Source organism: Orycteropus afer, unplaced genomic scaffold (assembly GCF_000298275.1).
Source record: "Orycteropus afer afer isolate SDZICR_OR568_19922 unplaced genomic scaffold, OryAfe1.0 scaffold00085, whole genome shotgun sequence".
Lineage (NCBI taxonomy): Eukaryota > Metazoa > Chordata > Mammalia > Tubulidentata > Orycteropodidae > Orycteropus > Orycteropus afer.
In genome coordinates this window covers 4,110,015-4,180,664 of record NW_006921672.1, presented here as the reverse complement: position 1 = coordinate 4,180,664, position 70,650 = coordinate 4,110,015, and the positions used below count along the sequence as shown (strand labels likewise).

Below are 70,650 nucleotides of genomic sequence, written 5' to 3'. Positions count from 1 at the left end.
CGAAAGAAACCTACAGCTTAATGGTGAAATAAATATTGAAAGCTTCCTACTGAGATCAGAAACCAGACAAGAATCCTACCATCACCATGTCTGTCCAGCACTACACTGGAGGTCCTAAAATCCAACCAAACCAAACTCACTGCCATCTAGTCAGATCTGACTCATAGCAACCCCTCCTTGGGTTTCTGAGGCACTTTCATTGTGGAAGTAGATTGCCCAACCTTCCTTCCAAGGAGTGGCTGGTGGGTTTGAACCACCAGCCTTCTGGTTAGCAGTCAAATGCCTTAGGCACTATGCCACCAGAGCTCCCACTGGAGGTCTTAGACAGCACAATAAGGCAAGAAAAAAGTTATGAGAATTGTAAAGGAAGACACAAAACTACCAATATTTATAGATGACATGATGGTACACATAGAAAATCCAAAAAATATACACAAATTATTAGAATAAATAAGTGAATTTAGCAAACTCACTTTATACAAGATCAGTATTATAAAATCAATTATTTTTCTGTATACTACCAATGAAAAACTAGGAAAAGGAATTAAAAGAACAATACACTGTGCACACCATAAAATATAAAATACTTAGAAATAAATCTAACAAAAAATATACAAGATCACTCACTATACAGAAAACTGCAAAATAATATTAAATGACACTTTAAAAAGAGCTCATTTAATGGAGGGCTATACTATGTTCATGGATTGAATGACTCAATACTGTAAAGCTGTCAGTTCTCCCCAAATTAATGTATAAATTCAATGCAACCCCCCAAAAAAAATCCCAGCAAGGTTGTGTGTGTGTGTAAATTGACAAGCTGTTGCTAAACAGTTTATATGGAAATCCATAGGACCAAAAGAGTAAGAGTAGCCAAGACATGCTTGAAGAGGCACAAAGCTGAGGGACAACCACTACTAGATAGTAAGACAGTGTGGTATCAGTGTAAGGATAGACCAGTAGGACATAATAGAGAGCCATGAAACAGATCCATGCAAACATAGTCACTTGGTTTTTGACAAATGTGATACTGCATAGCACTGGGAAAAGGATGAGCTCTTCAAACACTGGTGCTGGGTCAGTCAATTGGCTATTCCTATGGAAAAACAGTATTTTGGGCCCTCCTTTATTTCATGCATAAAAACAAATTCCAGCTGGATTCTAGATCTAAGCATAAAAGGTAAAACAACTAGAAGAAAGTGCAGGATATTCTCAAGACTTTTAAGAAAGATTTCTAAAACAGGATGCAAAAAGTATTAACCATATGTTATTTGTTGTTGTTGTTACGTGCCGTGGAGTCGGCCCCGACTCATAGCGACCCCTCCTTGGGTTTCCGAGGCAGTATCACTACGGAAGTAGACTGCCCCATCTTCTTTCCAAGGAGTGGCTGGTGGGTGAACCACCAGCCTTCTGGTTAGCAGTCAAGTGCCTTAGGCACTATGCTACCAGAGCTCCCCCATATGTTACTATTCTCCACTAAAGTCAACAACTTCCATTTACCAAAAGTCACCATTAAGAGAGTGAAAAGGTAAGTGCAGAGTAGGGGAAGATATTTGCAACACATAATGGGTTTGTATCCAGAACACGTAAAGAACTCTTAGAGATCAATAGGAAAGAGGCAGGCAACTCACTAGGAAACAGGCAAGAGAGACCTGAAAACAGAGGCTATCTGAGTGGCCTATAAACACACGGGAAGGTACTCAATATCATTAGTCACCAGGGAAATACAAATGTAAACCACAATGAGCTAGAATGAAAAATACTGACACTACTAAACATTGGCAGGGGTATGAAGCAAATGGAAGTCTCACAGCCACTTTGGAAAGCTTCAAGACAATATCGACGGAAGCTGGACAGATGCAGCCCCTATGACCAGCAATTCCACATCCAGGCATGTATCCGACAGAAAAGCAGACAAACATGCTCCCCAAAGACATGTACAAGAATATTCACCACAGCACTGTCGTCAACAACCCCAAACCGTAAATAAGCCAGGTATCTGTTGGCAGTAGAATGGATAAGGAAATTGGGGCATGTTTATACCGTGTCTTCTACACAGCAGTAAGAAGGAACCACCACAACTACAAGCAACAGCATGAATCGCATAGATGTGATATCAAGCAAAATAAACATATCATACAATTCCATTGATAGAAGTTAAAAAACAGGCAAAACTAATGTGTGGTGGTAGAGGTCAGGACGGAAGGAATTGGTCAGAGAAGGTGAAGCTTGGGGGAGGCATGAGATTGAGGGGAGTTTAGGGGGGTGCTGGAAATATTCTATTTCTTGAGCCAGGTTCTGGTTACAGGTGTGTTCACTTTGTGAAAATTCACGGAGCTTAGCACTTTTCACATAAAATAATTTACCCAGAGTCACACAGCTACTAGGTGGAAAGCTAAATCCTAGGTTGTTGCTTCTGCTTTGCTTCTCTCTGTAAGGCCTTGGGCCAGGCCCTTGGCTTTCTGAGTCTCACTTTCCCCATCTGTATGGTGTGGGAAGGGAAAAACCCTATAGAGTAAAAAGCTGGGAGGGAGAGAGAGTGTAAGGGGGACTGCCTCCCAAAACAGGAAGAGGAGTGGCTCTAGCTAGGAGCCTGGGAAGACTCTGGGTTTCAGGAGACCACTTAGGAGATGTGGGAAGTAGGGAACAGAGAGAGTGGGAGCGAGAGCATGCCAACAAGATAACAAGATGGTGGGAGGTCAGAGTGAGGTGAAAACATGGCCGGGAGAGGGCAGGCCAACTGGGGGCTAGGAGACCAGTGGTATCTGTTGTTGGTTTTGCTTTTGTAGTTGATTTGTGACTTAGGAGACCCCACGTGTTACAGAAGTGTACTACCACCCCACAGGGTTTTCTCGGCTATAATCTTTGTGGAAGGGGCCCTCATGGTGCCAGGGCAGGGCTGCTGCTGGAGGCAGCATAACAGTCTCTGCCTGCCTTCACTGGCCGTCTGCATCTTCTCTTTTTACGAGGACACCAGTCATATTGGATTAGTGCCTACCCTATTCCAGTGTGACTTCATGTTAACCTAACTGATAACATCTTCAAAGACCGTATTTCCAACCAAGATCATGTTCACAGGTACTGAGAGTTCCAACTTCAACCCATAACACCTAGGCTGACAAGGTTCAGAGAAAGCCAGGTGAGCACAAAGAGGAAATGGAGAATTCTGCAAAAGCAGGAAATGAGCGAGGGGGAGGGGAACCAGAGAAAGGCACTGTGTCCAGAACCCTTGGTACCACTGGGGGCTGCCCTCCACCAAGTGCAGGGCGGGGATCAAGCTGCTGAATGTTATTTTTGTTTTTCAAATTTGAAAGGAAGCCTGGAAGTTTGGAGGACTCAAGACCCCCAGGTGGCTGGCCCCTGGGATTCCTGTAAAATGAGCAGAGGATTTAGATGGTGAATGGTGCAAATGGTTAAACATTTGGCTGCTGACTGAAAGGTTGACAGTTCAAGTCCACCCAGAGGCACCTCAGAAGAAAGGCCTGGATATCTCCTTCTGAAAAAATCAGCCATTGACAACCCAATAGAGCACATTTCTATTCTGACACCCATGGGGTTGCCATTTGTTGGAATTGACTCGATTGCAACTGACATCTACAGGGATGGCACAGCTTGATCTACTTTCCCCAAGCCCTTTCTCACAATGACCCTCCAGCCAGACCCCAACACAGATGCAAGGAGGATGTCAGCTGACCAAAAGCCACAATGGCTAGAGGAGGCCACAGAGATCCATTTCACTCGCATCCGGGCTATCCCTTACCCAATGCCTATCCTTGGACTGAAGGACTCTGACCCCCAAGGAAACAGGGATTTAACGCAGGTGCCAAGTCCCAGGAGAGAGAGTCAGCAGCCCTGAGGAGCTGGGAACCAAGGGAGCTGCTGCCTTATAGTCAGGGACAGTTTAGGGGAGTAGAGACTGCAGGCCAGGGGGCCTCAGCTGCCCCCAGGGTGAGTGTGGGAGGCGGCTTATCCTATTCATTTGCCCTCACGTTTGGAAGCTGCCTGCCTGCGATGACTCTGCTGGGCTGCCCTGCCCGCCGCCCCAGGTGTTGGTCTTAAGCACATTTTGCAGGACCTCGCCTTTCTCAGAGATGTCACCAGCAGGAAGACCACAGCCATGGGGTCAAGAATTTACCTTTACCCAAAGAATTGGGTCTTTGTTCTTGGTTCCCGAGAGATAACCTCTAATAAAACCTTGGAATTTTCCCACTGATTGAAGTGTCTTTAATGAGGACTCCAGACCACACCTGAGGGTTTATGACTCATGTTGGATGGAGGCTGACTATGCCAGAAAGACCCATGTCATGGTATCAACCTGTGATATCAACTGACCTCAGGGGAGAGGGGCTAGAGTTTGAATGATGTAATAAGCCTTCTCAATAAAGACTCTGGACATGAAAGCTCCATGGGCTTCCTGGTTGATGAAAGAACACTGATACATTGGGTCATGGAAGCTCTTGGTTGGAAACCCCCTCCCAGAGCTCACCCTGTGTATCTCTTCATTTTCCTTTTTCCTACACTGAGACTGTAATTGTAGGTACAGCACTTTATGTGAGTTCTGTGAATTGTTCTAGTGAATTAGGGAACCCAAGAGATTAGTAGAAGCCAGCAGATCAGAGGTTAGGGGGCCCTGGGGATCCCCAAGCTTGTGGCTAGCATCTGAGATCCTGGGCAGCCTTAATAGTCTGGAAGGCTGTGCCGTTTAACTTGTGAGGTCTGACCTAGATAGATCTGGGAGGTTAGGGTCAGAGGAAGAGGTGCTCCATGGGCAGCTGGTGTCAGAATGCAGGAAAAAAGAATTGATAATAGATTGCATTGATTTGATCCTCACATTGGATCATTGAGAACTGGGATATGAGGTTCTCTGGAAGCAGTGTTTACTATCTCAGTTTCACAAATGCAGACACTGAGGCTCTGAAAGGCTTCATCACACACCCAAAGTGCACAGCTGAGAAGTCATGGACATGCTGATACTCAGGAGAGCAGGCTGGCGCCCTGGATGACTGGCAAGAAAGCAAAGAGCGTGCTCTGCTTCTGATGGTCAGGGAGGCTTCAGGTCTGTATAGGGGTGGGATGGGCATGAGGGGGCAGCAAGAGTGGGGTTAAGTACCTAAAAGAGACAGAAATTGCCATTTGATGGAATCTTCCACATCAAGGGCCATCTCTGAATGCCACCTCTGCCAGAAAGCCTTCCCAGATGCCCTCATCAGAGAGGCTTTCCCCATTCCCACCTCCTCAACCACCCAAAGCACAGACTGAACCAAATCCTCCACCCCACGTGTGGTGCCTGCTCTACCTGTCTCCCCACTGAAGGCTGACTGACATCTGGCCAGCCAGGGGCCAGGTGGGCTCCTCCAAGTTGCCCAATGCCCAAGGTGCCAAACATGGGCTTTGCACAGGGTAGAGGCTCATCAGCATTTTCTGAGCAACACAGAATCCATCTGGAGGACTTCCTGAAGGAGAAAGCCAGCAACTCAGTGGTTGGGGAAGAAGTGCTTGGAGAAAAGAGGGCTTTAAACCTGCCCAGATCTCCTATTACAGCCAAGTTTCCCTCAAACACCTTGATTTGAGGGTGGACTCACCCTGGTTAGTCTCTTGGGAACCTCCAAAAGGTATGGGAGAAAAAGCCTGCCACCTCCTCCTGACGGGCAGGAACTGGGGGTCCCTCTCAGCCTCCCAGCTGCCACCCCCACCTGTGTCTGGCTGTAGCCAGGGAAGTCCAGGTCCAGTGGAGGGAAGGCTGTGACTGGGCTGAGGTCCCCTTTACTAAAGCCCTTCGTCCAAGGAACCTGCAGTCTCAGGTGACAGTCCCCCTCCCTGGACTGGCCAGAAGGCAGATGGAGAGCTCCCCAGGAGGCACTGTCCTCAGGGGGCACTTTGTGGGAGAGAGAATGGCCTTGGGGAGGGAGGTGGGTGTTTAACTGGTCAGGAGAGGCTTGGCTGAAACCTAGTTTAGCTACTTAAGCCACAGCAAGGGGCAAAGGGATGTCGTTCACCCCTGTGTTTCCATCCCAAACCACTGAGGATGTAGGTGGAGAACAGAAGGGGTCAGAGAAGGCTGGGGGCCCGGGCTCTCAATGCTTCAGGAGAATCTCAACTAGGTCTCCTGGCCCAGCTCCCCTCCTCCCACCAAACCTCTCTCAGGTGGGTGGGCACCTAGATTCCTGCCTCAGCCTGTCTATACAGAGGTGAGAGAGGAGGAGACGGAGGCTGAGAGACAAGGGGAGACAGAGCAGGTGTAGGCAGGGTGCTGGAGACAGAGGAGGGGAAACAGGGGAGGAGATTCCAGAAGGGACTCAGGTAGGCCCTGGGGGTGGGACAGGGGCTGCCCAGGTGGCCCAGAGAAAGGGCACAGCAAAGGGCTCGGCCCCTGGATACTACCGGGAAATGGGATTGCAACTTTCCGGGGGCCCACCCCAGCCTCTCCACGTCTGCAGGTAGTTCTAGGGGTGAGTCCTCAGGCTGCCACATGTGATGTGCAATTGCTGCTCATCAGGGCTGACAGGGCCCAGGGCTGCACCCCCATTCTGACAGCCTCCTTGATTATTTTTTCCTGTCGGCTCTGCCTGCAGGGACAGCCTCCTGCCCAGGATATGAGGCAAGCAGCAGCTTGTCTGACCCAGCCTGGCCCTGGGGGAACCCCCATTCTTGGGGGACTGGATGATCTGAGCAGGGACACAAGAGAGGTTGCTCCCACCCTCACCCTGGGAGCTCAGAGGCCCTCTCCCTGCCCCCAGCTTCCCAACCTCTCCTGTGAGAGCAGGAGACAGGAGAAGGCCATTTGGGAGGCAGCCAGTTCCTGCCAAGCTGGTGGGCTGCAGGCCGCTACTGTTCTCTTGCATCCCCACCCCCACTCGGGTGAACCAGGCTCCTGTCTCCTCCAACTGCCCCTCCCTGTGTCCAGGGTCTGTCTGCCCGAGTGAGACAAGAGTAATGGACACAGCACAAGGCCTGACCCAAGGGCCCTGGCTCTGGGCCCAGCATAGGAACACTCTCCGTAAATATTTGGGGAGTGAAGGCTGCCTGCCCTTCCCCATGCAGCCAACATTTTCCTGCTGCTACAGGCAGCTTGTGGGAGAAGGAGGCCATAGTGTCCATGCTCCTGCCTCTGAGTCAGGACCAGTGTCAAGGATCCAGGAGTCTAGATGGCTGGGACTTCAACCTGGTTTGGCCACAGACAATGATGCCACCTTCTTCAGCTATCCAGGCCGTTCAGCATTTCCTCCAGCCTGGAGATACCATGTCTTCTCTGTTGGGTATTGAATCTCTTGCTAATGGATGTCCTTTCTTAAGTATAGCTTTTGCTTTTTAGGGATCCCCTTAACTAGGTTCTGATGTGGAGGTGAATCCTGGCTGTCCTTTGGAAAGTTAACTATGGTCCTCACCCTACTCTCTTGCACCCATTCCTGGAGAACTGTCTCCCTGCTTTCACCATCTCAAAGGGTTCAACCACAGGTGCAGCTGAACATTCTGGGGCCCCCCTCCCCGGCCCCACCAGAAGCTTGGGGGACATAGCCCTCTTCTCTTTCCTGGCCCTTCTCTCCTCCCCCCACAGCCTCAGATCAAAGCAACAGTGATGTCTATTGAAGGAAGTGTCTGGACAGTTTCCACACAGGCTGCTGGGAATTTGAGGTGACAACCAGCTACCTGCCGCAGGGGATGGCTGGAGTGGTTCCCACTCCTAGAGCCTCCAAGGGTACACATGCAGGCTTAGCTGAGCTGTGGAGCAGAAAAGCCGGAGTCTCACAGGGCAAAGGAGGGTAGGAGTTATATGCACAAAACAACAGTGCCCCCTAGTCTTGATTTCTAACCTAATTTCATGAGACCCACTTTCTTGTTGTGAATATTGGGCAAGTTATGTAAACCCTCTAGGGCTCAGTTTTCTCATCTGTAGAACTGGGATAATAGTAGTACCTACCTCATAGGATTGCTTCAGTGATCAGAAGAGATGATGCATGCAAAGCACTGAACACAAGATGAAGACCATCTAGGCCTCGGAAGCACTTAACAAATGTTAACCATTATGACTGGTCAAGACTTGCAAGAATTAAAGGCTACTATACAAAACATTGTTCCACCTCCTACTTTGGCGAGTAGCGACTGGGATCTTAAAAGCTAGCAAGCTGCCATCTAGATGCAACAATGGGTCTCTCCTTGTCACGAAGAAGAAAAGCAAAATTAATGGAAACAATCAGTCCTAGCGACTGGTACACCATCCGATCTGCAACCTATACAACTATGAGACCAGAAGAACTAGATGGTGCCCGGCTACCACTGTCATCCACTTGGAAGGGATGTACGAGATCCTGCATAGAGAGGGAGAACAATGTGGAACAAAACTCAAAATCATTTGGAGGCAAAAAAAAAAAAAAAAAGAAGAAGGTGGGGACTAGGTTTGCTGGTCCAATAGAGCCTGGTGGAACCACTGAGACTATGGCCCCTAGCTGCCCTTCAGTCTGGAATTGAAGCCACACCTGTGGTTTCCAGCCAAACAAAGTACAGGCATGTGAATTAAACATTTACCTCAAGTAGACACACGCCCTGGAGAGAACAATCATGGGAGAAGGAAGGGCTGCTTACGCACAGGGAGACAGCTCAGGGCGCAGAAGAGTATGGAGGGATGGACACTGGCAAGAGGTAACTATGGGGAGGAAGTGGGAGGGGAGCTGTTGCATTGTAAATTTTGGTCAATGACATGAGACAAAGTATATTATGTGAACTACTGTATGAAAAGTGAATTTACTCTGTAAATCTTCACCCAAATCAAAATAAAATTAAAAAAAAAAAAAGAATTAAAGGCTAGTTTCCCTTCCTCAAAGGAGCTTTCGCAGTATAGTGGTTAAGGCAGCTGGGTGCTAACCCAAAGATACAGTGGTTTGAACCCACCAGCTGCTCCATGGAAGAAATATGGGGCAGTCTGCTTCTGTAAAGATTTACAACTTTGGAAATCCAATGGGTATCACTCTGAGTCAAACTCATGGCAGTGAGTTATTTTTTTTACCCCCTTACTCAAAATTCTCTCTTCCCTGAGTTCTGGCTGTGTTTCTCATTTGGGGTGGGGGAAGGAGGTATTTTGTGGAGAATAATTTACCTGCAGGCCAGACACAGGAGTCCCTAGTAGGGCACATAGTTAAGTCCTCAGCTACTAACCAAAAGGTCAGTGGTTCAAACTCACCCAGAGGTGCTTGGAAGAAAGTCCTGGTAATCTGCTTCCAAAAGGTCAGACCAGTTTTACTCTGCAATACATAGGGTCGCCATGAGTTAAAATCAACTCAATGGCAACTGGTCTTTTTATTTTTTTAAATTTTAGATCAGACACAGTCCCCACTCTAGCCTGCCTGGGCCCTGATCAAGCAACCTACTCCCAGGCCACTACTGGCAGCCCCCCCACCCCAAGTTCTCATGGATCCTGTGTCTGTCCCTTGCCAGGCTGGCGCCCATCCCGTTTCCAGGAAGAAGGACATAAACACAGCTGATATAAATGAGGGCCTCCAGCATCCTCTCCGGAAGCACCGGGGCAGTCAGGGGCTCCTGTCTGGGTCAGGGAGGGTCTGGGAATTCCTAGGGCTTAGGTCAGGGAACCTAGGGCAGAGTGGTCCCTCCCCAACACCTAGTTCAGACCCCTGACACCCCTGTCATCTCCTCCAACCCCATGGCCTCTGCCCAAGCCCTCCTCAGCTTCCATCTGTCTGCCCCAGACTAACCACTGCACTGGCACTCACGCCAATTGGCTGTCCTTCTCCCTTCCATTCTCCCCACTCAGCCTCCCCTCTCTCTAAGTGCAGCTCTAGTGCTGCCACTCCCATTAAACCTTCGCAAGCTCCCCACTCCTTGCAGCCAAACTTGCCAAACTGTTCTGTGCAAAGTGTCTCGGAGAGGTTTAAGGAGGCCCCTCTGAAGAATATAGTCGCATGATCAAACAAGCTATAGGAAACGGTTTGTACTGTAAGCCCCTCTATGAGTTTGACAATGTATGTTAGCACATAAAAGGCTCAAGGTCTCTGCGTAGCACAAATGGTTTGCACTGGGCTGGAAACCAAAAGGTTGATAGTTTGAACCCATCCAGTGGCACTACAGAAAAAAACAGGCCTAGTGATTTTCTTCCATAAAGATTTCAGCCAAGAAAACCCTATGGACCAGTTGTGCTCTGTAACACACAGGGTCTCCTAAGTCATGAACCAAAAACAAAATCAACAGAATATCAAAGCCTTAGAGAAGTCCCAAAGCAGACAATACCCTCCTTGACCCAGTATTTCCCAAACATATTTTTACTAATTTATTTTATTCTCTGGTGAAAATATACACAGCAAAAGATACACCATTTCAACAATGTCTACATGTGCAATTCAGCGATACCAGTTACAGTTCTCCAAGTTGTGCTTCCCTTCTCACGATCCTTTGCCAAATCACTCCGCCGTATTACGATCCTTTCTTCGAATTACTCCGCCGTATTACCATAAATCTACTGCCTCTCCTCTTCTCATCTAACCTTTCCACTTGCTATTGTCAATTTGATCCCACACAGATAATTCTTCAAAAGAGCTCAATGCTCAAGTCAGACATCCTCTACTAATTAAACTAAGCTCTTGTTTGGTTCAAAGAAGAGTTCAGGGGATAGTTGTGGTTTGAGGTGAAGGATTTAAAGATTAAATATTACCTCAGGGCAATAGTTTCGAGGATTCATCCAGCCTCACTGGCTCCAGAAATTCTGGATTACATTGAAAATTCTCAATTCTGTTCCACATTTCCCCTCTTTTGATCAGGATTCTTCTAAAGAATCTTTGATCCTCTAGAATATTCAGTAATGGTAGCCAGGCACTGTCCAATTCTTCCGGTCTCATGACAAAGGAGGCAGTTGATCATGGACACAACCAGATACACATTCTATTTCCTCCTCTGACTCCTGACTCCCCTTCCTTTGCTGCTCAGGTGAATCGAGACGAATTATTTTACCTTGGAGGGCTGCTTGCAAAGGCTAATACGCCAGGCACTATGCACCAGACTAGGAGGTAGGGCCAAAAAACTTCTGAACTCACCACAATCAAGTTGATTCCAACTCATAGTGACCCCGTTGGCTTTCCAAGGCAGTAAATCTTTACTCAAGCAGATTGTCCTATCTTCTTTCTGAGGAGCAGCTAGTGGGTTTGAACCACCAGCCCACTCACTGGTCAGCAATCAAATTCCTTAAGCACTATGCCACCAGAGCTTCTTAGGAGGTAGAAGAGAAGGACTGAAAAGCAATATTAAGCCATTTGATGGCAGATTCACACTACCGTCCCCTTGTGTTTTATTTTTTACAGCTTTACTGAGATAGAATTCACACACCATACAACTCACCCATTTAAAGTGTACAATTCAATAGTGTTTAGTATAGTCACAGAGTTGTGCAAACATTACTACAATCAATTAAAACATTTTCGTCAGCCCAAAAGAAACTTCTAAACTTGCACTGGGTTTTCCTTCTTCAATGCCTTAGTGTATGCTGTTTCCACTGCCTCTCTCCACACACACACACACATACACACACACACATCTTTGCCTGCTGAAATCCACTCATCCTCCCATGGAATAATGTTGTTTGTTGTTAGGTGCTGTCAAGTCAGCTCCAACTCATAGCGACCCCGTGCACAACACAGTGACACACTGCCTGGTCCTGCTCGCCCTCACAATCCTTGCTATACCTGAGCCCATTGATGCAGCCGTTGTGTCCATCCATCTTGTTGAGGGTCTTCCCCTTTATCACTGACCCTCTGCTTTACCAAGCATACATCCTTCTCCAGGAAATGGTCCCTTCTGACAACATGACCAAAGTAGATAAGACGAAGTCTGGCATTCTTGCTTCCAAGGAGCATTCCGGCTGCACTTCTTCCAGGACAGGTTGGTTCATTCTTCTGGCAGTCCATGGTACTTTCAGTGTTCTCCACCAACAAACAACTCTGAAGCATCAACTCTTCTTCTGTCTTCCTTATTTATTGTCCAGGTTTCACATGCATATGAGGCTACTGAAAATACCATGGCTTGGGTTAGGTTCACTTTAGTCTTCAAAGAGATATCTTTGCTCTTTAGCACATTAAAGAGATCTTTCCCTGCAGATTTCCCCAGTGTAATACGTCAACTGATTTCTTGAGTGCTGCTTCCATTGTTGATTATGGAACCAAGCAATATGAAATCTTTGACAACTTCAATCCTTTCTCCATTTCTCGTGATGCCACTTGTTGATCCAGTTGTGAAAATTTTCATTTTCCTTATGTTGAGGTGTAATCCATACTGCAGACTGGTGTCTTTAATCTTCACAAATAAGTGCTTCATCTTCACTTTCAGCAAGCAAGGTTGTGTTGTCTGCATATTGCAGGTTGTTAATGAATCTTCCTTCAATCCTGATATCTTGTTCTTCTCCATATAGTCTCACTCACTGCTGTGGAGTAGGATCCGACTCATAGTGACCCCTCCTTGGGTTTCCGACGTGGTATCACTACAGAAGTAGATTGCCCAAACTTTTTTCCGAGAAGTGGCTGTTGGGTTTGAACCACCAGCCTTCTAGTTAGCACTCAAATGCCTTAGGCACCATGCTACCATAGCTGCCTTATATAGTCTATCTTCTTGAATTACGTGCTCAGCATACAGATTGAATAAGTATGGTGAAAGGATACAACCCTGACTCACTCTCTTACTAATTTTAAACCATTGGTTTAGTATCCCCTTGTTCTGTTTGAACTATAGCCTCCTGGTCTATGTACAGGTTCCTCATGAGTATAATTAAGTGTTCTGGAATTCCCATTTTCCTCAATGTTATCCATAATTTGTTATGATCCACATAGTTGAATGCTTTTGCATAGTCAATAAAATCAAGGAATAATAATAATTATTATTATAGCTAACATTTATTGAGCACTTACTATGTGCCAGAAAGATTCCTAAGCATGTTATTTGTATTATCTCTTTAATTCTTACAATGACCCTAAGAAGCATATACTCCTGTTTTCCCCATTTTACAGATGAGGATATGAGGGTTCAACAAGGTTAAGTAACTTGCCCAAGGTTACACAATTAGCAAGGGAGGGTGGGAGAATTTGTGCCCAGGCCATCTGACTCCAGAGTCCCTGCTGTTAACAAATCCCTGCTTTTCCATCAACCTTTGCTTATCACTGCAACTCTGTCTACCACTTCATTTGGACCAAAATATATGTACTGAACTCCACCATATATTTTGCTGAAAAAACAAGTTAGCGAGTGAGTAAAAGAATTAATAGAACTGCATTGTCAGAGCTGGAAGGGACCCAAAGAGTGGTGTACATTCTGGAGTAACTCCTTGGTTTGATGGATGGAAGAACAGAGCCTCTTGCAACTTATCCAGGGTCACAAAGTGGGGGGTGGGGAGGAATAGCAGGCCTCAGCTCTCCTCCCCTCCTCCTCAGTAGTCTTTTGTGTGTGTGTGTGCTTTAGGTGCAAGTTTACAGAGCAGAGTTTGTTTTACATTCAAAATTTCATGTACATTTGGTTTCAGTCCCCAATTACCATCCCCAGCCCTACCCCACTATCCTCCCCTCTCTGCCCAGTAACCCCCACCCAGTGCCCCTCCTAGTTATGCACTCCTCTGTGTCCTGCATTTCCTTCATGCGAATGTTGCCCCTCTGGTGCCCCCCATGTCAATTGCTCCAAGGAATGCATCTCCATAGAGTATATGAGTACGTCACCCTGGGTTGAGTGGTCTGCCTCTGTACATCTTGTTTACTGTTGGGCTAAGAGCTAGCCCTTGTGAGTGAGTTTTATTCCAGGCCTGAAGTGTATCCTAGGGCCATAGTACTGGGGGGGTCCCACCAGAGTCCATCCAACAAGTAATTCTGGTCATTATTGTTTTTGGATTCTGTTCCATGTTTTCCCTCCCACTCTATCCAGGATCTCCAGTTTTGATCCTTTCCTGATGCTCAGCAGTCTTGATGCTACACCTCACTGTGCCTCCATTCAATACACGTTTTATTGAGCACCTCTTCTGTGCCAGACCCCACACTGAGCTGTCCCAAGACCCCTGGGAGAGCAGTCGTTATCCCCCTCCATTCCTCCTCTTTGTTCCCCTCCTCCAGGAAGTCCGGGGCAGGGGAGCTTAGGTGTGGCAGGGCTCTTCCTGGGCCAAGCCCCTCAAGGCCCCTTCTTCACACAGGGCCATCCCCTGGGCTCCGGCCCAGATTTCTCTGTTCCCTTGGAGGAAGCACCAGGCAGGGAAGGCAGCGGGTGGCTGAGGGCACAGGGCGGGCCGGGAGGAAGGGCTCCAGGTCGGGTTCATTTCCTGGCACTCTTGTTTGCCGCGTGCCCCTGGCTTCTGGTTGCTGTTTCCGCCCCACCCATGGCCTCCCTGGCCGAGTGGGCAGCTGGCCTGGGGCTGGAATTCTCCCACCATCCTCGGCCCCAGCTGCCTCTAAGCTGGGCTTCCTCTTGGAGCCCAGCGGACCTGGGTGAGACTCCACCAGCTGAATGACCTTGGGCATGTCACTTCTACACTTTGTTTCCTCTTCCGGAAAAGGGGATAATGTAACTACCCTCACAGGCTTGTTGTGCAGAATAAAGGACACACTATATACAAAGGGCCTGGCATGATGAGACTCCTAATAAAAACCGTTTCCAGAAAGCTTAGGAAGATGGTGAGTTTCACAGTCATGAAAGAAGGGAAGACGTCAGTAGGCAGAAAGGAAGCTGGAGCTTGCATGCAGAGGGAACAGCCTGAGTCAAGGTCTCAACAGGGGCCAGCAGGCTTCTGGGGATGGAGAGCCGCCCCAAGGGCTGAGGCTGAGTGGGGAGAGTGGAGGACAAGAGCCGGCAGGGGAGCAAGGTGGCACCTGGAGGACCTCAGGCTCTAGGCCAAGGAGGTGGCTTTGAGCTTGGTTCTTTAGGGCACTGCAGGTCTGGTTTGGAGCGAGGTTAGGTCGGGGGAAGAGGGTCTCTTGGGAACAGGTGATGGGAAGAGAAGAGGAAGGCATACTTGCTAGGTCAATGCCAGGTTCTTCCTACATATGATCTCGGCTAATCTTCCAATAGTCCTGCAAGTTGGGCACAATTATCACTTCTTTGCAGAAAAAGAAACCAAGGCTCAGAGATGACCAGGGGTGATTGAAGGCTAATGTGCATTTAGGAAGGAGATCCCATGTCCAGTGGAGCCTGGATCCAGCCCATGTTTGCATGCTGGTGGTGAGGGTCCTGCGCAGAGCTCTAAGTTTTCCTTGAGATGTCTGTGGGCGCATACCAGAGGGCAGAACTGGTACGGGATGGATAAAGCACGGGCCCTTGGGGATGTAGCAAGGGTCACCAAGAAAACTAGAATAAAAGGGGTCCAGAAGAAAGGAAAGACTAAGCTGAAGGGCTGGAGTCCAGGGTGCAGGTGGTGATAGATCTGTGGGAGTTGAGGTCCTGGGGGGAGCTTGGGTGGCTCCCTGTGGGCCCAGCCTGATGACACGAGCCAGGCTGGCATGGTCTGCCCACCATCAAAGCCCAGGCTGGTGCCCTCGGAGAAAGAGTCTCTAAGAATTTCCCTCTTTAGGTGGGGTTGGGGTTCCTCTTAGACCCAAAGCCAGCTCCTTGTCTGTCTCCATCCTAGTCATGCTTCGGGTGGATTGCCAGCCAGAACTGGATCTCTACCCAGGAGGCACTAAAGGTCCTACTGACTCACTGGTCATCCTTGCCCCTGCCCACACCCCTCCCACTATCTCTCAAGTCTATGCACACCTCTCCAGCACCTTGCCCTGGGTAGGGCAGACCTGTACCTTCTCACCTCCATCCCTGCATCAGGCTCCAAAAGGGTTTCCTTGACTCCCAACCAGGGGAAGGAGCTCTGGTGGCATAGTGCCTAAGGCACTTGACTGCTAACCAGAAGGCTGGTGGTTCAAACCCACCAGCCACTCCTCGGAAGGAAGATGGGGCAATCTACTTCCGTAGTGATACTGCCTCAGAAACCCAAGGAGGGGTCGCTATGAGTCGGGTCTGACTCGACAGCACATAACAACAACAACAACCAACCAGAGGAAGCTTTGGAATCTACGAAGGACATCCACTCACTCCCTCATGTGAACCTCTCAATGACATTCCCACACCAGCATGCTGAAGCCCCAAATCCAGGGCCAGGCCCCAGGTCACCCCAGAGTGTATCCATTATAGCCAGTTGAACCACTGCTCTGGCCTTGGCATCGCATTGCTCCTTGTCCCCTCTGGTGCATCTGACTGTCCCCCAAGTTCCCGTCTCTGCAGTCGAGGTGGGCTGGGCCATCACTCTGCCTCAGAGTTTCTCCTGTCAGGGATGCTGCCCTGAGCAGCTCTGCCATTTGAAGGAGTGGCCTTCACAGCCCCCAGCCTCCTCCCTCACCCAAACTCCCCCACTCAGAGGTGTTGGTATCTCAGGACAACAAAGGGGACCCCCAGAGGGAAAAGGCCAAGACCCTGGGGGGCTGTTTTGGAGGAAAGTGACGCTTCCGTCATACTCATAGCCAGGGAGGACAGGTGTGAGGGGTCTGTCTGGAAGCCCTGCCACCCTTCCACCCTACGCTAAATCATTTTGTGTCCTGGTGCTTCCCTTGAGCACCTCTGTTCTGGCCCCTTCCTACTTCCTGCCCTTCTGGCCTCCTGACTCATTCATACCCTGGGGCCCTGTACTCTGTGGGTGAGGCTGTCACATATCATGTGCTCCCTGCCAGGTAGGACTTCCTGCATTTTACTAGGAGCCTTCGGGAGACAAGGCCTTAACACAAACTGTTATGGCAACACCACCTGGCCCTGCCCCATCCCCATGATGGGTTGCAGACAGGACCACTGTGATCCCTAGCATTGTCATTGGCTGATTTTCTTTTTTTCTTAGTCTTTCCTTTTGTCTTAGTCTGGAAGTCCCACTCCAACCTGTTCCTCATCAGACTGATACACGTGCCTCCACAGACAGACATGTGGTAGCTGTGTGTGAGACGCACTGGCTGGAGCTGAACCTGGATCTCCCACGTGGAAGATGGGAATTCTGCCACTGAACCACCACGGCTGCCTTTAACCCTTACAAACCAGGAAAAGGAAAAGAAACTAAGCCCACTGCCATTGAATTGATTCTGACTCATAGCAACCCCCATTGGGTTTCTGAGGCAGTCAATCTTTACGAAAGTAGGTTGCCCATTCTTCCTTCCACAGAGTTGCTGATGAGTTTGAACCACCAACCTTCTAGTTAGCAATCAGATGCCTTAGGTACTATGCTACCAGAGCTCCTTCCTTAACCCTTAAAAGAGTTGCCTAATGGTGAGAATTCCTATGATCATGGCAGGAAAGGTGAGAGGCACAGTGAGGAGGGGGAATTTGTGCAGTCTCCCAGATCTAACCCTACCAGGGTGCCCTGCCCTGCACATCAGAGTGAGGTTGTCCTGAGGCCAGACACTGTGCCTCCTCTGCTCACTGAGGCCCTCTGAGGGTCAGTACAGCATCTCCCCCATCACACTTGGGTTCCTGAGAGCAGGACTTGTGCCTCCCCACTCAGTCTGCCCTGTGATGGCTAACTCCTTAACTTTGCTGAAACCTGCTTGCAAACCTGGAAACTGTCCTAATTTCTGAGTCTGCAGACCCACATCCAGGCCAGCCTGGGGTCAGCAGTGCCCACAGGCATAGCCATGGATGCAGGATTCCAGATCTGTTCACACACGCAGAGGAGGGGGATGGGCACCAACCTCGACTCCTCCTCAAACCAGTTCCACTGCCCTCCACCCTTCGCACCCCAGGGGGTGAAGGGGATGTTAACTGTGAGGGGCTGGGGTGGCTGGGATGGGTGGGATGGGGGCTAGGACTGGGAGGGACCACAACCTGCATTACTCAGGGCCTGGCCTGTCCGGAGCAGGCGGGATGAGGAAGTGAGTCAGTGGGCACAGAGAGTCATGCCTCAGAATTCTGACTTTCCTTTTCAACCCACTGAGCCAAGACGTTTGTCCCAACAGGATTCCGGGGGTGGGGGAGGGGCAGGGAACAAGGGACATTAAAGAGACAGAGCTGGCCTCTTCCTTGCCTCCACTGGGTTCCTTTTTTGGGGCCACCAAGAGTGAGTGGCCCACCAAATTGGGCTGGACACACAGCACGAAAGGCCCACTCACTATGTAGGAGAGGCTATCATGGCTGCAGGGAAATCTAGGTACAATCAATAGCAACTTAACTCAGTGAGCGACGTCTGGGCCAGTTTTACTATTTTTCAACAAATCTGAGCTAGGGACTTTATCTCCATTTATAGATGAGAAAACCAACGCTGAGAGATGAAAGGACTTCTCTAAGGTCATAGTTCTGCCAGTCTATAATCACAATACAAGTCCAGGCTAGAAGTCAGCACAACGCCTGGAAAATTCAAGCGGGACTACACATGCGCATGGGTGTGGACATGCATGCGTAGTAGTTCACAGGTCAAGGGTGAGAGAAGGCTTTACTGAGAAAGTGGAACTCATAAAAGATTCTGAGGAACAAGCGAATGTTTTCCAAATAAACAAAGGGGTAAAGGGCATTACAGGCAAGAGGACCTGGGGGCATGGAATGACTGATATGTTCATTGAATCTGCTGGGACTGGGTAAGAGACACTGAGACAGAGAGTGTTAAGGGAAGAGCAGGTTGTGGGGACGCGGGGATGCTGCATGAGTTTGTTCTGGACACGTGGATTCTGAGGAGTCTATGGACAGCCAGCTGGAGGTGACTGGCATCTGGCATAACTTGGGTGTTATTGTTGTTGTGTGCCACTGAGTTGGTTCCAACTCATAGCTACCCTACAGGACAGAGCAGAACTGCCCCAAGGCTGTAATCTTTATGACAGCAGATCTCAGGTCTTTTCTCCTATAGAGCAGCTGGTGAATTTGAAACTCTGACCATTCGGTTCATAGCTCAGCACTTAACCATTGCACCACCAGGTCTCCTTCATTAGCCTGTTGTTGTTGTGTTGTTATGTGCCATCCAGTCGGACCTGACTCATAGCAACCCCTCCTTGGGTTTCCAAGGCAGTATCACTACGGAAGTAGATTGCCCAACCTTCCTTCCGAGGAGTGGCTGGTGGGTTTGAACTACCAGCTTTCTGCTTAGCAGTCAAGTGCCTTAGGCACTATGCTACCAGGGTTCCCCATTAGCCTGTAGGGGAGTCTAAAACACAAATTGGCCAGCCACATGGGTTCACCAGGCCAGAAGTATGTGCCATGTGAAAGCTGGATATCACCCGTCTTCTGTTCACCCAGCCACTCCCATGCCCGCTGGACCATCGGCAGAAAGATAAATATAGGCACAGATACTTCTCACACTCAGGCTCTAAGAAGGTCACTGTGGAGGGAAGGACAGACTCTGGAGTCAGATAGCCACCAATCTAGCCCTGGAGGAGGTGGGCATAGTATTCACACCTCTTTCATCTAGGGCACCTCAGTATTTTCAACTATAAAAGCATCATTTGATAGGGTTATCAGAAGATAACATAATAAGGGCTGAGCACAGAGTAGGTGCTCAATAAATCTCCTTTCCACATTCAAATACACAAACACCGAGAGGCATGGAGTTGCATAGGCAAATGCTTGGGAATGCATAAGGGATCATGTGTGCAGACAGGTTTCGATCCATATGCATGTAGGAGCCCTCCACAGGCAATCACAACTCACCCCAACCCCCACAGACTATCTAGGCCGCTAGTAGGAGTAGTGGAGTATAGACAAAGCACCCTCCCCTTCTTCCCCCAGACCTGCCCAAATTTCCCAAAGGAGCATAGAACCCTACCAGTAAAAAGGCTCCTCCCCAGGAAATGGCCAGGCCCCTGGGGAGAGGTGACTCATTCTTCCCTCCCCCACTGCTGCAGCTGCCCCTACCCATGGCCTCTGTTTTGGTTACTAGTGCCGCTCTAACAGAAATACCACAAATGCATGGCTCTGACAAACAGGGCTTTATTCTCTTACAGTTTTGGAGGCTAGAAGTCTGAGTTCAACATGCCAGCTGGATGAAAGCCCCTCAATCCTGGGCTTCAGCTCTGCCTCTTGCTCCCAGCCCACTGAAGCTAGAGGCTTCTCTTAACTCAGGCAGCTGCTGGCTGCTGAGGCTGACAAACCCAAGGTCAACAAATAAAATGGCACAGTCCCAAGATGTCAAACAACACAGCAGGCCACTAGTTCAAATCCAGAGACAGTCCCAAGATCAGCAGACAACATGTCAGGCCACTCACCGATGACTTGGCCAAATGCAGGACCCAAGTATGTAAAAAAGCTGCAGAGGCCTTTCTCAACATTTCCCCCTACATACAGGAAGCAGACCACAAGGGAGCTACTCAGCTCCTCCAGTAGATTCCACCATGGAGTTGATTACCAGTCTCATCATGGGGAATAGTACATCCAGCTGCCCAGCCACTCAAAACCAGGCCCAGCCAAGTTGACACGCAACTCCACAGTCTCCCAACCTCCAAGGAGCAACTTTGGCACGAGGTAGGAAATTCTGTAGGGCCCACCAGAGTCCAAGTTTCAAAGCCAGGAGGAGAGGGAGTCCTGGGGCTGGGGCAGTAGTATTTGGCAAGATCAGGTCTTGAGTAGCAGCAAGGGGACAGAGAGAGGGCTGGAGAAACAGAGAGAGATGGGAAGCGTTGGCTGGTAGGGAAGTGCCTTGATGCCTGGAGCCTGCTCACCACACCTTGATGGCACTCATTGCCCATTTATCCCCACCCCCAGCATCCCTCACCACATCTGTCCCTAAAGTCCAGGTCAAACTAGTGTCCTGGGCCTTTCTCACCTCCCTCTGCCCCTGCTCAGCCCACCTCACCTGTTGCTCAAACTATTACAGCGGCTCCCCCAGCCCCCTTACCCTGCCCAGTCTCTCCTGGTAATGCCAACTTCATGCTGCAGCCAGACTGAGCTTTCTAACACCCCCTCATCCTCCAAAGCACCACCCGTAAAATACAATGCAATGTGGGCTTGTTGTGTACCATCCAGTTGATCCTGACCCAGAACGACCCTATAGTTCAGAGTAGAACTGTCCCATAGGGTCTCCAAGGCTGTAAATCTTTACGGGAACAGATGGCCAGGTCTTTACTCCAGAGGAGACACTGGTGGGTTTGAACGGCTGACCTTTCTTTCAGTCAGCAGCTGAGCACTTCCTCATTGTGCCACCAGGACTCCTTAATGTGGACTTAGCTTGTTTCACTTGGGGAGATTTCAGAATGTGGGGCCATGATGAAAGCCCAGCCTCCCTGAGGAGGGGCCTCATTCGTCTTTGGCACCCCCCCACCCCGGGTCCTTAGCTTTGTGCTGGCACATAGTAAAACTAGTTGCCAGAGTTAACTCTGATTTTTCAGAAGTAGATCACCAGGTCTTTCTTCCAAGGTGCCTCTGAGTGGGCTAAACTTCCTATCTTTCACTTGGTAGCCAAACTCACTAACCATTTGCACCACCTAGGGTAGACTGTCAGTAAATGTTTGAGGCTGACAGAGATCCGTGGACCAGGCTCCCTGGCCCCGCCCCTTGTTCTCTTCCGCCCACATTTGGGTCACTGGAGAAAGGAAATCTGATAAACCCATTCACACTTCAGCACTCCTACCTCCCCTCCCTGTAATTTGCATTTGCAATTCAACTCAGAGATAGAGGCTGGTGTCTCAGTTCAACAGCACAGATTTTGTCCACTTGGTTTAACAGATAGCAGGAGCCTTGGCACACACAATGTTAGAGCCGGTTGGAGAAGACTGGAGGGATTTTCTCAGCCCTTTCATTCTGCGGATTTAGAAACTGAGGCCCAGTGCAGGAAAGTCACCTGCCCAAGGTGAGATGGCAGATCTGGGCTCCATCCACATGACACCACATTCCACTCCATCGCTATTTCTCCAATGCCTACCTGTACTCTAACCCAATACCCTGTGTACTAATCTTGCCACAAGAGGTAAGAGAGAGCCAAGCGGTGTAGACTGGAACTCCAGGAGAATAAGATGGGGTGGGGGAGGTGGCAGGCAGAGGAAGGCTGGTGTGAACACCAAAAACCAAACCAAACCAAACTCACCACCATGGAGTGAAGTAGATTGCCCCATCTTCCTTCTGCGGAGTGGCTGCTGGGTTTGAACTGCCAACCTTCTGGTTAGTAGTCAAATGCCTTAGGCACCGTGCAACCAGATCTCCCGGTGTGAACACAGCAAGCACTAAATAGACAGACGCTGCTCTCTAGAGTACTGATATTCTTCCCACTGGGAAAACTTCACCCCCAACCAGGCCGTGACTCTTTGGCCTTTTTTCTGTCCCAAGGCTCCCTCTTGCTAGTAGTCCTTTTTTTTCCCCATCTTTATCCAGATACTCCTCTTCCAGGAAGCCTACCCTGACCTACCCTGACTCTATAATAGAACCCATGGTTTGCATGTTATTCCCGTGCCCTGTTTCCCTGTCTCTTTCTACATTCCTGGTTGGATCCCTTCTCCAATGGAAGAGGTGACATAAAGTCAACTGAGGGATGAGGTGGGGCTGTGGATGATAACGTTCCTGAAACCAGTGGAGTTCAGATCTGTGATAGGAACTTGGGACTTCTCTTTCTGCATCTCTCCAGCCCAGACCCTTCCAGTCTTAGTGTCTGCCTCCACCCTCATTCCAGCCCCCAGATCTGTCTGACACTCCCCCACATTCCTCAGCTCAAGCCCTCCTCCTACCAGTCACCCCTGCTCCCACCCCCACATTCTCTCTGGATACTCTGTTAGAGTGGAAAAACCAGCCCTCATCCCTTTCCTGCTCCCAGGCCCGGGATCGGACATGCTGGTCATTCCTGTTTGCGGTGGCCAAAGAGATAACACTTGGCATGGTGTCAGTCTGTCATCCCAGGGCTCTCAGAGCTATTTCAGATGGGACCCTTGCTCACCGTGGGTGTCTACCCTGGACCCCTGCCCCCTGGCCCTGGCTGGCTCCTCTTCTCCAGGAAGGAAGCGGATGACAAGCAGCCAGCCAAAAGGAGGGGCATACATTACCGTTCAACTTCCATCCAGGTTACCTTCCTGCTTCTTGACCCCAGACATCTATCTCCTAGACCACGAGAAAGGCTGGGTGGCTCTAAGTGTCACAGCTCGGGAACAAATGCTGTCTGAAGGGCAGACAGGGATGAGTGTCCTCTCCCCAAACACTACACAGAAAGCTGCTATCGCAGCTGTTTTTGTTTAGGTGTGTCTGGCTCTCAGACCAACAGCTGTCTAGAGTTTGTCCCTTAAAGATACAGCTGGGATCAGCAGCTTCCTTCCCCATCTCTATCTCCCACAAGCTGCGTGACCTTGGCCATCTAGGTAACCTACTGAGCCTCCATTTCCTCATAAGTTAAATGAGGATGATAATCCTGACCCCCCAACAATGCCAGGAGGATGGAATGAAAGTCAGAATATGAAATTATCATAAACTGTAAAATAAGACTCTGGACTCTTCATCTAATTCTTAATTCTTTATTCTTTTCCTTAAAGAGAGCCTCCAAGTTGTACAAGCTTCAGGTATTACCAAACCTGGATCTGTCCTGAGTATTGTACAAATGTTAATTATTAGCAGAAGTGCTTAAGAAGGGCTCCAGGGTCAGTTAACATAGAATTAGTACCCTAGCTCTATGGCTTCACCAAGTTACTTAACCTCCCACAAGTTCAGTTTCCTCATCTTTAAAATGGGTAACATGTTCCCTTCATGTTATCAGGAGGGACCAGTCCCTGAAGAAGGACATCATGTTGCGAAAACGATGAAGACTCTCAATGAGATGGATTGAGACAGTGGCTGCCACAACGGACTCAAACATAGCACCAACTGTGAGGCTGGTGCAGGACTGGGCAGTGTTTCATTCTGATGCACACAGGGTCCCTGTGAGAAGGAACTGACTTGATAGAGCTCTGGTGGTGTAATGGATAAGGCATTTGGCTGCTAAACAGAAGGTCAGCAGTTCAAACCCACCAGCTGCTCTGTGGAAGAAAGATGGGCCAACTCAATGGCAGTGAGTTTGGTTTGGTTTTTGGTTAACCACAACAATAACAGAAAAATGAAGATAACACCTCCAAGATTATTGTGAAGATTTAATTTAATGTTTGTAAAGCACTTAGCATAGTTCCTACTGTATAACTGCTTCACACATGGTATGTTTCTCTTTATTATCATAGTAAGATTAGGGCTAGAAGCTGAACTTCAAGGGAATGGACACTGAGGGCTGGACTTCTGGACCAGAATAAGAAAACATCTTTAGTCAAGAGAAAAGAAGGCTCAGAGAAAGGTGGGTCTTTGTGCTGCTATAAAGGAAATCTGAGTGAGACTTAAAGCACATAGCGACCTACTGAAGTTCCCTTCCAGTTTGATTTTTGTGCGGATAACTAGACCTTTGGGCCCCGCCCACTTCATCCACCCGGCACCACCCACTACACACCTGTGGTGGCTCGGTGTCCTCACTCAGTTTCCAAACGTTCAGCCCAAGGCTGGATGGGAGGAGGGGACCCTTGGGACTCTGCTGGGCTGGGAGTAAGAAATGGATACAATCTGGGCCAGGCTCCACCGCCATGCAGTGCGATCTAAGAAGGAAAAGGAACTTCATTTCCACACGGACAGGTTTATAAGGGCTACCGGAGGACGCAACCTTTTGGGAAAGATGCTGTCTGGTTGCCAATTATAATCAGCAACTAGCGATGTTTGTTTATTTACCATTGCTAAATATTTGTCTGGCATAGCTGGGGGACCGTTCTCGGTTGGATCAGGGTGGAGGGGTGGAGATAAATAAATCTCCATAAGGACCACCCAGAGGTTTGGTGAAAGGACAACGCCCAGAGACCGCGAGCCACCTCTTAGGGACTCACAGCGCCGCGGAAGACAGTCCAGCATTCCAGGCAGGCGCGCGCGTAGGTCGGTTCCAAGACGCGCCAACGCCGGGGCTCTCCAACGGGCCAGGTCGAGGTGGCTGCTACTGGGACGGCCTTTTCAGCAGCAGTAGCAGACGCAGCAAAAAGGCTGGACAAATCCCAAGCCCAACCCCGCCCGTCCAATTCATCTTGCTTGGGAGGCGACGCTTCCTGGGAGCAGCAAGAGGCGGGGAGGGGAAAACCAAGCCTTTAAGGGCTCCCGCACAGGTGTTTGGGGGAGTGGGCGGAGTCGCGGAAATGAGGATGAGGAGGGAGGGGGGTTGCTGCCCCTTTAAGAGGCGGTGGCCGAGCCGGGACCTTTTCTCTTTCCCCGGAAGGAAAGCAGATCTGGGCTGGGCGCGCAAGGTGGGGAGGTGCGAGGCTGGGCGTGGGGAGGCGGGGCGCGCGACGGGGGAGACCCCTCCCTCCCGCCCTTCTTGCGGTCGACCCGTCCGCGGGCCCAGATCTGCCGCCGAGCCAGCATTGAAGACGACAGCGCGGCCAAGGGGGCGCGGCTGGGACGAGCTGGGGGGCCGGGAGCCCGGGGCGAGAGGCTGTGACCCGGTGTGGGAAGGAAGCGAGAGACTAGACCCGCGGGCGGAGCAGGGGGACCCGGGAGCGCTGACCCTGAACAGACGTAAGACTGACCAGTGCAGAGGATAAGAAACTAATCAGCACCGCAGGGCGCAACGACGCAGAGGGCCCGAGTGTCCCAAGCTGCGCCGGCAGCAGGTGGAACAGGTCCTCCCTCGCAGCTCCGCGCTCTCACGCGCTCTCGCCTGGCCCCGGTCTCCCGCTCGCAGCCATGGGGCCCGGCTCCCGCCCCGCGCCTCCAGTCCCGCGCCCGTTGCTCTGCGCGCTTGCCTTGATGGTGGCCGCCGGCGGCCGCGTCGCCTCCGCCTTCAACCTGGACACCCGATTCCTGGTGGTGAAGGAGGCCGGGAACCCGGGCAGCCTCTTCGGTTACTCTGTCGCCCTCCATCGGCAAACGGAGCGGCAACAGCGCTACCTGTAAGTGAGGTTGGCGGGGGCTGGCGGGAGCATGTGTGTGTGATAGGGTGTGGATCTGGAGTAGAGTCGGAGTCTTGGGCCCGAGGATTTCCAGGCCTCCTTGGGAACGGGGTATTAAGGGGTGGAGTCCGGAGTAACCCTCTGGCTTCTGGGGTTGGGCGAGAAACTGAGGGATTAGGTATGGAGTGGGGGCAGTCATCATGTACAAGGGCTGACTGACTGGTCAGAAGGTACCTAGGCGGAGCCTCTCTGGCCTTTAGATCTCTCCTGAGAGTGGAAGTAGGGTCGTGGTCGCTGAGCCCCTTCCCATTCTGTGAACCGAGCACCGAGCATTAGCTGCTTCTTTCCAGAGCTGGGAGCTGGGGGCAAACTGCAAAGGAACACCTAGTGGGAACTTCTCTCTCCACACACATAACACCTAGAAAGAGTCTATGGGCGTATACATTCAAACCTGCCCCCTTCCCTCCTGATACCTCGAATTGAGTCTGTGGCCACACCCTCTGCAGAGCCAGACTAGACAGCCTCCTCCACTGCCTGGCGGTTGGAAGGTGAGGTGATGGGTGAGTCTGGGCCGTTGGAACTGTCAAAGCCCTCAAGCTCACGCTGACCTCTTGAGGTTGTGAGGAGTAGTGGAGAGGAGGGGCTGCCTCAACTTCTGCTCTCTGTCCTGCTTCCTCCCCAGCAGTGGCCGCTGTCCCCACTGGACATCTTCCCCACATTCCACAGATTCATGTTGAATCTTCAACCCTGAGTGTGTTTGTTTGGGTTTGAAGAGGGAAATGGTGTTTTTCTCTTTCTTCTGGTCTCCTTCCCCAACAGCTGCAAGAAGAAGAGGGAGGAGCTAGGCATAGGGAAGGGAGGAGAAGGAGATAACATCCAGCTGCTCAGGTCTCCATTCCCACCACACAGACACACATGCATACATGTGCACACATGGGCACACATGCACACACATATATACATGCATGCCTAGAGGGACTTGTCTAGGACTCGGAGATTTCTCTGCTGAGGTTGGCAATTGAGGGACAAGGGCAGCTAGAGGAAGTGAGGATGCCCAGAGAAGGACAGTGGTTAGGATAGGACAGGCAGTCTTCACCCAACTCTTTGGGCTGGGTGAGCTGGCAGGAGTCTGCCCCTTCCTCACCTCTGACCTCTCTGAGCGAGAGGATGTGGTAAGATCAAGGGTGCCTTGCAATCCCTCCCAGCTCTGCCTAGAGCCTGCAGAACTTGAGGAACTTGGAAAGTTCAAAGTCCAAGCTCTGCCGAGCTTTGGCCACTGCCCTGTGAGTCCAGCCCCTGCTCAGCCTGCCTACCTGGACTTAGCCTTAACTCCACCTGACTTCTGCTGAAGCAGTGGCCACCACACCCTTCCCAGCTTGGCCCCGGTAGCTGTAGTCTGGCCTTGGAGACCCTAAGTGACCATCAGCATAAGTTTCTATGTTGGTGCTCTCTCTATTCCAGATCAGAAAAATATTTTATTTGACTTAATGCTGAATCTACATGATATAAGGAAACATCGTGTAAAGAAATCAGACTGGGAAGCACAAAATCAGACTATAAATGATTCTATACGTACCCCCTTTGCTATGTGACCTTGAGCAAGATATTTCCCTTCTCTGGGCCAATTTTCCCCAAAGAGGTGTTGCACCTGGATCCATATGCTCCTTCCTACGTCTTTTGTCCTGTTAGAGGCAACTTGGCATCATGGATAGAGAAGAGGCTTGGGAGTCCCACTGCCAGTGACCTGTCTGGGGTTTGTCACTAATACCTAAGCCTCATCTGTGTGTGTGTGTGCATGTGTGTGTGAGTGAGATGGTGGAGGAACAGCCCACCTTTATGGGGTGATAGCAGATGTCACCATAACTTTTCAGAAGTGGATTCCCAGGCCTTCCTTCTGAAGCACTTCTGGTTGTGTTTGAACCACCAACCTTTCACTTAATAGCCCAGCACTTAACTATTCCTCATGGGTGATGGTGTTCTTGTGTATGCCATCAAGTTGATTTTAACTCATAGCAACTCTATGTGACAGAGAACTGCCCCATGGGGTTTTCTAGGCTGTAATCTTTATAAGAACAATTTACCAGGTCTTTCTCCTGTGGAGCCTCTGGGTGGATTTGAACACCAACTTTTCAGTCAGTAGCTGAGGTGATAGTGTAGTTTAATGAGATAATGTGTGTAAGAGGCTTTTAATAGCCCACATCTCCTATGTCAAGGCCAAGACCCTAATGCACTCCCATCACTCATGGACCCCACCAAGGTGACTGAGCAGAGGAGTTCTCCTTTTTTTCCTGGAGGTCTAGAGAGAGGAGCTAGACCTGCCAAAAGCCCAGAAGATTCTAAAGCTGATAGGTTGATGCCTTCTGAACCTCTGAGAGGCAGGCAGTTCTAGGTAGAGTTCTGAGTACTCCCTTGGGTAACCTCAATGTTTCCCAGGAGTAGTTCTGTATCTTGGCCCATCTCACTGAATTCTGTCCCTTAGCCCTTTGGGAGAGCCAGCTGGGCATAGCTGGACTTAGCTGCAGTCAGCTGTGTAGCCAGATGTGAACAGCTGCTTGAGTATAAGTCAAACTGCAGCCTCATCTTCTGTTAGTCTCAAGATTCCTTGGGAAAAGGGGGAGAGCTCAGGGTCCTGAGCAGGCTTGCAGTTGGGGCTAATAGGTTTTCAGGAGATGCAGGGACCTCTGAAAATATATGCAAAATTATGCATGTTGGTGCATTCTTCTGGTTGTGGTGGGAACGCAATTTCCCTCATATTCTCTCAGGAGGCCTTGTTCCAGAAATGTTTGAAACCTCATGTGGCCCCTCTCCGCTACTCTGTCTCCTTCACCTCTGAACTGGGGCTCCCTGACCATGACACAAGAGACTCACCCCAATCCAGGCCCCATCTCCCAGTCTCTGGGCGTGGAGCAGGGCCAAGGACTGAGATGCAGCGAGCTTCTTGGGGCGAGGGATGGGGACCTCTGGGGAATGAGAGGGACTGTTCCTCAGAGAAGTAGTTAGTGACTCCCTATAAGCAGTTGCTCTGGGAATCCAGGTGTTCTGGTTTGGCCTGACCTCTTAGGCTATGTGGGATACTTCTGAGCCGTTTCTCCCTCTCATCCCTGCCTGGAAGTGAGTGTGTCTGGAAAGCCTGGGGGCAGGGGTGGCTGCGGCTCCTGGAAGATGAGGTCATGCCTGAGGTAGACAGGAGCCAGGCTTATGTGCTGTGCTCTCCCAAAACATGTTTCCCTGGGCAGGGCGAGACCTGGCATCCTCTGAGGCTCGTGCCGTGCAGAAATGGGCCCAGCAGCTTTGGCTGCGGGCAGAAGGGCTTTATATGTGGCATCCTTTCTCTCTAACCAGTCCAGGCCAAGGGCCTCTCAATTGGGTAGGAGGTTGGGGAACCTTATCTTGTAGGAAAAAAAGTAAAAGGAGTTTGGTCAGAACTCTTCTGCAAAGGCAGAAGAGAGAGCTCCCCTGCTGAAGAGAGATTGAGGTTAGATGATAAGAACTTTCTTTCTTTTTTTTTTTCAAAAAGAAAACCACACTCGTTGCCATCAAGTTGATTCTGACTCAAAGTAATGACCCTCTTTGGGTTTCTGAAATAGATTGCCCCATCTTCCTTCTGTGGAGCAGCTGGTGGGTTTGAACTGCCAAACTTCTGGTTAGCAGTCAAATGCCTTAGGCACCACACCACCAGAGCTCCAAGAGGAAGTTCCTAAAGGGTCAAATATAGGGAGGAAAAAAGTACTAAAAATCCAGGGAGAGGGAAAAGAAATGGAAAAAACATCCTTGTTCTGTTTTATTGGAGGTTTGGGCCAAGACCTTTCTCCTGTCTTTTCTCATTCCCTCACTCCCTTAGCTTGTTGAGGGCTGAGTCACCCCTGGAGAGAGGGGGCTGGTTGGGCAGTATAAGGAGGTATAGTGGGAGGACCAAAAGACTGCAGTTTCTGCTACCATAGGAGCAGCCTCTGGGGAGATGGCTAATTTGGGAAGCAGGATTGGCACCGAGCTGGGATCCAGGCATAGGCGAGCTGCCCCCTCCTCCCTGGGGCTCAGGGCTGGAGCAGGCCCAGGTGGGAGGAGAACTTGGGAGGGGACTAGGGACCTGGGGAGGAAGGTATGGGGGGACCATTGGCCTGAATGCTGGGTCCTCTTTGCACCCCCCCCACACACACACCTTTTCTTAAGCCAAGTTAACAGAAAGTCTTCCCATTAGAACCCCCAGGCACCTCCCTGAGGGGAGGCAAGAAGTCTGGGAAATTGAATCTTAATAGGCTGTTTCTCTGAGCATTGCCCACCAGTGTCCCTCTGGGAAGCCTTCTCGTTAGGGCAAGCTGACCTGGTGCCCACAGCTCTCCTGGGCCCCAGTCCCCAGCCTTCTCCAATTCTACTACATTTTACTGGGCTGTTTCATTAGCTTTGAACTGCCCTGGGAGAAGTGATGGTGCAGGGCTGAGCAGCCCAGAGCTCTGGGGGCTCCCCAGGGACCAGGACGGGCTGTCTGGCTGGAGCCAAAGGAGAGGGTAAAGAGGTAGCTGTTTGGAAGCTCTTGAGAGGTCCTTTCACCCATTCCTTTGCCTCCAGGGTCCCTCCTTGATACCACCCAGACCAGCTTGACGTAGGAGAGGGATAATCTTTTCTTTTTTCCCAGATCCAGGCAAAGCCTCCCTCCGTTTAGCGTCCCTCCTTACTGCTGCTGGGAGGATGGGCTCAGTGGTGGTCTGGGAGTCAATTTCTGGATTCTGATCTGAACCAGACCCGACAGCAGGTAGCAGAAGTGTTTATTTGCATATTAATCTACATAGTATTTGCATGTAAGTAAGGTCCCTCTAAGGCACTCTAACCAGAAGGCTGGCGGTTCAAACCCACCAGCCACTCCTCGGAAGGAAGATGGAGCAATCTACTTCTGTAATGGTATCACTTTGGAAACCCAAGGAGGGGTTGCTATGAGTTGGGTCTGACTCGAGCGCACATCTCAACAACAACAAAGGCACTCTAGTGGCAAGTGTTTAAAGCAGTCAGTTGTTAACCAAAAGGTCACCCATTTGACCATTCCAACCCACCAGTCACTCCACTCTGAGGGAGAAGGATGAGTCAGTCTGCTTCCTAAAAGATCTACAGCCTTGAAAATCCTATAGGGCAGCTATGAAGGAGCTCTGGTGGTGTAGTGCCTAAGGAAGTTGAAACCCACCAGCCACTCCGAGGAAAGAAGATGGGGCATTCTACTTCCATAAAGATTTACTGCTTCAGAAACCCAATGGAGGGTCTCTGTGAGTCAGAATCAACTCTATGGCAGTGGGTTTGTTTTTGGCTCTTTTTTGGTTCCTCTGCCCTATAGGGTGGGTATGAGTTGGAATGGACTCCATGTCAGTGGATTTGGTTTGGTTTTAAGGTCCCTCTCATCCTCTAAATTCTCTAGCCTCCAGCCACACACACCTGGCTGTGGCTGGAGGGAGCTGGACCTGACACTGTCTCCACAGCCGCCTTCCCCCATCCGTGCGCAGTCCTCTGGCTGTAGACCCATTGGATGCTGGGCTGGGAGCCAGAGGGCCTTAAAGGGCCTCTGAGCGGGCCAAGTAGGAGCTAAAAATACTCTATGGGGGGTGGGGGGCTCCCTGTGGGAAGGGAAGGGCCTAGGATATGGGGCTGGAACTTGGGCCCTGGCCCTGCTGCACCCTCCATCAGCAGGCACAAAGCTGAGGAAGGGCTAGGGAAGGGCATAGGTGATAAGGGCATTTCTCTCAGCCCACTTCCCATTCACATCCAGCTCTGCCTGCTCAGTGCCCCAGGAGGCTGAGGCACAGGGGCTCAGCCTTCCCCTCCTGCCTGAACAACTTGGGCAGGGCAGCAGCAGCAGCAGCAGCAGCCGCAGGGGCAGACACTTCATTGCATCAAATGCCCTGGAATGCAATCCGGGCTCCCCAGGAGCCCCCTCAGCCACTGAGGCTAGACCCCATCAAGCCAGCTCCTGCCAAATCTGAGCACACTGCTGTCCCCCTTCTCCCTCAAATGAGTCTAGTGGCTAATGTCCACCAGCCCCACCTTAGTGATTGTGAAAGGCTGACTTAGGTCCCATCCTCTGCTCCCTGGAAACAACTGAACTAGTCTGTTCTTTTTCTCTGCTCTGGGTTTCCTAACCTGGTGGGCAGAGATCCCTGGAAGGAGTCCAAGGGCTATGCTAGGGCTAGTCCCTGTGCCATAAGAAACCAGAACCACAGTGCTCGCACTGGCCATGGCTTCATAGACCCAGAGTCCTTGCACAGAATGAACCCATTTGTTCTCCAAACAACCCTGGAGATTGTGCGACAGCTGCTGTCCCTGTTTTACAGATGAGGCACTCAAGGCTAAAGAGGAAAGGAGACCACTCCTTGATGCAGAACAAATCCTAGAACCAGGTGTTGTTTTCCTATAGGCCTGGTGCTTCCTTCTCTCATGTGTCAGGAGTGCCAGTGGGTGGATATCCATGGGTGGCCAGGCACTCTCCTCAGCCCAGACAAAGGGTGACTAACGGGGCCTGGCTTCCTTGCTGGTCCCGACCCAGCCTCCCTGACTGGCACTCCTAACACTGCCCTCCTTGCAGAAGCTGTACCCTGCTCCCAGGAACACTTCCCCAGGGTGAGGACTGAGCCTCAGATGTGAGGTGCAGACAGAGGCCCCTCTCTCTTCCCAGCACCCCCAGGCAGTGCATTCCTGACATCCATTGGGCGGAGGCACCCCAGGCCCCAGCATGTCCAGGCCCTGCCCTGCTCACTCCCAGCAACCCTCACTCACAGGGCCCAGGCGGGAGCTGCAGGCAGGCTGTGGCACAGCACTGCCACGACTCTGGCAGGAGGCCTTGAGGCCAGGTTTTGAGCTGGAAGTCTCAGGATGATGGCATTACTGGGCCCGAGTGGGGAGAGACCTGGGTTAGGTCCACCAGGATAGAGGTGGGAGGGCAGGGGAAGGTCCTAGAAGAACCCTGAGAGGCTGCAGAGAGAGAGCAGGGATGGTGGGTAAATCTAGATTCTCCAACTATGGGTGGACAGTATTTGGAGTGCATGTTAAGTATGCATGTCCTGGATGATGGGAAAATTTGGGAGTAGATAAGGATGATGGTTGAGCACCATGATGAACATAACTGATGTCATTGAACTATATGTTTGAAGACGATTGAAATGGCAATGTTTTGCTACATATATATTTACTACAATTAAAAAAAAAAAAAACTTAGGGGAAAAAAAAAGGTCCCAGGACTCCACCCCAGCTCCCATCCATGGACTGAGGAATTTGCCTTTTTAACAAATATCTGATAACAAGGATGTCTGATTTGGGTGGTCCACGCACTGTCCTTTGAGATATAATTTCAAAGCTTATGCCCTGCTTCCCCCCACCCCAGTCACCACTCTAGGATAGGATAAGTTGTTAGGGCAATGGCTTCCTGCTGGGGCCAGAGTCCTCAGCACCCTTATGGGGACTTGTAGTCCGTGTCCCTAAAAATAGGCTCTGGGCAGACTAGAGGGAAGATGGTAGTCCTTGCCCAGCTCCACCCTCATGCCCAGCCCCTGGGAATTCTGCCTTGGGGCCACATTGTCCAAAGTGTCGGGTGCCCACCCTGTACCTTGTGGTCCTGTCTCCAGGTAGGGGAGGAGGGCTGGTGCCCACCCAGATCACTTAGGAGCTCAGGTGTCCTCAATCTAAGTTTCAAATGGCTTAGCAAGGAAGGACTCAGACATAGGATAACTCACCCTACCCCCTCACAAAGTTCTCCCCTCGGGCCTCCCTGGCATTTGAACCCTGTGCCAAAATTCCTCCAGTCTTACTCTCTTCCGATCTACCTTCATCTTAGAGGCCAAAGCATTCCTTTCCAAACACAAATCTGACCTTGTCACTCTCTTGCTTAAAATTCCTCCGTGATTCCCACAAGGCCCTTCCCGCCCAGCCTCTGTCCCTCTCTGAGGTTCCTGGCTACAGCTATCTGCAGGGCCTTGCAGATCTCTGAATCACCCTGCTTCCTCATGCTTCCTGGCCCTTGCACGTGCTATACCTTTTCCCAAAGCGCCCTTTCTCCCCTTCTTCACCTGGTGGACCCTAGTCCTCTTCCTCAGTCTGGGGCCATCTCCTCTGGGGCCTCTCTGGTTGCTCCCCTTTCATGGGGCATGTCTTGTGGTTGTCTGTTTCTTTGCCTGCCTTCCCCTACACTGGCCACTCTATGAAGGCAGGAATTGGGGTCCAGTCATCCCTACACTTCCAGAGCCTGCCACAGAGCCAGGCACAGAGCAGGTGCTCGTAAACACACTATGAACAGCAGTTGTTTGAAAGGGGCCATGCAGAGACTGAGCCCAGCCTCCATGCCTCCTCCCCCCAGGCTCCTGGCTGGTGCCCCCCGAGACCTTGCTGTGGCTGATGGCTACACCAACCGGACCGGTGCTGTATACCTGTGCCCACTCACTGCCCTCAAGGATGACTGTGAGCGGATGGACATCAAGGAGAAAAGTGAGGGGAAGGGCAGGGACCAGGGCTGGGTCAGGTAGAGGAGGCAGCACAGAGAAAAGGACCAGAAGAATGATCAGGCTGGCTTGTGCAGCTTCTAGTCACTTCTTGTCCATCTGGGAAGAGGGAGCCTGAGTGGAAAGTGGAACCCAGTGGGATTTATGGGATTTGTGGAGTCAAACAAATGATGGCCTGGGAAAGGAGGTGAGGAGGGCTGCCCTGGTGGAACAGAGGGTCCAAGAGGGACCAGCCCCTGCACCGTGGAGGCTCTGGGCACTGGGAACATGGGGCGAGGTGCCCTGGATCATGATTCCTTCTGTGCACAGGTGACCCTGATCATCACATCATTGAGGACATGTGGCTTGGGGTGACTGTGGCCAGCCAGGGCCCTGCAGGCAGAGTCCTGGTAAGTGGGCACTAATTGCTGGCTCCCCGCTTCCACCCCCAGCCCTCTTCCTCATGTCCCAGCACCTGGAGAGGGAAGCAGAGGGCTGGAGAGGGGTCCTTCAGTTGTGTGCTGGAGCCTTGACGAGTGCCCCTTTCTGTGGCCCTGTCTGTCCTTGCGTGGTCTTCGGCTGTACAACTCAACAGGCGTGTGTCCCTTGCTCTCTGAGCTCCTGGGAGTTGTAGGGGGGCAGGGTTCTGGCATCCTCCCAGGGCGGGTACAGCCTGGGTCCTGTCTGAATCACCCACTTCCTCCCCACCCCCACCCTGGGTGCTCACCCATCGTGGGAACGAACTAAGGGAACTGCAAGGAGGAAAGGGCAGAGAGGGCCTCGGGCACTCAGCCCTGGCCGGCCCTCCTTCCTGGGAGGCGGGCAAGCGGGTGGGTGGACGGAAGAAACACAGCCCTGCTGACCGATGCTCACCCGGGTCTGCTTTATGGCCACTCCCAGCTGTCAGTTGTCACCTCCTGCCTGTATTCTTCAGGACAGGCCCCTGCACTCTCAATTTGAGTTGTAGAAGGACAATTGTTTGTTCATTTCTTTGATATAAAACTTATATACAGCAAAATGCAGATTTTGTTTCAGTGAGTATTGACAAATACATACATACTTGGGTAAGCAACACCCATTAAAGATATAGCATATTACATTACTCTAGAATGTTCTCTTGTGCTCCCTTCTAGTCAGTCACCCATCCCAGTAGCCACTGTGTTGGGATCTCTGTCACCTTTGGGTGCTGTTTTAAGATCTGGGGTTACATTGGTTCACCAATGCCTTTTGAAGACCCCTGTATGGGGTATGCCATTTGAGACTGGTTCTAGATCCTGGGTTCTTAAGCAGTTGTCTGCCCACCCATCCATCCATTCATTGAAGAAATGTTTAATGAGTACCTACTGTGTGAAGGAGGTCTGGTGGTACAGTGCCAAAGGCATTTGACTGCTAACCAGAAGGTTGGCGGTTCAAACACATCAGCCACTCCACAGAAGGAAGATGAGGCAATCTACTTCCGTAAAGATTTACCACCTTGGAATCCCAATGGGAATCACTTAAGTCTGAATTGACTCTATGGCAGTGGGTTTGAGTTTTTTCTTACCTACTGTGTGCCAAGCACTGTGCTGGCTCTGGAGACTCAGAAGTGGCTCTGGGAAGTATCACAGTCAGATGAAGACGCAAAAACAAGTAAACAAGAACGAAGCTTGGTTCTGGGATTTGCCTGACTGACCCCAGCCTGTTTTAAAGGAGCACTGGTGGACAGCAGTTAAGCGTTTGGCTGCTAACCCATATGTTGGAACCCACCAGTTGCTCTGAGGGAGAAAAGAACTGGTGATCTGCTCCTGTGAAGATTATGGCTGGGGAACCACATGGGGCAGTTGTACTCTGCCCATAGAGTTAATGTGAGTCAGAGCTGACTCAATGGCACACAACCACCACAGTCAGGTTACAAAACTCTCTGTCCCTTGGTTTCTTTACCTGTAAAGACAACAGTCGCCATGGAGTTGATTCCGACTCATGGTGACCCATCCTGTGGATGTGAGAATAGAGCTGAGCTCTATAGGGTTATCAATGGCTAATTTTTTAGAATCAGCTGCTGTCTGGTTACCTAGTGCTGCTCTGACAGGAATACACCACAAATGGGATGGCCTTAAACAGGAGTTTATTCTTACAATTTGGAAGCTTTAAGTCCAAGTTCAAAGTGCCAGGCTCTAGGGGCTGGGTGAAAGCCAGATTCAGCTCTGCCCCCTGCTCCCAGCCCACTGGAGCTAGAGGCGTTTTTTTCACTCAGACAGCTGCTGGCTGCTGAGGCTGAGAAGCCCCAAGGTTAACAAGTAAAAAGGCACAGTCCCGATGTTACCAAACCACACGGCAGGCCATTAACTTAAGTCCATTCTAAGTCCCAAGGTCGGCAGAGCATAGCAGGCTGCTGAGCAACGACACAGCTACATGCAGGGTCCAAGCATGTCATAGGCTAGAGACCATTCCCAAAGGCTTTTCCTTATATACAGGAAGCAGACCACATACCCAAAGGCATGGGTATGTGATAGATCCCACCATGGAGGTGATTGCCAGTCTCATCATGGGGAATAACTACTACCAGCTGCCCAGCCAGTCAACCAGGCCCAGCCAAGTTAACACACAAACATAACCACCACAGCTGCTAAAACCTAAGTGTTGGTGGTTTGAACCCACCCAGTGGCTCCATGGAAGAAAGGCCTGGAAAACTGCTTCCATAAAGATGGCAGCCAAGAAAACTCTGTGGGGCAGTTCTGCTCTATAATATGTGGGGTTGCCACAAATCGGGGTCAACTCAAAGACAGCTAACAGCCACAACAGACCACCAGCTCTTTCTTCTGAGATGACCCTGGGTGGACTCGAACCTCCAGTCTTCCAGTTGGCAGCTGAGTGTGTTTGTACCACGCAGGGACCCCTCCCCCAGCAGAGGGGAAATGGTGGTTTAGTGGTAGAATCCTCCTTCCTTGTGAGAGACCCAGGTTCGTTTCCCAGACAGTGTACCTCATTGCCTCCCAGCTGATCATGGGGATGGCTCAGGACCGTGAATCAGGTACCAACTCAACTACAGCTAACGCAGCAACAGATGTGGGATATTAAGATGGGGGATGTTCTAAGCTCTCTGTGCCTTGGTCTCCTTATCTGTAAAATGGGAAAATAATTGTCCCCACTCCAAAGAGTTGTTAGGAGGCTTAAGGGTCAATATGTGAAAAGAGCTGAGAATTGTATATGGTAAACTCACTGCCATCGAGTCAATTCTGACTCATAGTGACCCTTTAGGGCAGAGTAGAACTACCCCGTAGGGTTTGCAAGACTGTAAATCTTTACAGAAGCAGACTGCCTAATTTTTCTCCCATGGAGCTGCTGGTGGGTTGGAATCTGAACTTTTGGCTACCAGCTGAATTCTCTTAACCACTGCACCACCAGAGCTCCTTGTACATGGTGAGCATTCAGTAAATGTTAGCTGCTGTGACTATTATTATTGATTACTATTATTATTACTTTAACAATGATGTTTTCATTGAGAGGAAAGAATCTTCAAGGGACAGAGAAACAAGTTCCCTGGTCTGCTCTGTAACTAGCTCCTTTTAGCCTCGTGAACCTATACCCTCACCCGTTACCAAGATGTCTAGGCCACTCTCACATCCTTTTACTTCCCAAAAAGTGTTCCCAACCTTCAGAGCAGATTTCTGAAGTAGTGCCTAAGGCATTTGACTGCTAACCAGAAGGCTGGTGGTTCAAACCCATGAGCCACTCCTTGGAAAGAAGACTGGGCGATCTACTTCCATAAAGATACCGCCTTGGAAACCCAAGACAGGGTCTCTATGAGTCAGAACCAACTCAACAGCACTGAGTTTGGTTTTTGGATTGGAAGAAAGCCATACAGGCATCACTGTGGGACGAAAGAGAAGCCAGGAGACCTCTTCCAACTCCTGTCCCACAAAGCTGGAGGTGCACAGGGCAAAGGAAACAGTTGGCCCTGGGGTCCCTATTGTAGGCTTAGGCTGTGTGTGTTGGGGGTCCCCAGGTCTGCGCCCACCGCTACACCCAGGTGCTGTGGTCGGGGACGGATGACCAGCGGCGCATGGTGGGCAAGTGCTACGTGCGGGGCAATGACCTTGAGCTGGACTCCAGTGATGACTGGCAGACCTACCACAACGAGATGTGCAACAGCAACACCGACTACCTGGAGACGGGCATGTGCCAGCTGGGCACCAGTGGTGGCTTCACCCAGAGCACTGTGTACTTCGGGGCGCCCGGTGCCTACAACTGGAAAGGTGGGGGTCGTGGTGGAGGGGAGAAGGAACAGAGACAACCTAGCTGCTGGGCAGCTGACTCAGACCCTCTATACTAAGCGCAGAAGATGTGGGCCCTCTTGCCAATATCAAAACCACCACTATTGCTACTATTGTAAAGCACCTACTCTGTGCCAGGGCTTTACACCTATTATCTTAATTAATCTTTATAGTAATGTTATGAGGCAAGTATTATTATACCCATTTTGCAGAAAAGAAAATTGAGCCTTTAATTGAATAAATAGCAGTACGCTATGAAACTTAACATTTCAGTTCCATAAAATGAACCTTTAATTAAGTAAATAACAGTAAATTATGAAACCAGAATTGAAACTCAGATCCAGACAACTCCAGTTTAACCATTTTAAAATGTTTCATGAAAGTAGAACATGTTCCTAGTACAGCAATGTATTATTTCCAGGGTTGCCATAATAAATTACCACAAACCGAGTGGCTTAAAACAACAGAATTTTATTCTCCCACAGTTCAGGCGGCCGGAAGTCCCATATCAAGGTATCAGCAGGCCATGCTCTCTCCAAAGGCCTGAGGGGAAGATCTGTTCCAGGCCTGTCTCCTAGTTTCTGCTGGTTGCAGGCAGTCCTTGGTGCTCCTTGGCTTATAGCTGCATCATTCTAAACTCTGCCTCTTGTCACATGGCCTTCTGTGTGTCTCTTCTGAGTCCAAATCTCCTTCTCCTTTCTCTTATGAAGACACTAGTCGTTGGATTAGGCCTCACCCTAATCCAGTATGACCACATCTTCACTTGAGCACATCTGCAAAGACCCGATTTCCAAATAAGGTCATATTTTGAGGTTCCAGGTGGACATGAGTTTTGGAGGGACACTATTTAACCCAATGCATCAAGTAAATAGTACAGTAGGATTTGGTACCATAAAAAGTATTCCCCTCTTCTGCCCTTCTCCCTAGTTCCATTTCTCAGTGGATCTTTCCAGATTTATTTTAGAATATATAGGTGGTTGTTTTGTTTTTGTTTTAACACAAAGAAAATCACACTAAGCATAAAAAATCAAACCAAACTCACTGCTGTCGAGTCGGATCCAATTCATAGCTACCGCTCCTTGGATTTCTGAGGCGATATCACTACAGAAGTAGATTGCCCAATCTTCCTTCCAAGGAGTGGCTGGTGGGTTTGAACTGCCAGCCTTCTGGTTAGCAGTCAAGTGCGTTAGGCACTACGCTGCCAGAGCTCCCACACTGAGCATAGTGCTCTGCTATTTTCTCTTCTCAATTACCAGTAAATTCTGGGCACTTTTTCATGTCAGTGCATATAGGGTGATCTCTTTATGGCTCCAAGTATTTCCCCATATCAAAACTAGCACACTACACAGCACCTTGCAGGTGTCTGATGGATCACAGTCCCTTTATCTATTTGTCTTTCTCTGGCACCACCCAGGTTGTAGTAACAGGGATGTACCCTTATTGTTAACCAGAAGGCTGGGGGTTCAAACCCACCAGCCACTCCTCGGAAGGAAGGTTGGGCAATCTACTTCCATAGTGATACTGCCTTGGCAACCCAAGGAGCGGTAGCTATGAGTCGGGTACGACTCGATGGCACATAACAACAACCCTTATTGTTATAGAATCAACCAGCAGAGGGAACCCCCAAATCTCCTTTTGACCAACAGGTAGTCTGGGGCATGGTCACAGCCCTGGGTTTACAAACATCTGAGGCACAGCCAACCCTGACCCCTTCCTCTGGTCCTGTCTCCCACCCCCCTAGTCTTTTAGTACCTTGAGTGGGCCACAGGCACCCTCCAGCAGCAGACCCAGGAGCAGGGGCTAGGTAGGCAGCTCAAAAGAGTTTGGGAGCAGGACCAAAAGAAGAATGATGTGCAGTCTGACCTCAGTGTCTAGACAGTTGGGGGAAAACACTATCTAGTGGGGAAAACACCAGGCCAGGAGCCTAAATAACTGGATTCCAGTCATATCTTTACAACTAGCTCCCCATGGGACTATGGGCAAGTCAGTTTCCCTCCCTGAGGCTCAGTTTTCTCATCTGCAAAATGGGAGTCATTATTCTATCTCATAAAATTATTAAAGAAATTATTTGCAAATGGAAGGGCTTAGTATTTATCTGGTTTGGGGGGCTTGACAAGGTCGAGAAAAGGGGTGGTGACTGTGCCTCCCTACTCCCCCACATCTTTGTGAAGGAAACAGCTATATGATTCAGCGGAAGGACTGGGATTTATCAGAGTACAGTTACAAGGACCCAGAAGACCAAGGAAACCTCTATATTGGTGAGTCTGGTTGGATTGGTCCATGCGTGATAGTCGGACAAGGGTCAGTCCCTGGCCGACTGGGCTTCTTGCCTTCTGTGTTTGGTGCAAGAGTGAGACCAGTGGATGGGGAGTGATGAGGAACATTCATGTTAACTAGCACACATTGATTGAGTACCATCTATCTGTATACTAGGCCCTGTTCTCAGTACCCAGGATGCAAAATCCCTCCCCACACAGAGCTCACAGTGCTGTATGCAGGACTCAGGGCTGAGATGGGGTGCCACTACTGGGCATCCAAGATCTAGTTATTTTGCTCAATATGGACTAGAGAAATAGAGGAAATTGGGAGGGAAATCCTGTCGTGGATGGGGGTTTGGGGTGGGTTCCAGAGCAGAAGGGGACAAAATTTACTGGGTCTTTGATTGACTACCTTCCCCACATCCCAGGGTACACAGTGCAGGTGGGCAGTGCTATCCTGCACCCGACGGACATCACCATCGTGACGGGTGCCCCACGGCACCGACATATGGGTGCTGTCTTCTTGCTGAGCCAGGAGGCAGGTGGAGACCTGCGGAGGAGGCAGGTGCTGGAGGGCACGCAGGTGGGCGCCTACTTTGGCAGCGCCATTGCCCTGGCAGACCTGAACAATGATGGGTGAGAGTCTGGGGAGGCCCTCTAGGGCCAGGGAGAAAGGTGGGGTGGGGGTCCTCACCCAATCCTGGGCAGGGAAATAGAAGTTTGCAATTGTGCGTTTCGTTTACTGGCTGTTTGCAGGGATTAGCAAGTCAACTTTGCATGTTGATTTGCCATCAGACTTTATGGGATTCTAGGTATTTGCGTGACACCTGCATTTGCTTGTTTGTGCCTGTCATCTGTATGACTCTAATGGATATGGGCTGTTTGGTTGTGATCTGTACCTACATGGCTTCTCCATGGCATGTATATTTTATGCGGTGGGTCCTCTTGGCATTTCTGTGTCCTACCCATGATCTGCCCATGACCAGAGGTGACATTGGCACAGCTCTATACCTGTTATACAAGAGTTAAGCTCCATAGTGGGGCCAACCTTGCAATTCCACCCCCCTTCCTTCTCTCCTGTACAGGTGGCAGGACCTCCTGGTGGGTGCTCCCTACTACTTTGAGCGTAAAGAAGAGGTAGAGGGTGCCATCTATGTCTTCATGAACCAGGCAGGCACCTCCTTCCCTACCCAGCCTTCCCTCCTCCTTCATGGCCCCAGTCGCTCTGCCTTCGGCTTTTCCGTGGCCAGCATTGGTGATATCAACCAGGATGGCTTCCAGGGTATGAGCCAGCACCCCCTACCCCAGCGTACCCACTGACCGAGCACAGCTGTGTGCCATGCTTACATGGCCCACAGAGAACACAGGATGGGGTCCTGGCCACAGGAGCCCACAGATCCACAGATGGACTGGAGAAAGGATATGCAGAAGCAACTCAGTAGCCCTGAAGGAGTGGACAAGGGCTGGCATCAAAGACTGGGTTGAGTTTGCACAAGAGAGGGACAGCAGGGTGCCAGATGAGTGTGGGATACATTGCTAGTGTGCCTACATCTAGTGGATGTGGAATGTTCCCATCGAGATGAAGCTGGAGAGGTAATGGGGGTATGGAGATGGAGGCTTTGAATGCCAAGTGGAAGCACTGGGCTTTATATTTGGGTGATGGTGGGGAGGTCCAATAAAGGTTTTGGTGCCTTGAAAGATGATTCTTAGAGGAAAGTATGGGATGGGTGGCAGAGGAACAAGGCTGGAGACATTAAGATCAAAAAAGGAAGTACATTAGATGGTATAATAAGGGCTGGGGCAAGTTAGGAGCCCTTGACACAGAGAATGTCACAGTACTCTATAGGACTTGGGGATCAGTAGGACCTGGAGTGTCAGGGAGGGGGACAGATCAAGGGGTTGAGCCTGGTTGCTATGGGAGTACTGGTTTATCTGCACATCTAGTGGATGTGGAATGTTCTCTGACAACTTCAACTTCCCAGAACACAGCTGAGAACCAAAGGAAGGCAGAGGAGCCTCTGAGGAGCCAAAATAGGTTCCAGAAAGTTTATTCAACAACACCCGTGCACTTCTCAATAGAAGAGTCATTTGGGTTTTACTCAGGACCTACTTACTCTTCCCTTACAAGCTAACAAACTTGGCTTTCTGGTTACATGGGTGTTTTCAGATCCAAAGCAGCAAACTAAGAGTTCAGTAAACTTTAAGAAGAAAAATAAAACATCTTGAGTTTACTTGTAGAAATAATCATTAGAAGAGAAAAATGTCTGACAGTTTAACAAGTGTCCATTATAGTGTTGTGATTAAAACTCCAGGCCCTGGTGTTAGATATTTATGGCCTCAAATACTCTTCTCTTAACCTCTTCCTTACTCATTAGCTGTATGACTTTGGGTTTTCTGAGTCTGTTTCCTCATATTTAAATTGGAGACAATAGTACGTACCCCATGGCACTCTTATGAGGATTAAATGAAATGAGTGCTTGATTATCACCTGGCAGAGTCATAGTGGGGAACACCTCCTTTCCTGAGCCTGCTGGTAAACAGGACTTTATTACTGCAAAAGCCAGGGATGTCTGGATGGAGCCTAGTGGGGGAGATTGAAGGTACCATGATGAAACACCTGGCCAGTGGTCAAGAGTCTGGGGTTTAGACCTGGCTGTGACCTTGTGACCGTGGTTAATCACTTATCCCCTGTGGACCTCTTTATCACCTATAAAAGGAGGCAGTTAGGCTCCACATGGTTCCAGTTTTAGTCCTGTACCACAGAGCTCTGCTCCTGCCCTGTTGCTCTGAGCACTCTCTGGCCAGAGGAGGTCAATGCCATGCTGGGCTCTCTGGCTGGAGCACTGGGTTGGGGAGGTATGGGCCCAGGATGACCTTGACCTCTTCTCTTCCCTAGACATTGCTGTGGGAGCCCCGTTTGAGGGCTTGGGCAAAGTATACATCTACCACAGCAGCTCCAGTGGGCTCCTTAGACAGCCCCAGCAGGTATGGATGGGATGGGTGCCCTGCCACTACCCACGGAAGTGGGCCTGCCTGTCTTCCCCGGTGCTCCCCTTCCCTCACTTCTCAGGCCGCACCCCAGAGCCTTGAAGCACCACTGTCCCCTGCCCCCAGGTAATCCATGGAGAGAATTTGGGGCTTCCTGGCTTGACCACCTTTGGCTACTCCCTGAGTGGGCGGATGGACGTGGATGAGAACTTCTACCCAGACCTGCTGGTGGGCACCCTGTCGGACCGCATCGTGCTGCTGCGGTGAGCTTGGGGCTGGTGGACAGGGGCCTGTTTCTCCTCCAACTCCATCTGCAAGGACCCCCCTCTTCGTCCATGGGAACTTGAGTTCCAACTCTGGCCTGGGATGAGGCAGCCAGAAGACACTGATAGCTGATTGGCTTCTACTGTTTGTGCAGAGCCCGGCCCGTCATCAACATCCTCCACAAGACCTTGGTGGCCAGACCATCTGTGTTGGACCCTGCGCTTTGCACAGCCACTTCCTGGTGAGACTTCCAGCCCTACTCTTCCTACGCAGCCTCATGTATGGGGTGTAAACACAAGCTCCCAAACACCACTCCTAACAACTCCTGAGGAAGCATTGCTCTACCTACCTGACCTCAGTGAAAAGCAGAATTTCTGGGAGGAGGTAATGGGTGAAGTGGGGCTGTTGAGCATAGTGATTGGGAGTGTGAGCTCTGGATGGCATGGCTGAAATCCCAGCTGTGCCAGGGCAGCAGCAGGGCTGGGCTCTGGAGAGTGAGGCCTGGAGGAACAGGGAAAAGGAGGCACTTAGAAGTATGGATGTGGGAAAGGAGGGTGGAACACTTGGGGCAAATTATTCATCTCTCTGAGTCTGAGTCTCAGATTCCTCACCTATAAAATAGAGTTAATAATAGTAACCAACTCACAGGGCTTTGGGGATAATTAAATGAGATCATGTACATAAATAAATAAATAAATAAACCTCTTAGCATAGTGCCTTGTATTCTGTAAGTGCTCAAAAAGTGTTAGTTGCTAAGATGGAGATAATGATAGTGGTGTCCCCTTTGGGTGAATGAGAAAGCAAAGGAAGACAGAGTAGGAAAGCAAAGGGGGAGGGGTTGTGGAAGGAGATCTGGACTGAGAATCAGAAGACCCAGGTTCAAGACTGGGCTTGGTAACTAACTAACGTGATTTCAGGCAAGTCTTTCTGCTCTCTGGGTCTCAGTTTCTCCACAGGTGAAGGGACGGGGCTGGATCATGACTTCTAACCCTGTTTTCTACAGTTCTAATAACTAAAAGGGCAGCAGTTCAAACCCACCAACTGCTCCACAAGAGAAAGATGTGGCAGTCTGGTTCCATTAAGATTACAGCCTTGGAAACCCTATGGGGCAGTTCTACTCTGTCCTATAGGGTCACTATGAGTCAGAATCAACTTGATGACAGTGGATTTAGTTTTTTTGATTTAATGGGAGCAGAGAAGGATGGAGTCTAGGGGGCATGGACCAGCTTTGTGGACTTGCCAGTTTTAACCCACCTTTCCCCTGATGGGTCCTGGTTTCCATTTGCCTAGTCCAAGGGGCTGAGGACAAGGACCTGGATACGGGTCCTCCCATGACCAGGCCCTCTGTATACCCCTCCAAAAGTGTGCAGGTGGAACTGTGCTTTGCTTACAACCAGAGTGCTGGGAACCCCAACTACAGGCGAAACATCAGTGAGTACTGGGGTGCGGGGTGGTGGGGAGGGGGCATTGTCACCTGACAACTTGCTGACTCCCGGACCCACCTGTAGCCCTAGCCTACACTCTGGAAGCAGACCGAGACCGCCGCCCACCCCGGCTCCGCTTTGCTGGAAGCCAGTCAGCTGTCTTCAATGGCTTCTTCTTCATGCCTGAGATGCACTGCCAGACACTAGAGCTGCTCCTGATGGTGAGGGAGGGACAGGAGCCAGGCAGGGGCTCCACCATCCCCCAGGGAGGTGGACAGTCCTCCAGGTGAAGAATGAGGGACTGGAGTCCCCAAGAGACAGAGGTGGGAAGTTGGCTTGGAAGACCATAGGCCTACCCAACTATGGTAGAGGAGAGAGAGAGACCCTGGGGTGGGGCTATAGGGCTTATCACTTTTCAGACAAGTGAGGAGTAGGGGATACTTGACTCCATTCACCTCTGTGGTGAGGGGGTGTTTCCCAAGTGGGAGCAGGCTCAGCCCCTCTCTGGGGCATCAGGGTGGAAGGGGAAAGCTCAATCCAGGAACCCCAGGGTAAAAGGAGGCTTAGCCTCCCTGGCAGATCTTTGGGGAGGAGCAGCCCCGTCTCCTCTCTGGGGTGTTGTAGGTGATGGAAACTCACCGTGACGTCAGCCTAGAGGGGAGTCAGCCAAACTAGGGATTGTTCGGAGTGGAGGCCCTCAGCCCCTCCCTGGGGGATCAGGGGTCTGGGTATTATGAGGATTAAACTTCGTGGGGAGTGAGTGCAGGCGGTGCTCAGCGCGCCCTCCCTCCCCAGGACAATGTTCGAGACAAACTCCGCCCCATCATCATCTCCATGAACTACTCTTTACACTTGCGGATGCCCGAGCGCCCTCGTCTGGGGCTGCGGTCCCTGGACGCCTACCCGGTCCTCAACCAGGCACAAGCTCTGGAGAACCACACCGAGGTGGGTGGGTTCGCTAGAAAGGCGAAGGCCCAAAGGGGCTGTGGGAAGACAGGGCTCTGTGCGTGCTACAGCCCCTCATGCCTCCGACCGTCCCCAGGTCCAGTTCCAGAAGGAGTGCGGCCCGGACAACAAGTGCGAGAGCAACTTGGAGATGCAGGCGGCTTTTGTAACCGAGCAGACGCAACAGCTGAAAAGGTAGACTCTGGGCCTCGCTGATTGGTCAGAGGCGGAGCAGGTCCTCAGTAGCCAGCCTGAGGCTTCATTAGCCAAAGTGGTTTAAGGGACCGGGCCCTATTGGTCCAGGAGATCAAGGGGGCAGGGTGAGGGGGGTGGGGTCTCACTGGCCAGGGGCGGGGCCTCAAAAGAGGCACTCTGAGGGCAGAAGTTTTAATTGGCCAGGTAGGATGTATTAGCTGCCCTTCACTGGCCAGAAAAAAACCCTCCTTCTCGAGGTGAGACTTGAGGGAAGGACTTTGCTGCCCAAAAAGGGGCTTTCTAAACCAAACAGACCCCAGGGGCAAAATGCTTGGTTGATCTGGGGAGGACCCATGGGATGGGGCTTCTGACTTAGTCTAGGGTTCCTCCCCCCAACCCAGGTTCCAGTACCGCGGAGACACCCAGAAACTTCTCCTGAGCATCAATGTGACCAATTTCCCTAGCCCCAAGCGGGCTGGGGAGGATGCCCACGAGGCGCTGCTCACTGTGGAGATGACTCCAGCCTTGCTGCTGTCCTCAGTGCGGCCCGTGAGTGCGTTCCCTTGCAGGGCTAGGAGCTTGACCAGCTTCTTGGGGCATTTACATCTTTATATATTAGGGGCTCTGGTAGCATAGTGCCTAAGGCACTTGACAGCTAACCAGAAGGCTGGCGGTTCAAACCCACCAGCCACTCCTCTGAAGGAAGATGGGGCAATCTACTTCTGTAGTGATACTGCCTCGGGAACCCAAGGAGGGGTCACTATGAGTCGGGTCTGACTCCATGGCACATAAGAACAACAACAATATGAGTATCATTTACATATGTCTTCATTTGCACTGTGCTCACCTTCTCTCCATAATCCTACCCCCTCCCCACCTCCCCTAGGGCCTGCATAGACTCTACTGCTTGTTGTTGTTGTTGTTATGTGCCGTCGAGTCGGCCCTGACTCATAGCGACCCCTCCTTGGGTTTCCGAGGCAGTATCACTACGGAAGTAGGATTGCCCAACCTTCCTTCAGGGGAGTGGCTGGTGGGTTTGAACCGCCAGCCGTCTGGTTAGTAGGCAAGTGTCTTAGCCACTATGCTACATACAGGGTTTACCTCCCACTGGGGCAGGACCTGGCAAGCCCTGACAGGACCCTGACCTTACTTTTCTTATTTTCTCAGCCTGGGACCTGTCAGGCCAACGACACCATCATCCTCTGTGAGCTGGGGAACCCCTTCAAAAGAAACCAAAGGGTGAGCACCAGCCAGACCCTCCCAGCTCTCAAGGGTCCCAGGCTGCTACTCTGATGAGCTCCAAATCCACCTTGCTGCTGCCTGCCTGCTTGCCTGAGAGCAGCCAGAGTAGGGAGGAGGAGCTGTAGCAGAGGATGGGGAGAGGCTCAGAGATGGGGGTGGGGAGTGGGGGGCACTAGGGAGCCTGAAGTGAGGAGCCACATTTTGCTAAGCACCTACTGTGTGCCAGACCCTGAGTTCAACACGTTGTCTCTTTTCTATGATATCATTCTCAGGACTGCTGAAGGCAGTAGATGCTGTTTTACAGAAGAGAAAACACAGGCTTAGTGATGTGCCCAAATACAAATTACAAGTAGCACAGAAGTCACCTGATGGAGAAAAGAGAGTCAGAAGGAGGCAGAGATGAGGCTAAAAGAGTGAAAGTGCAGGTGGGGAGGTGAAGACTCCATGCACAAAATGGCAGATAGGGAAGGCCAAGGAACCAACGCCCAGCCTAGTGTCCAGCTCCCCTCCACTCTGGCATCACCCCTGCCAGACCCCGAATACTCCTCTTTTCCTCCTCTGACCCTCATGGTAGATGGAGCTGGTCATCACCTTCCAGGTCTTCAAGGTGAAACTGCACACAAAGGAAATCCTGGCACAGCTGCAGCTCTCCACGTGAGTGACCTCCTTAGGCCAGGCTGGGTCCAGGCTGAGATGTCCCGGGGCCTTCCTAAGCCCCAGCTCCTGCGTCAGCTGAAATGTCTCCTCCCCTCCTCCTTGTATCCCTTCACCAGGTCCAGTCACCAAGACAACCTGCAGGCGATAACCCTCCCTCTGCTGGTAGACTACACGCTCCAGGCCTCACTCAGCATGTGAGTCTCGCTCTGCCTCACCACCCCCCTCCCCAGCCTCCTGTCTTCTTTACCCTTAGAGTGTCTCCCAAGCTCCTCTGACACCTTCCCCAGAGGCCTCCCCTTCCCTGGCTCATCCTTTCCCTTGATGACAATAGTCACTGTCCTCATGTTTATCATTACTGTACCTGGAAAGCAGGTAGAAGGAGAAGTGTCAGCAACCCTGGGGCTAAGACTAATGATTTCTTGAGAGATCTTTGTGCTCAGGGTTTTACATACATCATCTCATTGACGCCTCACAACAGCTTCATGTGATGTAGCAACTGTTATTAACCCCATATCACAGGTGAGGAAACTGAGGCTCAGAGAGAATGAAGAACTTGCTGGAAGCCACACAGCTAGTGAGCGGAAGAGCTGGGCTTACACCGGGCCTGCCTCATGTCAGAGGAGCTATAGTTAACCAGCCTCCTTCCTTGGTGCCCACGCTCTCTATCACCCTGGGCCCCCCATCCTCCATGACTCCTAGATCTTTCTTACCCCTAGGGTGAATCACCGACTGCAAAGTTTTTTTGGGGGGACCGTGATGGGTGAGGCTGCCATGAAAACTGTGGAGGATGTGGGAAGCCCTCTCAAGTATGAGTTCCAGGTAAGGAGACATTCGGTTCCTAGGAAGGGGTGGTCCCAGTCTTAGGACTGGAAACTTCTGGCAAGGGTAATGAGGGGGGGGTGTCTCTTTTTAGTTCTGGAGCCTGAGGGTGAGAGGGTTGGGGGTTGGTGAGCAGAGGTGATTTTGCAGGTGACGTGCTCAAGACGTCCCTTGTATACACAGGTGGGCCCAGTTAAAGAGGGGCTGGCAGCCCTAGGGACCTTGGTCCTGGGACTGGAGTGGCCCTACGAAGTCGCCAATGGCAAGTGGCTGCTGTATCCTACAGAGATCACCGTCCACGGCAATGGGTCCTGGCACTGCCAGCCACCGGGAGACCTTGTCAATCCTCTCAACCTCACTTTCTCTGTAAGGAAACCATCAGGGTACTTTCATTTGCATCTCATTTGCATTGCATCTCATTTGCATTGCATCTCATTTGCATGATGTAGGGCAAACAGGCCAGTGTCTTCCCCTAATATAACCTTGGGAGCCTGACTCTTCCCCTGCCCTGACCTCTTCTCCCCTCCCCTGTTCCCACTCCTTCCTTGGCTCTGCTCAGGACCTGGGGGATGGACCACCATCTTCACAGCACAAGCAGGAGCAGCAGCTGTACCTCAGGAGAGGCCAGGGCCACCTGCCTGCCACTCTGGCTGCTGCCCAAAAAGTCAAGTCTGAGACCCTGCTGGTGAGTGGCCAGGGCAGGGTGGGGAAGATTGTGCCCATCCCATCACAGGGCATGTGGGCACCAAAGAGCACACAAGGCAAAGTGCTGCTTACCAAGAGACCCCCGTCAGATGAGGTGATGTAAGCAGAGGGAGGAGACCCAGCTCCAGCCCTCCGAGGGTATGCTACTCTGATGGCGGAGGTATGGCCCTTGCCTTTGGGGAGCATTCAATGCCAGTGGACCAGAGGAGGAGACGCTGGCTCTGTTCCTAAGAGCCCAGCCTGTTGGGGGTGATACAGCTAGGTTCTCAAAACCTCGGGCATTAGGGCTGGGGAATGGGGAGAGGCAGAAGGAGGAGCAGAGCACAGAAAGGGGTGGATGGTACAAGGCACTCTGTGTAGAAGGGAGGGAGGAGCAGGCCTGCGAGGCAAGTAGAGGCCTGGCTGGGTGGAGTGGTGGGACATGTTATCCTAGGTAAGGAGCTAGCTTGAATGAGGCTCTGTGTGGGAGAGAGGCTGCTGAGGAGGTGTCGAGGATTGGTCTCTGTTTGCCCGAGCCAGGAGCAAATTTCATGTTATCTGTGTCCCTGGCATCTATATGTGCTTGGCCCAAAGCATATGTCTTAAATGCATATATGTGTGTTGGAGCAGGGGCGGGGGGCGAGTAGTCTATGTGAGTGAAGGAAGGGGTGAGGTCAGCTAGCCCCTTCGGATTAGCCATGAGTGGGAGCAAAGCATGAAAAATCTGGAGCCCCAGACTCTGTCATGCCTGTGTGTTCCCTGCCCACCTTAGACCTGTGCCAATGGTCGCGCCCGCTGTGTGTGGCTGGAGTGCCCCATTCCTGATGCCCCCGTCATCACCAACGTGACTGTGCAGGCCCGAGTGTGGAACAGCACCTTCATTGAGGTCAGTGTCTGGATCTGGGGTTCTCTACTGACACCCAGCCAATAGGGAGAGCAACAGGGAGAAGGTGAAGCCAGGGTCACAGCAGGGTCACCTGGAGTGCCCACTTCCCCCTCTTATCTCTGCATGTCGCATCCTATTCAGCCTCCCAGGGCTCCCCTTGATGCTTCACCCTCAGTGAAGCCTTCTCTGACTTCTTCAGCTAAAATGATCTCTCCTCCTCTGGACACCCACAGAACTTTCTCTGAAGCTCCTTATGGCATTTTCACCCTGGGTTGTAGTTATTGACATGCCAGCCTTCCCACACTAGACCAGGGTCACCGAACCTTTGTCTGTGAAGGACCAGATAATAAATATTTTCAGTTTTCTGGGCCATGTGGTCTCTGTCACAGCTATTTCAGCTCTGCCCTTGTAGCATGAAAGCCTCCAGACAATATGTATAAGAATGGGCATGACTGTGTGCCACCAAACTTTCAAAAGCAGGTGGTGGGCCAGAGTTAGCCCAGAGGCCTGACCTAGACTATGACCTTCATTGTCTCTACTGTCCCTGCATCCAGCACAAGATCTGATGTTCAAATGAATGAACAAATGAGTTAATGATGTGTGCTTGTGTATGGAGGAGAGGTCTGGCTATCAGCACCTTTGGCATGTCGTTTAAGGATGTGGCCTGGTGGAAGGGCACCCCAGGGTTCTCAGGGCCAGGAGGGAGAGCCAGAGGTGCATTAGTGGCTTCTTTTGACTTGCTTGTGCTTCCCACAGGATTACAGAGACTTTGACCGAGTTAGTGTACATGGTTGGGCCACCTTATTTCTCCGAACCAGTGTCCCGACCATTAACATGGAGAACAAGACCATACGGGTAAGTGAGCTTGCTAACAAGGACAGCAGTCTCTGGCCAGGGCACTGTGACACACTCAGTCTTGGCAGCATAGTAGAATCATCTGGAGAACTTCTGGTGTTTGTACCACACCCTACACCAAGTAATCCTGAATTGCTGAGGGTAGGACCCCAGTATTGGTATATTTAAAAGTTCCCCAGATAAAGACAGATTGGAGGATAGGCAGGTACAGATGTATACATAGTGAGAATAAATCTATACATGTGTGTAAATACAAATACACAGGCAGATATATTTACTGAAGACTCAAATGCAGACATTCCTCAGACATAAGTAAACACCTTCTGTGTTAGACTGGGTTCTCTAGAAAACAAAACCAGTAAAGCTTATATATAGAGAAAGAGAAATTTATCTTAGGAAGACGGCTCACACACTTATAGAAGCTGGCAAGTCCAAAGTTCTTGGATCAAACGTCAAGCTGGAGGCTTTTCCACATCAAGCTGGAGGCTTTTCCCGACTCTTGCAGCCACAGGGGCTGAGGAGCTCAAGGTTGGCAGGCAGTATACTGGCTGATTTGTCCAATGAATGACGAATCCAAGATCTTCAGGCTGAATGGTGGATTGTTTGTTCACAGACAGTTGTAGGCAGCACAACAGAATCCTGATCCACAGGAGAGTGTCTCTTTTCCCAGGATGTCCATAAATATACTGGAAGCAGGCCACACCCCTAGGGAAACTCCCTTTCAATGGATTGGCTGCTCATAACATACACATCTGATCCCATCATGGGAATAACCACATCACAACTGCTTCAACCACACAGGATTGTGGTCCAGCCAAGTTGACACACAGCTCCAACTATCACACCTTTCAACACTGGTTTTCTGGGTTTGAAGGCTTAGAACCATAGTCTTATGGGACAACTCAGTCAATTGGCATAACATAGTCCATAAATGCCATGATGTGCATTCTAGTGAAGAGAGTAGCATTGGGGGGTCTTAAAAGCTTGCAAGCAGCTATATCTAAGCCTCAACTCACCAGGAGCAAAACAGTCAGAGGGCAACCACTAGCTCAGAGAACAAGCAAGTCTACAAGAGTGACGGCCTCATCTACCTTGAGACCAGAAGAACTAGATGGTGCCCAGCTGCCGTCATTGACCATTCTGACTGGAGCCACGATAGTTGGTCCCAGATAAAATGGGAAAGAAATATGGAGCAGAACTCAAATTCTTACTTTAAAAAAAAAAAAAAAAAACTGGAGGAAGAGAGAACAGAGGACCCCCTGCAACCATCACCCTGTGACACTCTTTAAACCTAGAAGTGAGCCTATCCCCTGAGATCACCTTTTTAACGCAATAGCAGAGTGACACACAAAATAAATGGTACTACCCATAAGATTGCAGCCCTTCTGAAAATCCAACAGTAGGAGACCAAAAGGTCAACAATTGCTCAAAAGCAGAGATGAGAAGATGAAGGGACAAGGAAATTAGAGTACTGGGGAGGAGACAGAGCACAACTGAAGATGATGGCCACACACTGTTTAAATATGACTAGTGTCGCTGAGCAATATGTATGGAAACTGTCAAATAGGAACCTAGCTTGCTATATAGACTTTGACCAAAACCTCAATAAAATACTATTTTTTAAAAATTCCCCAGATAATTCTAATGTACAGCCAGGTTTGGGAGCTGTTGCTTTCACTGACTTGAGACATACAACATCTCCATAAAGAGCAGGGCTGAGATTATTGTATCTATATTATGGGTGAAGAAACTGAGGCCCAGAAAAATTGAGAGACCTGGCCAAAGTGACACAGCTTGTGAGGTGCTGGAACCTGGGGCCACCTGACTGGCTCACCCATTGTCACATCCACTATATATATGTAAGCTTCTGGCCACAAAAAATAAAGAAACAGATAATACAGTAAAATAGAGAGTCTACCATGGGAACACTTAAGAGTCGGATCCAGCTCGACAACAGTGAGGTTTTTTTTTTTTTTTTTTAATCATGGGAACATGGTCATTATTTACAAATGATGTAATTATCTACGTAGCAAAAAAGTGAAGCAACCAAAAATCTATTAGACCCAGTAAGAAAATTCAGAAAATTCAGGAGCTCGAAACAGGATAATAAATACCAAAGCTTTCAAAAATGCTGACAATAACTAGTCAAGTATACAGCACAGTAACCCCCGAGACTGTGTCCCTTAGATAGCCTTTAAGCTTGGAACTGACTTCTCCTCTGGGGCTCAACTTCCAGCCAAAAGATAGGCTTATATGGTGAACAGTAACACAAGGAGGTGCACACTCCTTAAAACAACCAACCATACAAGATCAAAAGGGCAGCATTTGCCCAGAGATAAAACTGAGAAGGCAGGAAGGTCCGGACAGGAAAGAAAGACAAAGGAAAATGGTAGCCATAGGGAGGAAATGGGAAGAGTGCTGTTATGTTGTGGGGATTGCAATCAGTTTCACAAAACAAAATGTGTATGAATTGCTGAATAGAAAACCAATTTCACCCAATCAATATGCAATAAAAACTTTACTACTGGATGGAAAAAGTCAGTGATACCAAATCAAGTCTTCCCAAATTATCTCACTCCCAGTGGGATTCTGGGAAACTTAAAAAAGTTCCCAGACTCGATTCTGAATTACACCTGGAAGAATAAATGTGACAATATTGCTAATAAGTTGTTGGGGAAATTATTATGAGTGGAGCATAGGAGATGTGTGGCAGATTGGTTAAATATATTATGGTAAATTTCCTACAATAAATTGATATCGTGTGGAAATGATGGGAGAAACCAGACCAGAAAGAGCAGTGGAACAGAGTGGCTTCCAGAAACAAAGCCATGAATAATTAGAAATTTAGTTGATATAGGTGGCATTTTCAATCAGTGGGAAAAGATGGATTATTGCTTATTTGTATGATCTGAATTCCCAGGTATATAGTAGAGCTGACAAGGGGAAAGGTTGTAGTCACTTCTTGGTCACAGCCAGCTACCCAGAGGGACCAAGTAGTTGAACCTGTGGGCTCAGGACCATAGTCGCAGGGGATATCAAACTCAATTGGCATAACATACTACACAAAACCTTGCTCCACCTCCTACTTTGGTGAGTATTGACTGGGATCTTAAAAGCTCGCAAGCTGCCATCTAGATGTAACAATGGGTCTCTCCTCGTCCAGAGCAAAGAAGAATGAAGAAAACCAAAAATTCATGGAAACAATTAGTCCTAGTGACTGGTACACCATCCAATCTGCAGCCTATATGACTATGAGACCAGAAGAACTAGATGGTGCCCGGCTACCACTCTCAACCCCTTGGAAGGGGATCTGTGTAGGAGATCCTTGATAGAGAGGGAGAACAATGTGGAACAAAACTCAGAATCATTTGGAAAAAAAAGGGGGTGGGGTGGGGACCAGGTTTGCTGGTCTGATAGAGCCTGGTGGAGCCACTGAGACTATGGCCCCTAGCCACCCTTCAGGTCTGGAATTGAACCCACACCTGTGGCTTTCAGCCAAACAAAAGACAGGCATATGAGTTGAACATTTACCTGAGGTATACACTCCTTGGAGAGAACAATCATGGGAGAAAGAAGGGATGCTTATGCACAGGGAGACAGCTCGGGGCAGGAGTGCATGGAGGGATGGACACAGGGAAGAAGTAACTATCAGGAGGAAGTGGGAGGGGAGCTGTTGCATTGTGGTAAACTGTGGTCAATTTCCTGAGACAAAGTGACAAAGTGTGTGTGAACTGCTATATGGAAAGTGAATTTGCTCTGTAAATTTTCACCCAAATCACAATAATAAAAAAAAAAAGTTGGATTATTACATGGTATTAACACATTTGGAAATCCCTACCTCATGCTGCACTCAAAAATACCTTTGAGTTAGATTAAATACTTAAATGTAGGAAATAAAATCTAAAATACCAGAAGAAAATACAGAAACAAATTTATAATCTTGAGTACAGACAGGTGGAGTTATTGTATTAAACCCAGATATCACAAAGGAAATATTTTGACTATATGAAATGAATCTATATAAAATTTAAAATCTGTATACTGCAAAAAATACTGTAAAGAAACTAAAAGGACAAATGATATACTGCTTGAGAAAAAAGCTTGTGGCAAAAATGAGCAGATGTTCGTAGATATTTTTAATATGTTTAGACAATAGGCAGTGAGCAAAGAGTAAAACAGAAGTGTTCTGCTCACTCATAAAGAAACGAACAGGCAATAATTCTGCCTGATGCTGAAGAGGGTGGAAGGCAATGAGCAGTCCTTCATGCTATTGATTGGAGTATAAACTTGTGGATTTGTTTTGGAGATGAATTTGCCAATACCCATTAAACTTTAAAGTGCACATTTCCTTTGATCGAGGACATGATAATATATCCTAAGGAGCTAATAGGCCAAGTATGCCGAGATAAATATGCAGGGATATTTCAGAGTGTTGTTTATAATGGCAGAAAATTGGAAACAATCTTAATGTCTTTCAGCAGAGGGGTTGGTTCAATAAATTATGATATATTTCTTACAATGACAATGAGTCATCAGGAGAGATTAAATTGATTTTTATCAATTGACATGAAAAGATTGTGATATTAAGTGCAAAAAAAAAGAGCAGGTTGTAGACGAGTATATAGTATGATCCTGTTTATATGGAAGGAAAACATATATATGTTTAATATATGCATTAAAAATTTTAGAAAGACATTCACCAGAATGTTAGAGTTATTTTTAGGGAGCAAAATTACTTGGAGTCTTTAAATTCCTTCCTATCATCTGGATATATTTTTTTAAAAATTGTAGTCATATATAAAACCAAACCCACTGCCATCGAATTGATGCCAACTCATAGCAACCCCCACTGGGCTTCCGACGTGGTAAATTTTTATGGAAGTACATTGCCCGGTCTTCCTTCCATGGAGTAACTGGTGGGTTTGAGCCACCAACCTTCTAGTTAGCAGTCAAATGCATTAGGCACTGCGCCACCAGATCTCCTTCTTCTTGTTGTTGTTATGTGCCATCGAGTTGGACCTGACTCATAGTGACCCCTCCTTGGGTTTCCAAGGCAGTATCACTACGGAAGTAGATTGCCCAATAGATTACCAAAGCTCCTAAGAGTAGGATACCAAAGTAGATTACCAAAGCTCCTAAGAGCTCCTCCTTAGTAGTCATATATAAAAAAAAACCAAACTCACTGCCATGGAGTCAATTCTGACTCATAGAGACCCCTCTTCGGGTTGCCAAGGCGGTATCTCTATGGAAGTAGATTGCCCAATCTTCCTTCTGAGGAGTGGCTGGTGGATTTGAACCGCCAGCCATCTGGTTAGCAGGCAAGTGTCTTAGCCACTATGCTACCAGAGCTCCCAACCTACCTATAAGGTAGGTATTATTATTATCATAATACCCATTTTACAGATGCACAACAGAGAGCTTAAGTAACTTGCCCAAGGTCACACAGCTAGTAAGTGCAAACCAATTCAGGCAATCTAGCTCCAGAACCCAGACTTTGGGTCACTGTGCTATACTGTGAGGTGGGCATTATGATTCTCTTGTCAGGGAGCATAAAATGGAGATTAAGAAGAGGTGAAATTACTTGTCTAAGGCCACACAGGTCATCAGGGGTGGAGCTGGTGCCCAAGCCCAAATGTGTGGATCACAAACCCAAACTCCACACTCCCAGCTCTAAGACTGCTCCTCTGGAGCCAGGTCTTTGCGCTAAGGAGAAAAGAGTGGAGGGACCTGCAGATGTCAGTGGGGCAGGCAGGGACTTTTTCCAGTCCCCAAGCGCCCCCTATTGGCAGTAAATCAAACAGCAGGGACCCGCTGAGACTGGCAGGGAACGGGTGGGAATAAGAGGGCGGAGACCAACAGAGCTGAGTCCCTTTTTCTTTTCTTCCAGTTCTCTGTGGACATTGACTCTGAGCTGGAGGAGGAGCTGCCGGCAGAGGTGGAGCTGTGGCTGGTGCTCGTGGCTGTGGGGGCAGGGCTGCTGCTGCTGGGGCTGATCACCCTCTTGCTGTGGAAGGTTAGGTGCTCAGCCCACGCCCCAGAACTCCACTCCCAGGTCTCCCGCCAGCAGACCTCCCACCAACTCTCCCTTCATTCCATGTCTCCCCATCCCATTTCCTCACTTCCATGTTACCCTCACCCTTCCCCTAGCGCCTCCCCTTGGTCTCCCCAGCTTCCAGCCTCACCCCCACCCCATCCTCACTTTACCCACAAGGGATGTTCCTGCCTGAGCTAGTGGGGTAAGCTGCAAGCTAGAAAGGGGAACCCAGGCGCTCTGGCTTCTGTCTACACTGCCATGCCGGGGGCCAGGACCCAGGCATCCAGGCTCCCAGTCCTAAGGCCCAGTTCATAAGTGCTGCTGGCAGGGATTCCCCGGCCCCCCCTGATGGTCCCCCCCCACCTGCTCCCCTCCCGCAGTGCGGCTTCTTCAAGCGAGCCCGCACTCGCGCCCTGTATGAAGCCAAGAGGCAGAAGGCGGAGATGAAGAGCCAGCCATCAGAGACAGAGAGGCTGACCGATGACTACTGAGGGGGGATGCCCCCCGCCCCTGGCCCACCCGGGTAACGACGCAGCCTCTGGGCCCTCTTCTCTGAGCCCCACAGCGACCAGGGCACTCACTGTCCTATCTGTTCCTCTTCCTTTATGGGCCTACTCTGCACCTCAACCTGTCCCCAGCACCACCCTAAAGGCAGGCCACTCTGTCCCTGAGAGAGCCTGGGGAGGTCTGGCTCTCACTAGCCCCACACTGATCTACTCAGGGACTTGGGACCCCTTCCCTGTGGCCACTTTGGTATCTGGGAATTGAAAACGGCAAGGCCAAGACTAGGCCTGATCTGTGCAGGTCACAAGGCCAATTTCCACAATGATTCTGTACCCCCGTTCCCACCCCTCAGGGAACGGAGAGGCTAGTAGCATCCCTTCTCCTCAGAACGAGCCCTTTTCCTCCAAAGCCGGGATAACAAGCAGCCTGACTGCCAGCGTTGTGTCCAGGGGAGACACCTTCCTAGCCATTCCCTCAGCAATCTCTGTGGCTGCCCCTCTGTCTCCATCTGCCTCCTCCACTCCTCTCTGCTTTTCTCAACTCCTCCTTCCTCTGGGGTCTGGGGTGGAGAACCTCGCTCGTCTTTCTGTCTTAGCACAGGGAGATGGGGTGTGTTCGAGTTGGGGGGTCCTAGTTTTGAGGACCTCTGGGTGAGGGAGGAGGAGGCTGGGCACATGTGTACTGAGGCTCTTCCTCTTCTCCCCCCAACTCCAGTGTGACTTCTTTCAGCGGACCCACTATTACCAGGTCATGCCCAAGTACCATGCAGTGCGGATCCGTGAGGAGGAGCGCTACCCACCTCCAGAGAGCACCATGCCCACCAAAAAGCACTGGGTGACCAGCTGGCAGACTCGGGACCGATACTACTGACATCCTCTCTGTTCCCACCTCCCTTCCCCCAATACCCCTTTCCTATTTATCATAAGTTAAGCCCCTGACAGTCCACAGGGGCCACAGCCCTTGGCGGGCACCAGCAGGTACAGGCACACACATTAAGTGTGCTGTCTGGCCCAGGTATCCCCCTGCAGAGGTCTGGGGTGTGGACCTGCCAGTGCCAAGCACACTACAGCCCTGGGCCCTGGATACACATGGGGTCCCACTGTACCCGGATTGTGCTTGTGGACCAGAGATGCTGCGTGGACATGCCATGCCCCCCAGCCTGTGCCAAACCAAGCCAAAGGGCCTCCATCAAAGCCAGAAGGAAAAGCCCCCAATGTGGTGACCCTTCCCTCTGTTCACACTGGATCCATCTTGAGCCATAGTCACTGGATTGATTCTTCTCTAGAGGTTAAAACTACTGACAGGGAGAGCCCACTGGGCCCCCAACTGCAGCTCCCCAGCACCCAGGCCAGAGAGCTGGAGGTCCTGCCTCAGGTGGTCCAAAGGGACGTCTGCTGGACCTGGCATAGACCTAAGAACAAAATGAACTAGAAAGGTGCCCAGGATGACTTTCTGTCATAGGTCCCTGTGAAGCCTCTCTCCTTGGCCACTGACTGAACTAGCAGGAGATGCAGCCTAGAGGAACAAGGACAGACAAACCACTGGACAGCCTGGACACACGGTGCAGAGACTTCCCTGGGGAAACAGTGGAATCCTCAACAGAGAGGTTGAGACCAACCCCTGACCCAGGAGATGTTGGAAGGAGATTGGAGAGCTAGCCCTTCTGACCTACCACTACCCTTCCTGCCTCCTGAGGGCCTGGAGAGTTGCCTGCAAGGTCACAGAGGGAGTGACGCATGAATGTAGAACAGGGGGGGAGCCCTGTCCCTACCCCAGCCAGCCAGCCTCATTCTGACCACAGGCTGGGGGCCTAGAGGTGTTCTTGACTGTCCTTGGCTTTCAGAGCCAACCTAGCTCTGCTCACCTCTTCATGGGCTGCATCTGGGAGGCCTGTGCTAGGCTGGTTCCAGAAAACCTCTCCTGACCCCTGCCTATTGGCTGGCTCATTCCCCAGCCCCACCCCCTTCCACGGTACTGTAGCAGGGGAGCTCCTTCCCCCTCCTTGTGCCTTCTTTGTACATAGGCTTCTCACAGCAACCAATAAACAGCTCCCAGTTTGTACCTGTTGCATCTGCCTCCTGCACCCTCCCCTAGTACCAGCCCTATTTGATTTGCATGGCTAGGTAGGTAGTGGTATTGCCTAGCTGACCTCAGGTGAAAAAAGGCAGGTGCTAGGGTCTTGGGGAGGGGGAGACACCAGCTGTTGCTCTCAGGGAGAGCCCAGTGTAAGGGATGGCCAGAGACCCAATAACTGAGACCCAAACATAAAGAGGGCAAAAGAAGACCTGATTAGTCTGGATGGGATCAGGAAGGGCTGGTCTTGGGAAGAGCAGGGAGGGACAGAGCTGGTGGTGTATGGGGTAGGGAAGAGACAAGCTAGCTACTGGGCTGTAGAGACAGGAAGTCCTGACCAGTGGGGGAGGTACGTTGAATGTAAGGGTGGAGTGAAGAGAATTCAGTTGAATCTGAGTAGAAGAGACTGAATTTGGATGAGAACCTGGTTCCTGCCTCAGTTTCCCCATCACTAGCCCTGTGTACCTTGTTGAGTAGATCAGGTGCACCAGTGAGCCAAGGCTGGAAAGACTGGAAGATCATACGATTTGTAGGCTCCATCCCCCTGGCCTCTGGTAGGATGTTGTAACCTTAGTCTTTTGGGAGCTCCTCCAGGAGTATTCCAATACTGAGTCTACATAGGCCTCCTATCTGCTGGCTTGCTGTCCCAGCCACATGGCAGCAAGACTAGACCCTCTCACCACAGCTCCTTTCCCTCTGGGGTTTGTCTTCCCTTAGCTTTTGCAGTTGCCCCTCAGCATGTGGGCTGCCTTTGGTTTGGATCAGCCTTGCTTTGCCTCTGGCCACTTGCTGGAGCAGCTTCCTCCTCTTTGATGAGGTTCTCTCCTCCACACAGGCCTGGAGGATGGCGCAGTGCTGCTCTGCAGTGACTGACTTGCCCTAAACAGGCCACAGGTCCTTCTATTAATTTCCCTCACTTTGGGCAAGGCTTCACTGAAGTCTGGAAATTACTACCCAGAGAAGTCTGGAAGGGGATCCTAGCTTTAGTCACTCTCAAGCCCCTCTCCAGGGCTCATTCTGGTGTCTGCTCTGTCCCTGCTTCACTGTGGCAGCTGTCTGCCTTCTAGCCCCTAGACCCCACCTCCCAACAGATCCCTTGGTTCAGTGGTCAGCACTCTCCTTCCCCACCTGCCCCTCATTTCCTATCCTGGGATTTGACCCTTCCCAGGATGAGTGACAGTGGAATTTGCACTTCTTTCAGGAAGACCCCTAAGGAGCTCGGGTGGCATAGTGATAAGGCACTTGACTACTAACTGAAAGGTCAGTGGTTCAAACCCGCCAGCCGCTCTGCGAAAGGAAAACAGGAAGACAGGGTGATCTTCTTCCGTAAAGAAAGGACTCAAAAAAGAAAGGATTCAATGACAATGAGTTGTGAGTGAGTCGAGAAGAGCCCAGCTCCTCTCCAGAGAGGCAAGCACTCAGAACCCAATGATGGGAGACCTCCATTTGTTCCCAGAATGTGGGTCATTAATTCACTCAGAAACATACCACACATGGATCCTCAAAGTCCACCTTCACTTCTCTCTTTTTTTTTAATTGTGGTAAATATATATATAACAAAAGTTGATGTTTCAACATTTTTTACATGTACAATTTAGTAGCATTAATTACTTTCATCATGTTGTATAGCCATCATCACTCTGTGTTTCCAAAATTTTCCATCACTCTTAACAGAAACTCAGTGCCCCTCAAGGAATGACTCCCACTCCCTCCAGCCCCTGGTAATCACTAATAAATTCTGGTCACTATACCTCTGCTTATTCTAGATTTTTTATGTAAGTGGGATCATGCAATATTTGTCCTTTTGTGCCTGGTTCATTTCATGTAGCATGTGTTCAATGTTCAGCCACATCGCATGTATCAAGACTTCATTTTTCTTTATGGCTGAGTAATGGTCCATTGTGTGTATACATTTTGATTACCCATTCATCTGTTGATGGACTTTCAGGTTGTTTCTACCTTTTCAGTACTGTGAATAGTGCTTCAGTGAACGTTAGTGTACAAGTATTTGTTTATATCCCTCCTTTCAAGTCTTTGAGTGTATCCTTAGAATTACTGGATCATGTAGTAATGCTATGTTTAACTTTTTGAGGAACAACCAAACTTTTCCACAAGTCCTATTCTTTACAGTCACTTTTTTTCCCCCAATTACCATCCCCTCTGGTGCCCTGTGGTCAACTGCTCCAAGGGATGCATCTCCATAGAGTATGTGGGTGTGTCACTCTGGCTTGAGTGGTCTGTGTGTCCCAGGCCTGGGACATCCATTCAGCTGTCTCCTGCTGTGAAGACTTGTGCATAGTTCAGCACTCATCACACTCTGCTGTAACTAGTTATTATGTAGCTATCTCCCAAACTGAGCCCTAAGGAAAGACTTGTCTTAATCCTGTTTTCCAGGAAAAAGTCTCACACACTTTAAAAACCAGTTGCCGAGGGGACGATTCTGAATCATGGCGACTCCAGTCATGTCAGAGGAGAGCTGTCGCCATAGGGTCTTCAATGGCTAGTTTTTTTAAGTAGCTCACTAGCCCCTAGTCACCTAGTCGCTAGTCACTAGGCACCTCTGGGTGGACTTGAACCCTCAACCTTTGGCATTTGATAGATGCAGTTGAAAACAACCAGAGGAAAGATGGCATACAAGTGTTGGCCCTTCACCCAACCCAACCAAAACCAAACTCACTGCTGTAGACTCGGTTGTAACTCAGCGACCCTATAGCGACGCTATAGAGTAGAACTGTCCCATAGGGATTCCAAGGCTATAAACCTACCTCAGCAGATTACTACATCTTCCTCCCACAGAACGGTTGGTGAGTTCCAACTGCTGACCTTTCCGTTAGCAGCCCAGCGCTTAAGCACTGCGCCACCAGCGTTCCTTCTGCTTGGCCCAGTACAGGTTATACCACATTGGATCGCAAGAGGGCGCAGTTCATTGCTTACCGAGAGGTGGGGCTGCAGGGAAAGGAGGAACCAAGGAGGCCAGAACCAGCACCTGCTCCCGGCCGCCCACAGCACGATTCACCTCCCGGGACCTCTCTCTGAGGAATCTCAGTGCGAAGAGGGCTGCTTTCTCAGATAGATGTCCAAGGATTTCTGTTGAGTCAAATGAACTAGATAATAGTGCAAATGAAGATGTTTTGAAAACCACACACAGCACTGATGTTAGCTGCTGCCTCCACCGCTGCTTGTTGTAACGGCTTTGACTCGGTGTTTTTAAACTGGAAAAGCAAAGTACCACCTTCTTCTGAGATACCTGGATCTTTGTGGAAGTAGATGGGCCGCTTGCATCCTGCTTCCAAATTTTGCAAATATTCACAGTCTGGGTCACTGTCATCGAAACTGTCCAAGAAATCTGATTGTGGGAAGGCTGAGCAGAGGCTAGGGATCCACAAGACCCTCTCAGAGAAAGTAGGGAGAGATCAGGACAGGTGAAACAGGTACCTTTGGGAGGAAAGAGTTTCTTTGAAAGCTACCAGACAGTTCAGGGAAGGAAATGGTTAAAATGAGCCAGCAAGCGGAGGAGATTTGGGGAGGAAACAAGGGAAAGGAAGGTGGGGAAAAGAAAGTAACAAGATTAAGGGGCCTCTGGAAAGAAAGGGGTTAACCCAGGCTTACCCTAGAAGGAAAGGGAGGAGTTAAATGGATCAAAGGCGGACTCGCCTTAGAGCTCTTCAAAACAACAGGCCGCCCGGGGCAAAGACGGGGTTAAGGAGGCGGGCCCAGGGGGAAGCCACGTGCCGAGGCGAAAGCTTATTGGTTCTCCCGTAGTTGTTTGTGCATGGCCATTGGCGACGTCGGAGCGCCTCGAGGAGCCCGGTTGGCTGTAGTTTGGAGGCCCCTGCTAGGGCAGGGCTTGGAGTGCTGGCGTCCGAACCGCGTAGCTGTGCCCGCCTGGACCCGGCAGGGCCGAGCCGAGCGCGAGCACTGCGCGTGCAGTGACGGATCCCTAGCCCGAGCTGCGGCCGCCGCCGCCATGCGCTGGGTTCGGGCGCTGCTGAAGAATGCCACCCTGGCAGGAGCGCCCAAATACATCGAGCACTTCAGCAAGTTCTCCCCGTCCCCGCTGTCCATTAAGCAGTTTCTGGACTTCGGTACGGAGGGGGCGGGAGGCAGCTGGCACCGAGAGGGGTAGCCAGGGCATGGTTGGGGTGAATGAAGAGGTCCCGGCAGTGAAGGATTAACGAGGAGGAGAGGCCCCGAGTGACGGAGAACGGTTGCTAGGAAGAGTGCGGGCAAGAAAAGGTTAACTAACTGGGAGACAAGGAGAGAGCTGGGCCTGAAAGGGTTATGATTACCCCGGCTGAAGAGAGACTCTGGATTGGACTACTAGTGGGAAGTGGGGGCAGTGAGAAGGAGGGGGCCAGGGTTTCTTCCTGGGCTTTGTGACAGATCTTGGAGAGCAAGGGACAGTGGGTATGTGGGAGTATTAGGGTAGGAAGACAGCAAGGTGGCATCCTGGCACTGAAGGGTTAATGTGGTGTAATGACGACTCTGAGAATGGGGAGTAGAGAGAAAATTGGGGGTGAGGTGCTGGTGGAAGTAACCAGAGTTGGGGAGGTGTAGCCATCTGGAAGGAGGAAACCTAGGTTGGGCTGGGCATGGAAGGACAGAGTGGGAGAAAACGAGGGGGCAGTTGGGGAAGGGGGCTTTTTCAGAAAAAGATGCCCACCAGGGAGGGGCTCCCTGACCAGTATAATGCCACTCACTGAAGGAGCTGTCCCCTGACTTTCCCAGTGGGCAAGGACACTTGAAGATCAAATCTGCCCCAGCCTGGCCCCCTGTCCTTGGTAGAGCAGGGCCCTAGGCACCATGAGGTGAGGCCGGACCACTTGTACCTACCCTTGGCTGCCCCTGGGTTCCTGGACCAGGTTCACCCATCACCAGGATCTGGGGATGGCCATGGGGCAGGAGCAAGACTGTGCTAATGTGGCAGCGGTTGAAGCAGCCATTGTACGGGCCCTGCCTGTCCACGTGGTATTTCCATGGTGCCAGCTGGAAGTTGGGAGGGAGTTCCCAGGTCTCTGAAGGAGCCCTGACCGCACAGTGGTTCAAGCACCTAGCTACTAATCTAAAGGTCAGCAGTTTGAATCCACCAGGTGCTCCACAGGAGAAAGATGTGGCAGTCAGCGTCCATGAAGATTTCAGCCTTGGAAACACAATGGGGCAGTTCTGTTCTGTCTCCTATAGGGTTGCCATGAATCAGAATTGATTGGACAGCAGTGGATTTTCGTTTTATATGGCCCAGGTCTTCGAAGAGTTGAGGAGACAGTGCCTTTCTCGGGTTACAGCTGCGTCACTGACGGGAGGGGGTGGGGAGGTGACAGCCAGAACACAAGGGCACCTGTTTCCCAGGACTTACTCGCCCACCCCCTGGCCTGTTTGAGTCTTGAGCTGTTCCTGTACAGGAAAGCCTCTTGAGCCCACTACCAGCCCCAGCAGCTGTCCAGCCCAGACTGGGCCTCAATAAGAAAATGTCACAGCTCACATCAGAGCTCAGCTCATTCTCGTACGGTGGGAGAAATGGAAACTTTCAGGATGGTGGCACGATATAAATGACTGAGGTAGAAGCAGAGCCTGGGCTAGAACTCAGGTCTCTTGATTCCAAGCCATGGCCTTATTTAGTCCTCCATGTGCACATTTCTTGAAGCCAGACCAAGGTGTTTGGGCTACCATCCTTGGGCTCTGTTTGCCTTGCATGGGGGCCTTAATGCAGGGGCCCACTCTGCAGTGGGCCAGCCAGGGCCAGCCTGGGTGAGGATGGGCTGGGCACCCTGAGCTGCAGTGATCCCGGCTCAGCTGCCTACCCTGGGTAGTGATAATTTCCCAGGCTCCTCTGCTTACCTGGATCAGTCCCTTAAAATGGGTGTCTATTGGGAGGGAGGGAAAGAGAAGAGTAAGGGGACTTAGGCCAGAGGCAGCTCCAAGTAGACCTAGGGAAGGCCCTGCCCCCCATAGTTAAAGGTTCACCTGGTGGTGGGGAGTGGATGCAGCCCCCTAGAGGGTTAGACAGGTGGACAGAGGCTTGGGCGGACACTCAGGGGAAAAGGAGACCTTTGTTTGCAACAAGCCCTTGGGCAGGTTACTTCCTCACTGAGCCCTAAGTACATGAGCTTGACTGACCTGTCCCCGAAGATGTCCTCTGGCTCCGCTGGTTTGCAGTTCTTGGACTCACCCTTCTCTCCTCCCCTCAGGGTCCAGCAATGCCTGTGAGAAAACTTCATTCACCTTCCTCAGGCAGGAGCTGCCTGTGCGCCTGGCTAACATCATGAAGGAGATCAATCTGCTTCCCGACCGGGTGCTGAGCACCCCGTCCGTGCAGCTGGTCCAGAGCTGGTAAGACCCCTGGTTGGGGTGCTGCCCCCCCACTCCATCATCAGCCGCCAGGGACGGGGTTCCATGGAGGCCCAGGGGCTCCGAGAGGCCAGGGGGTTGCCCGATGTCACATGGGACTCCTAAGCAGAGCAGGGACTGAGATCAAGCCCCTTTGCTCCAGCATCTGTGGAACGGACGCCTTACGTTTACTGTCCTCCTTTCTCCAGGAGCCCAGCATCCGGAGTTTTGGTGAAAATCATAAATCCATTGCTGTCAGGGCCATTCCGACTCATAGCGACCCCCATTGTTTTTCTGAGGTGGGAAGTCTTTTTTTTTTTTCCTGAGGTGGTAAATCCTTATGAAAGTAGATTGTCTCCTTCCATGGAGCAGCTGGTGGGTTTGAACCACCAAACTTCTGGTTAGCAGTCAAATGCCTTAGACACTGCCACTAGAACTCCTTTTGGTAAATCATGGTTTTGCCAAACCCTGGGAAAAATCATAGCTTTCAGAGCTAAAATCCCAAAGCAGAGTCACGTCAGCATTAGCCACCAGACCTGCTGGTGTGAGGTTTTGCCTTTGCTGGGTACTATTTTCTAGGATACTTTTAAGGAAGTAGAGAAACAAGAAAATGTATCCAGTGAACAAATTATATAATCCAAGCTATCTCTCAGACTGCTCTAGATGTTGGAACACACTCAAATAGACACAGGGATGGCGCAGCACCCAGCCAAATGGCTTAGGAGGGCAAAGACCAAAGTTTAATGCGTGTAGTGGCCATAACAGAGAAGATGCTCAGGACAGTTCCCTTAACTCTATCCAGAGTTAAGTAATAAAATGACATTAGCCAATGGCCAGACACACAAGGAAGCAACGAGCATTTGCCGCATTGACTGGGTGTAGGAACAGCTAATACTCATCACTCTAGTGGCACTCACTCAGAAATCTGCCAGCTCTTCTAAACTTGTGGGATGGTGTGGCTGTGGTTTTGCTTAGATTCAGGACCGTGTACTTAGACCTACTTTGAGCCCAGCACTGTGGCAGATCTAAGAAAACAGCAGCAGCTACCCTTGGGGAGGCCGGGATCCCAGAGGGAGAACACAACTCCTCACCAAGGCAGGGGAGCTAAGTGCCACATAGATAGTGGCAGGATCAGTGAACTGCTGAAGAGCCAGTTTCCTTTAAATTAAGAATTAAAATAGTATTTAAGAATAATTTAGGGGTGGTTTTCTCATCATGGAAGTATAACATGTTCACTTTGACATTTGGAAAACACAGAACGTGCAGATAGAAAGAAACGCCAACCACCACCTTCCACCCCATCACCAAACTCTTTTTAGGTATCTTAAGATTTTATTGGTGCTTTCCAGCATTTTCTCTGTGCATGAGCCTGCATATAAATGACTTCTTTTAATGAAACAACATGAGATAAAGTTTCACTTGCAAGGCCAGGCACGTGTTAGGTGCAAAATGAACATTAGTGAATCAGAAGTTGCAGGGGAGTTGAAATAGGTGAGTTGTCACTGGGCCTTATGGGGCCTTACGTGAGCCACAGACCAAGAAGGAAGGAAGGAAGATTCCAGGCTAAAGGAACCGTGTATGCAAAGATATGGTGGCAGGAAAGGGCCTACTGTGGTGTCTGAGCACATAACTTTGTGGTCACAGTGCTGTTAGTGTAGCAGTAAAGACGGGTCAGGGGACAGAGGGCCGAGCTTCCTTTTCGTGAAGCCCAGCAGGGAGGGGCCCGCCCCTCAGAATTCTAGGATCCCTGAGCCAGTCAACAGTTCCCACCACAGGGTGCTGTGGAAGTCACGAGGAGGAGACAGAAGGTGCCATCTGTTCTCCTCAGCCTTCCTCCAGCTCTGTCCGGCTGACTGACCTGGCCGCCTCTCTGGCTGGTCCCTGTCCCCAGAACAGGGCTTCTCAGGCCCCTCCCTGGACATTGTGTTCCTGGGAGAGTTAAAGGTGGGAGTGGAGCTGTTGACCGACAGTGGCTCCCCCAGGGCCTCCAGGGCCCCTTCTTGAAAATAAGTCACACCTGTGGGGCTTGGCCTAACTTACTCTTTCCTCAAAGCTTAAAAGTGATGTCAGGCAACAGCAGGAGGCAGCAAAGTTAGGCAAAGAGCGAGCACTTTCCAGGGGTTGATTCAGCTTTGAGGAGAGCAGTCCAAAGACTGCTAAATACTGAGTGTTCCAACACACTGAAGAGACACCCTACTGAGGGTGCTTCCAGAGATAGTGGGCATTGGCTGCAGCAAGAGAGACTAAGGTTTGAGGGCAGGAAGGACTTCCTGACAAGCTCATGGTGGCTGTCTCCTAGAGAAACCCCTGCTAGCTTGGATGATAGAGGAAGTGGAGATGGACATGGTCTGCACAAGAGGCGGGGGGTGGCTCTCCAGGGCCTGGCAAGTGGATCACTAGCCTCAGAGTCTGATGAACAGAAAGAGAACCTCCCTTCAGGAAAGACACAAGTCCTACACCAATGCTAGTGTTAGCAGTGGAAACAGTTAATATGTGGAATGCTGTTTCCACTCAGCTGGGGAAAGGTTCTAGGCAAGAGTCACTTTCGGCCAATGAGAACTCCTGGTTCTAACAAGGAGCTCTGGTGGCGTAGTCCTAAGGCATTTATTTGACTGCTAACCCGAAGGCTGGTGGTTCAAACCCATCAGCCACTCCTCGGAAGGAAGACTGGGCAATCTGCTTCTGTGGAGATAACTAACCAAACTCACTGCTGTCGAATCGATTTAACTCGTAGTGACCCTCCTTGGGTTTCCGAGGTGGTATCTCTGTAGAAGTAGATTACCCCATCTTCCTTCCAAGGAGTGGCTGGTGGGTTTGAACTGCCAGCCTTCTGGTTAGCAGTCAAATGCCTTAGGCACTACGCCACCAGAGCTCCCTTCCCTCTGTAGAGATACCACCTCAGAAACCCAAGGAGAGGTTGCTATGAGTTGGAACTGACTCGACGGCAGTGAGTTTAGGTTTTTTTTGTTATAGTGCTAAATAAACCTGATACCTCATTTCAGCTGGACAGACTTGGGGGAGGAGGACCTTGTGTTGGAGGTGACTGGAGGGTGGTAGAAAGCTCCGAGCTTGAAGTTGGCGTGTTTGGTTTTGAGGCTCTCCTGCAGCCCGTGGCAGCCCTGTGTGTCAGGGTAGAACTGCGCTCCACAGGCTGCTCAGTGGCCGCTCTTCAGCAGTAAACCACCAGGCCTTTCTTCCCAGGTGCCCCTGGGCGGGCTTGAACCTCCCACTTTTCAGTTGACAGCTGAGCACATTAACCCCTTGCACCAGTTCTTCAGCAAACCAAATGGCCTTTCTGACCCTCAGATCTGTCATCTATAAAATGGGAAGCAATTCCCTTGCTAAAGGCCAAATGCCACTGCTAGATGGGCAAGTGGGTGGAATTCTTCAAGCACAAGTGGTGTCCCTGGGCTTCTGGGCAGCTGCACCCACAGGCCAGTGATGATGTCATTGCATCATTGGGAAGTGTCTATTGGGCAACAAAGTAATAACTATAGTGATGATGTCAACAAACAGACACACCTTGAGGGCCTGCTGTGTGTCAGGAACTGGTCTAAATGTTTTTATGTATTTGCACACTTAATCTTCACATCAGTGTTATAAGTCTTATTACTATTTTTACTTCAGATATAAAGAAAATGCAGTAACTTGTCTATATAAAATCACTAAGGTAGAGTTAACATTCTTTGTTTTAATTTTTTATTGTGATTTGGGTGAAAGTTTATAGAGCAAATTCATTTTCCATACAGCAGCTCACATACACTTTGTCTCATGACATTGACTACAATTTCCCACAATGCAACAGCTCCCCTCCCACTTCTTCCCCATACTTACTTCTTCCCTGTGCCTTTCCCTGCTATGCACTCCTGTCCCCTGAGCTGTCTCCCTGTGCATACACAGCCCTTCTATTCTCCCATGATTGTTCTCTCCAAGGAGTGTAGCTACCTAGTATAAATGTTAGCTCATATGCCT

At 50.3% G+C, this 70,650-nt stretch overlaps 2 protein-coding genes across 2 annotated transcripts in view; both read left to right on the top strand.

Moving 5' to 3' along the window:
• Window positions 1-25,620: 25,620 nt before the first annotated feature.
• ITGA3 (integrin subunit alpha 3) lies at window positions 25,621-59,151 on the top strand. Its single transcript, XM_007941924.1, has 25 exons — window positions 25,621-25,826; window positions 34,153-34,280; window positions 34,604-34,683; window positions 38,259-38,508; window positions 40,698-40,784; window positions 41,213-41,420; window positions 41,870-42,066; window positions 43,681-43,769; window positions 43,899-44,035; window positions 44,191-44,277; window positions 45,400-45,467; window positions 45,545-45,681; window positions 46,256-46,405; window positions 46,503-46,600; window positions 47,002-47,149; window positions 47,768-47,839; window positions 48,417-48,496; window positions 48,616-48,693; window positions 49,216-49,318; window positions 49,502-49,684; window positions 49,878-50,003; window positions 50,775-50,888; window positions 51,645-51,743; window positions 57,631-57,756; window positions 58,996-59,151. Exons 1-25 carry the CDS (start codon window positions 25,621-25,623, stop codon window positions 59,149-59,151), a joined length of 3,207 nt encoding a protein of 1,068 aa, XP_007940115.1.
• A 5,170-nt stretch (window positions 59,152-64,321) lies between these two features.
• Window positions 64,322-70,650, top strand: part of PDK2 (pyruvate dehydrogenase kinase 2) — a 17,491-nt gene continuing 11,162 nt past the window's right edge. The window contains exons 1-2 of the mRNA XM_007941921.2: window positions 64,322-64,439; window positions 66,540-66,681. Of these exons, the coding sequence (XP_007940112.1) occupies window positions 64,322-64,439; window positions 66,540-66,681 (260 nt within the window). The remainder of the gene's footprint in view (window positions 64,440-66,539; window positions 66,682-70,650) is intronic.

Excerpts from the sequence above, each read along its gene's own strand:
- ITGA3 (XM_007941924.1), top strand. The coding sequence starts at position 25,621 with ATGGGGCCCGGCTCCCGCCCCGCGCCTCCAGTCCCGCGCCCGTTGCTC. Across the intron at positions 50,004-50,774 it reads TCAAGTCTGAGACCCTGCTG|ACCTGTGCCAATGGTCGCGC; the intron begins GTGAGTGGCCAG and ends TGCCCACCTTAG. Across the intron at positions 50,889-51,644 it reads GGAACAGCACCTTCATTGAG|GATTACAGAGACTTTGACCG; the intron begins GTCAGTGTCTGG and ends TGCTTCCCACAG.